The sequence below is a fragment of the Patagioenas fasciata genome, chromosome 3 (assembly GCF_037038585.1).
Source record: "Patagioenas fasciata isolate bPatFas1 chromosome 3, bPatFas1.hap1, whole genome shotgun sequence".
Lineage (NCBI taxonomy): Eukaryota > Metazoa > Chordata > Aves > Columbiformes > Columbidae > Patagioenas > Patagioenas fasciata.
This window is the reverse complement of record NC_092522.1, coordinates 109,484,785-109,548,608: the sequence shown is the minus strand read 5'-3', so window position 1 is coordinate 109,548,608 and position 63,824 is coordinate 109,484,785. Positions and strand designations below refer to the sequence as shown.

The 63,824-nt window shown below is 39.9% G+C and overlaps 1 protein-coding gene across 1 annotated transcript; it reads right to left on the bottom strand.

Moving 5' to 3' along the window:
- Positions 1-7,611: 7,611 nt before the first annotated feature.
- Positions 7,612-57,045, bottom strand: TAF1B (TATA-box binding protein associated factor, RNA polymerase I subunit B). Its single transcript, XM_065835532.2, is given in 16 exon segments — positions 7,612-8,079; positions 8,082-8,269; positions 12,325-12,550; positions 15,145-15,215; positions 15,537-15,627; positions 18,450-18,496; positions 18,794-18,971; positions 20,689-20,836; positions 41,705-41,804; positions 49,048-49,204; positions 52,342-52,474; positions 53,075-53,170; positions 53,454-53,551; positions 55,402-55,489; positions 55,968-56,066; positions 56,903-57,045. Coding segments are annotated over 16 exon segments (1,776 nt in total). The 5' UTR covers positions 56,921-57,045; the 3' UTR covers positions 7,612-8,041.
- Positions 57,046-63,824: the final 6,779 nt, after the last annotated feature.

Here is a 63,824-nt window from a genome sequence, read left to right as displayed (position 1 = left end):
CGCGCTGGGAGAGAAGGGGAGGTTTACAATGGAGTTACTGCTGGAAATGTATCTAAATCCTCTGGTTTAACAACAGCATCAACGTTACAATTACAATGGATATGTCCAAAGTGGCATGCATGAATTTAAATCAGAAAGATCTTAAGTTTCTCCTTGAGAAATAAGGGTGGGAGGTTGCTTGTTCAAGTAACAAGTTGAATCAAACCCATCCAGCAACAATGCTATCTATCATATGTCAAGATGCTTCAGATAGCTACTGTAATTTAAAAGCATGCACACTAATAAGAGGTCTCTCCTTCTAGGTCAAAATCGCTTCCCTATTTGTACAGGATATACTCCAATGCAAAATTATAGAAGGGCAATTCAAGCAGCCAACCAAAGGAAATATGAAACTAAAGGGAACAAACTTTCACTAAGGGTCTAATCCTGGAAGTTGCTTAATATCCTCTGGCTGGATTACAACTAGCGTTCTGGAAACAAAATGCTTTGTTTGGATCTGCAAACATTGCCATTGGGATGGCAAAAGATAAATATCATTACTGAAGTAGGATCTTGCTCTACAAAGTGAAATGAACTGATGTAAATTGTTCTTTATGACATGCAATAAACGGTGTTATATTTATTCAACCTATTTAAGAAAATCTAATTTGAGATTACACAGAAGAAAATTTCTTATCAGCTCTCACATATGAAAAGAACACTGTCATCCAATTAAGATGTCAGAAAGTGATGTTTTTCTAAACAAGTATAACTCGTTTTGTTTCTGATAGAAATTACAAAACCAGCTCAAAATTGCAAGTATTGGGAAGAACTGCCAACTTTCTCAGGTGCTGTTCACTCCTCAGGCTCCCCACTTCTGTTCGTAGAATTCTGGGATGTGCAGACACAACCACTGCTTTTTGGCACATGTCCATACTTTTCATTAACACCACAATTTAATACTACCCTGTAGTTGTAAGTGACCCAGATGAAGGATGTGCTGAGGTTCAGTCACATGTTTACGTTGCACCTGAACTGCTGAAATCACTTAGTAATGTGCCACACGTGGTATCTCTACTTAACTAGAATTTACCAGGATTTTATTCCAAATAAATCCAAGCTGTCGCCTCTGCAGAAGGGACGGCTTTTCTTAACAGGCTGATCCGACGACAAAAACTGAGTTATCATCATTAGCGATCACTTCCACATCGAGGAGACAATGATATAAACACCGGATTGTGACACCACTGACTAATCTGCCGGTCACAATCTAGACTCTGTAACACCACTTGTAGGTGTGTTTCTGTGATGTCACTGACCGGGTTGCATCACCGCTGAATAAGATGGGGCGAGAAGCACGCAGGGATTCGGCAGAGCTCTGGCAGCCGTGCCAGCCCGATGCAGCAGCGCTTGGGCAGGGCTTCCCGTGCCCCGTGCCTGCTGGCGTTCGCTCCAGCTTCTTCCCTTGCTCAGCCCATTTACCTCTCCAGCTTCTTCCCTCGCTCAGCCCATTCACCTCCGTCTCACCGCTCTCCTCCACCTCTCATGCCCTTCCCTTCACCTTTCCTCCTGCCTCGGCCCTGCCTTCAGTGTTCTTCCCTTCTTCACGTATTCGTTTCCTTTTAAACGAATCCCACTCGAAACACACATGTAAGCCACCGGACTCACACGCCATTTGCAACCATCTGGCCAAGCACTGTCTCAATGTGCTTGCGCCTCCTCCTAGTCTGTCTTTTGACATCAGCATTTAGAGAAACTGGGAATTATTCTGGACAAGAATCAGCTACTGTTATGACTTACCTAACAAATAAGGTTTTAAAATCTCATACTTGATAATTATCATCTATACGCACTGGTCATTCACACCTGTGTAATACACAGACAAGTTGCATCAGGTTTGTAACACTACTTCTGATTTCACACAACGCAACAGGGAGTCAAAACAAGATACTTTCTACTTAATCTGAACTCCTAAAATGCGAGGGCCAGGCTGCAGAGCTGGCTGTAAAGAGCAGTGAATCTTCTGTACTTCCTTACACAGCACAGCAGGAAAGCTTTTCCCTTCTGCCACAGGCCTGTGGTCACTGATGGCAGAGCTGGAAAAGATGGCCTGAAGCTGATCACTGACCCACGCAGAATTAGCTGAAGGCATCAAACGGCTGGGAGAAAACAAAAAAAAAAAAGAAAAGAAGAAAAAGAAGAAGAAAAGCTCAGGCAGAGGTTCCTGAACTCTAGGAAGTGAGGTGAAAGCAGGTATGGTGAAAAGAAATAGTAAGACAAATGACAGTGGGAAAGGAAGCTGGAAATGCCTTGTAGGAAAGAGAAGATAGAAAAATCTGGGGGGATAAAAGGGTAAAGAAATAAACGAAAGCACGATGTGTGAAATACAGAACAGGAAAATAAAAGAAACAGTTTGCCTTTTCACTTCAGGCATATCCCTGTATGCAATCTTGCGGGCATTCCTTAAAGATTTCCCTTTTAATTCTGTATTTCGCCCCAAAGATAATGCATACACCGTTGAGAGCATACAGACTATTCAGGGGCAGGAGAAGCTGCTCCATCAGCCTGACTAAGGACACTCTGAAATAACAACGATGTAAATGGATCAATTTTGCAGTAGCCTTTAAAAAAATAAGTCAGCCTGAAGTCTAGAATTCTATCAACAATAAAATCATAGTATGTGTCTCTGGTCCATATGGCGCTTCCTTGGGGTTTGGTTTCTGTGTGCACAGGTCCTGCCGCACAGCCTGACAGCATTGCAGTGAGAGAACAGCGTGTGCAGCTCCTTGGCTGTTCTCTGCCTAATCCGCTTTGCTCCGTGGCACAGAAACCACCCAGCTGCCCAGTTAGGAATTAGAGACACCACGGATCTCACTTCAGCAAACAAAAGTGTTTTGTCACAATCTTATGTGAACTGGAGAACTTATGTGAACTTATGTTCAGCCTGGAGAAAAGGAGGCTGAGGGGAGACCTTATCACTGTCTACAACTACCTGAAAGGAGATTGTAGCATGGAGGGGTTTGGTCTGTTCTCCCAAGTAACAAGTGATAGGATTAGAGGAAATGGCCTCAAGTTGCCCCAGAGAAGGTTCAGAACATTTCTTCATGGAAAGGGTTGTCAGGCATTGGAACAGGCTGCCCAGGGCAGTGGTGGAGTCACCATCCCTGGAGGGGTTTAAAAGATGCTTAGACGAGGTTCTGAGGGACAGGGTTTAGTGCTAGAGTTAGGTTATGGCTTGACTCAATGATCTTGAGGGTCTCTTCCAACCAAAATTATTCTGTGATTCTATATTGATGAGGCACAACTTACTGTGCAGATGAGATGCATGGCCAGGTGGATTCCATCACATCCTAGCACCAGAGCAAGCTGTGGGCAGCGGTCCCGGGCAGCCCTGGTGCAGCCATGAGGTGGTGGCATCCTGGGACTGTGGTCCCAGTCCTGCTCGGAAGCACAGGAACCAGCCTGCCTGTGGACATGAACCCTGTCGAGATAGCAAGGAGCTGAGAGCTCACCAGGAGATCACCAGCTCTGTGGTCTGATGTCCTGACCGGGAGAGCTGGGGCACTTGGACATAGTTTTAGGACACTCTTCTCTCCCCTGGGCCTGTAAGGTGGTGTGTTCAGCCATGTCCCTTGCAGCAGCCACTGCTCCGCACGCTCAGGCAGCCCTGCCAGCAGCATGCAGTGCTCCCTAGCCAGCCACCACAGGTGTCCCCCACAAAAAGGCAGCGCAGAAGCACCCCAGGACCCAGGTCAAGCTTTCGGGTTGCAATGCAGCCACTACACACACTCAGTGGCGTTCCCACAAGGCAATGGCAGGGCCTGCAGCCGATGAGCAAAGCCACTGCTGGGACAACAGGGAGTAGACACAAAGTACTTCTACAATACAGAGCAGCCATGTGAGATCATTAGAGGAATACGCTTGCATTTTCTTTTAAAACTACCTGATGAACTGCCAGAGGCAGAGCATAGATGCCGAGGATCAGGGAGGAGTGTTCTAGCGCTCAAAACACTGCCATTAGCAGTTGTACAAGAGCAGCTACAACCTTGTGTGAGGACACAAGCATTCATCATCCCCTGCTCTGCCAGTCCTTCCTCACCCTCTTGTTCACTGTTTCAGCAGCATCCGAGCACAAGCAGTGGTGAGGAAAGCTCTTTCATGTACACCTGTTTCCTCATCTTGGCATCCACTTTATGTTCTCCTCTAACCCAGACAGGAATAAGGGAGCTTCACACATCAGGAGCAACAAGACCAGTAACTACAGAGGGCATAGTGGAAAACAAGCATTCTGCATTTAGTGCAAGAACTAATGTAGCGAGAGATGCTGATTTGGTAAATCCACATACTAACATGCTCAGCCAGGAAACACATATGACCGTATGTGCTGGGAAGTCCGTTTCGTTTTGGATCAAAATAAAGAGGTTCATTAATCAAAGTTATCCTGAACCTTCTCGGCTTCTCAGCCTGACATGGGGAAGGGACAGATGAACCAGGGAGCAGACACTTACTCAGGGACTTCACATTTCCAGACTTTACATCTCCCCAAACCCCTGTGGGTACTGGTCCTGGCACTTCTGCTCCTGGCCCTGCAAAAGCACCCTCTTAACAACTTTCCATAAACACCCTGAAATAGTTTTTTGGGACCATCAGCAAAAGTCTTATTTGTCCAAAAAGAGAGACAAGTCATTTTGAGAAAGGGACTTTTGAGTCCCCGTAACTTCCCAAGAAGTTATGAGAAAGTGAGATATTCATTGCATTGTCTGCAGCCTTGTATGCAGCTTTCTCAAATCTTCTAAACATGACTGTTTCAGGGATCATGCTAAAAATGGGTTAGGAAAGATGTAATTACAGTGAAGCCCATGCTACATGTTATAGACAATAAATTAGACTAGAATTGCTTGCAGGCACAGAGCCTGGCTGATTCTCATGCTTCTGTTACATCAGGGGCAGGGCCCTCACTCTGCTTAAGAGTTGAGAAAGTAAAAAAATCTCTCCTTGATTTTCTGGAAAATGGTAAAATCTTTACAAAGAAAATTCTCTTGACTGAGACTAGTTGATATTGAGAATGCAGACACGTAAATGCAGTAAAAAATCAGTATGGTAAAATTCCAATTCTGCTGCAGGCTGTACCTTTCAAAATACAGTGAGACATCTGTCATATTCTCCACTGAAACAAGAGAAGGTTGCATTATTTAGGAGAAATCATAAAGCAATGTTACTTTTGCACTATTAAAGAAAGAAAAAAAACTGTGTTAAAATATAACACAGAAACTAGGAAAAAGCTTAATTCATTCTGGAAAGCACATCAAGGTCTCAGAATAACTGATTTGCTATTGTCTAAGTTAAATAATTATTAACTATTCTAAATCTTCTCAGTACATACGATTTAAAAGTTTAACCTAAAAAAGCACTTGCCTTTATCTATTATACATACTTAAGAACTCTCACTCAACTTTTAGAGTAAGAAACAAATCAAACTCCCTTTACTTAAAAATTCCACGGGAAGCAGTACAAAAAAGTAGGTATCAGAAAGTTGAGCTTTCCCCGGACATTTTCAGCAAACAGTTCCAGAGGAGCTGTAAGTTGTGAGCAGCCAGAAGAGGTGGTTGGAGGTGCTGGTTGGGGCAGTCACGCTGCCCTTCAGCATCCACCCTCCGGCAGCTGCTCCAGCGCCGGGCTGTAGTAACCAGACTCCGAGTAGCTGTCCCGAGAGAGCTCAACCGCACTTCACTTGGATCAGGCTCTCTCGGGGCTCGTCAGCTTCTTAAACATCATTACTCCAATGTAAGTGTTGATGGATTAAACAGAATAGAACTAACATTTAAGTATTTTACAGGCACACCCTTTGCTTTTAAATCTGACTCTTAACCTGTGTGTCCAGAAGGCACATGGCTCTTGATGATTAACTGAAAGCTTTATTCCAGTTTATTAAAGTACGGCTTTAATTTATTCTAACATCTAAGGGAGCTTCGTTACGTTTGTAACAACGTAACAATGAGCACAGTATTTTTAATTTATGAAGCTCAGATTTTACTACTACAGTAGTTTTAAAAGAAAGGTGTACCTATAATTAAGTGCATAAGTCTTTCAAATAAGTACTTCTGAATTAAATGAATCATTTCTGTATAATAAGGTGTCTTTTAGATAGTTAATTCAAAACTTTAACAGATATTACAGTAAAAAGAATGAGGCATTTGCAGTCGCCTGAGCAAGCCCTGTTGAAAAGTGACAATGTGTATTACACTCCTGTAGATTTTTAACTGATACAAGTGCTCATCTAGAACAAGAACAATGAATAACTTTACCAAATATTTGCAAACTTTAGTAATTCACTCAGGTGAGGTCAAACATAATAGATAATGGCCAATTTTAAAATACAAACACCAGACACAAGATGAGATTCAAGTTGGTATATTCCATTAATGTAAGCATTAGTTCAAGACACATCATGTTAGGAGTCTGAGGTATCCAGCACAACGTGGCAACAGATTGAGACATACTAAACTGTACCCACTTCAAAAATGTCTAAGACATAGAACAAGTAACAGCTCAGTCTGCTCCTTCCTCTTCCCCATCATGCTCAGCCCAGCTCGGGATGGCTGAAGCTGTGCCTTCTCATCTGTATACCGCAATCACAGGGTCATTGCTCTAAATCCCTGCTCTACAGTAACTCCTTAAAATATCTGAAAAAGTAAAAACTTTCACCCAAACGGTGTCTTTTCTGTCTCCGTAACCCAGGACACCAAGCTCAACGATCTGCTGCCTCTACTGAGCCAGCGCAGCCTCCTGGGTTGCTGGTATTTCGAAGCAACTATTACAACTTACCTTTAACATTCCTGTCTGTTCTGCTGCTTATCACTATGCTCCTGACAGGCAGCACATCTCCTCTGCCATAATTCGCTTGTCCTCAATTTTTAGACAACAGATTCATGGATTGAACTGCAACCGATTTTAAAGCCTTCCATCATACTAAGAGCCTACTTGTCCAATTGATTACCTCCCCAGATTACATCTCACTGGAGTCCTTGCTCAGGAAGAAAGCTCTTACTCTTTTGAAAGTACACAGACACCATTTTTCTTGTCTACAATAATGCTTAGAAACAGCTGTTGATTTTGGTTTTGATCAAATGGATTTGTCAACTTCTGTACTCCATACTGACAGCCGGAGGTGCTGAACTTTATTTCATTCAACTGAAAGCAGCAATATTCATCTGGGTATCTACTCAACATCTCTGTTCAACATATGTATATGTTATGGTGTCTTTAATGTAGTGGCAGCACCCAACCTCATTTACACGTTGTCTGGGACAGTTTAAAAACCCAGTTTATAAATAAGACTGAGCATGAGAAACTCGTGGGATGGCTGAGGCAGAAGCTGCTGAAGATGCTGGATTATAAAGTGATCACAAGAAATTCAAACGACAGTAGCCTTGCAAAAGAAGAATGACAGGAGGACCTGGTAGTTACCGTTGCACAAGAATTAGGATGCACAGTTCCAGGTACAAAAGTAGCTGCAAAATCTGTGAAGCCTGGAGTGGAACATGGACATGAAAGGTGTTAACGTGAATGAGAGGCTCAGGCATAACAAGAGACTCCACAACAGCCTGTTTAGAAACAATTACTAGAAAAACATCAACTGACTGCTCCTTTTATTTATTAACACAATTTTTTCAAATAAAATAAACATGACTTTCTAGAAAGATATTTGCAGTCATACAACAGTAAGTAAAAAAATAGATACTTTAATTGCAAAATCTCACAGTGTAATTAGACGCTAACGTGCTGTCCAGCATGCTCAAAGTATGTACAATTATGCCAAAAAGCGGTAATTTCATAGCTTCCTGTTGGCTCTGACACACAGTGAGGAAATAAATTGTGATAAACAGTTTCCTTGGTAACTTTCCCAGCTGGAAAACAGTGACTTAAATTATAGATAAAATGGCACAAGTGCAGTGCAGTAGTAGATCTCAGCATAACTATCTTAACAAAAAGTTTGCATGCAGGCAAAAGGATCAGTAGAAGTTTAGATGTAATACCATGGTTTGGTATCCAACCAACTAATTTACACAGGATTAATAGTAATAGTTTTAGACCTTTTTACTTCCTTATGACTGTGTTGTATTTTGGCTTTTTACAGAGTTTTTTATTAAAAAGCTTGTGTTCTATCAGACACACGTCATCATGGATTGAAGAGGGCTGTATCCTCAGAAGAAAAGAGAATAACCTCAGTACAAAATGGTAACTCTGGGGAAATTCCACTTCTCTGTAATGAGCCAGATGACCACATGACCTGAAAAGAAACAGGTAGAAAAAAAAGTCTAAATTATAAGTGTATTTAGTTAGTATTCAGCCAGCATTTATATATTTGACTGTAATTAGAGGAAAATGCCAACGTTTTATCAGCAGCATAAATCACAATTCTGGTCAATGCTGTGAAAGGATCCATTCCTGCAAAACCCTGAAGCAGAGGACTGGACCAAGACACGCTTAGAGGTGGTGCAGACACGGGAAAGGAAAAGGCTGTAGAGCTTCTTGCAGTACGGATCAGGATCATACTCAACCAGGCAACAAAAATGTTCTTTGCCTCGCAGGACTAAACTGATCCGCTGTCCATTCTGGCAGCTTTTAGCAAATGCAGCAGAGAGTGACAACGGCTGCCTTAACTCATATTTAGAATTGGCAAGGCTGCCCTGTGCAGACACCCCAGGCTCATTTCTCCATTCTCTTCCACTCTCCCTCAGGTCCCCTCTCCTCCTCCTGACACTACGCCATGTGATTGCAACCCATCCGTTTCTTCACCATTGTCTTTGTGTGCTAAATAGAAAATATCTACCTAGAAGCAAGAGGGAAAATTGAAGTTCAATCCAACGGAGTAACATAGAAAGCACTGGGGCAAACGTTGGCTGGGTTGACAGAAAGTAATCAGTGTTACAGCAGACTTCTGCTTAATTATTTTGTAGCTTTCATGGTGAAAATGTTAAGGAAAATGATGAGGTGATTTTATTGATGAAGTATCTAATGAAATAGCAGACTGGACTAGCTGGTACCCAGTGTCAGACTGAACAAAAGATGACACAGAGGATGGACTGCAGAGATAGCTCTGTAAACAGTAAGCTCTGCAATTCAGGTTGGAAAACTCCCCTTTCTGGGTTAGCCCCAAATTTGTTTTTATTAAAAGTGGCAAGTTTAAAATAGTATAAAATCCAGCTGTTTCAATTTAAAAACAAAACCTTTTACACTTGCAGGGATTTAGGTGCTATTCACCATATAAGCTCTATGCACCTTCCAGCTCACTAGGTATTGCCTTGGGATGTGGGGAAGCAGAGTTTAAAATTTCCCCTCTGTCTGATTCAGAGCAGCAGCCTTAAATATTCACCAGAACAAGGACTGGAACCTGTCTGTCCCAATTTATGGGCAAGTGTGCTAATTACTAGAGTATAGAGTCATTTGCTCGCTCCCTCTAGCCCAACAAACATTTACATTTTACCTCAAACTGGAGGAACAGACGGACCCGTCCTGGGGTGCAACACAAGCTGCATTTTGGGGAGCGGAGTCTTTGTCTAAAGGCTCCCCAAGTCTGGCAGACTGGAAATCTCTCTCACTGTAGGTCCCACCCCCTGCCCTACCTCACGTTCCTCCAAAACTGCCAGTGACTTCTTACAAAAACTAAATTAAATCAGACATCTCGTCAGTGTCAGAGCAAATTAGCTGACCCCACAACCCAACACATTTGCTAAATTTGATCTTCACTGAGAAATGTTGTTGGTTTAATTAAATCTGCGTTTTTGGGCTAATATGAATTAAGACATTTTGCTACATCCTAGTCCTAACCCTGACACTCAGCAATTGCAGTGCTTATGGCAACTTAGGTGTCAAATCTCAGTTTTCACTGCGGGGGGAAGCAAGGGAGTGATATTGTTTATTCCAAGGCAAACACATAATTACATCCAGGCTGTAGAGCACCCATTTGATCAACTGGAGAAACACTTTTCAGAAGAGTACTTAAACACGCACACATTTTTGCCCCATTTTATGCTATTTTTGTGCCATTTACCCTAAGAGCATCTCTGAAGAGCTAAAAAAATACCAAGTGATTTTAAATTTAGATGTGATAAGGGAAATACATTTTTCTCAACATTTTTCACACACCTCATCACGTACCACCTAAAGACTTCTATACCACATCAATTTAGAATCCAGTTTAAACTGGACAAGTTTAAATTAAAAGAAAATGTAAAAGCATTTTAGCAACCATTTGACCAATCTCAGCTTTGCTGATCTGAAATCATACCTTAGTCCTGGGATTAAAGCACTTCAGCAGTCCCAGTTAGACCACACTGATTTTTAGAGAAAGATTTTAAGTTTGTATGTATAATAGAAGTAAAACCAAACACTTGCATAAGGTAAAACCTCATATCTGAGGGAGCAGACGATGTTTTCCAAAGTTAAGTAAGTGTCAGATGTATAATTAATTACTTGCATTGCAAATGATACAATGGGAAATTTAACCAGTAAGAATTTAAATTCAAATCTTGTTTCATGAAAGCTATGACAGTTTGCCATTAACATTTTAATATATTACATATGAAAATGTAGGCTTAAAAACAGACTTTGCATGAAAGATTATTCACACAAACATACACCGAAATATCCACTCATTCAGTGTGTACATAAGATTTACGCAAACTTGTGGTAAAAGGATTATTACCTCTCCTCCCTTCAAAAAAAACTTCTTATTCATACAAAAGAATGAGTCCACACAACCAAAGCTCTTGTAATAGAACACTGTGTTTACCTTATTCCAACCCATTTCTGTCACGGTGGATATGTGAAAGGTAATGTGAAAAGGAAAATAAAGATAAGCAAATAAATCCACTGAAAGACAGAAAAGACTGCATACATGTAAAAGCCAGTTATTTTCAAGGGGAATATTTAATGTTTAAAAATCAGGAATGCATCTCTAAGTTTTTGTAGGGGTTGTTGCTCTCTCAAGCACGCCGTTTAGAGGTACATACCAGATAAAGATTTAAGATGTTATTCAATGTGCTAATGAAATCTCATTTCACATTAATGTACCTTGACCTCCTTTCCAAACAAACCACACACTCTGCCCGCACACATGAGAAATTCAGGAGAATCCAATCCATCTGCAAAGTTCATATTTTCCACCGGTACCCACCGGTACGTCAATCTTCTGGATGAGGATTTAATGATCCAACCAGTGGCAGAACTGAAATCTGGCACGTGATCCAGAAGCCCTAAACTACCTGCGGAGTTTATGAGAAACACTATTTTTGATATTTTTGATTCCTTGGTGTAAAATCTGCTGACTTCCTACAATCCCACAGCAGTTTTGCTCTGTGTCTCTGGCAGTGGTTCTCTGCCAGCACCCACCAAAGAGCACATTCACCAATTTTTGCAGAATTTGGCACAAAAGGGGAAGACATTAAAGAGTGAGAAGTTTGACACAAACCAGGCAGATACTGAAATATCTCCTGTAACTCTGTATATGGCTGGATTAGCTGGGCTATCACTCTCCTTGCTGCTTAGGTCCTTTAAAGAAAATAATTTTACTAACAAATAGCATGACTGTTTTGATATACTCTTAATTGAAAAAAAAAATCCCTTTCACTTGTGAAGTCAGGATTTGGGAGCAGCTCCCTAGTAAAGACAAACACTAAACTTCTTTAATAGCACAAAATATTTTCTTTTTCCATATTTCTTCTTCTACTTTTCCAATAAAAGAAATTTATTTTTACTTTTCTGCTTGCAATAAATACAACTTGATTGCCGATATATTTTGACGAAATAGTGATAGAGTCCTTTTCACTCATAATTATTTTTTTAAACACACTCTAGAGGCATTAATTGCCTGCTTATTTTAACTCTGACTGCTAATTTTAATTTTGATTAAGGCCACCACAAGAGGACAGTGAATTAAAAATTAGTTTCCTATGCTTTTTGGGGGGTCAGGGGAGAGAGGGATGGAATCGTTTTCCCATTCCCAGGAGAGATGTGGTGCAACTTTTTTCCAAAACACTATAAAGAAGGAAGTGAAGTGAATATTTGTATCATGCTGCTACTCTTACCATGTGACTCTAGTTGTTGATTTTGTCTCATCTCGTCTCTTCTCAAAAGCTCACTTTGATCACTCTTCTATTACAGTTTGTCTACTCCCAATCCAGACTAACCATTCTGCACACACCCCTTTCTATGCATTTTAACCATCTGTGAATACGAAGCTGTGCACACCCCCCATAGCTGTTATTTGTAGAAATCTATAGATGGCACTTTGCTTTCAGGAGAACTTTCCAAAATGTATTTAACAAAGATTTGAACACCTACCTCTCGCGACATAGTTGAACTGTACACAGCCAATAGTCAGGGTTCATGGCTGCAAGTACACCACGTTTTTCTTGCAAAATTCCCTTCAGGCTGTGCCCGTGAAAACAACTCCCGTCTGCGTTTTCTTCAGACCAACTTAACTGAAAACTTGAAGGATTTGGCTTTTCAGCAGGTCGCACTGAACCAGACAGCTTGCCAAACTGATTTTGTAAGTTCACAACCATTTCTGTACAAAGAGATACAAAAAACCAAGGCAAAAGTATTAAGTATTACAATACTTTAAACCTCTGCAAGGAATACTGAGGAAACTTGAAGGTCTGTATGTTCTCTCCCCCATTCGATATAACATTTAACTCTGTCACATGCTTTAGTGAAATATTTTGAAAGATAATTCAAAATGTGACATCTTTCAGATATAAGTGTTCCTCAAGTAAAGCATGTAAAATCCACTCAATAGTGCTGGTATTTTTATTCTCATAGAAAACACAGGCCAGGATGCCTTTCACTATATTTACCTGGTTGTATGCTATCACTAGGACGGGCAAAGATTTTCTGAGCAGTTACCTGTGTACCAGAATTAAGAAAGCCTGGTTTCACACACATATGAATTTAAGGTTAAACTCTTCACAGTGCAAATTTAAACTGGGGAAAAACAAAACAAAACAAAATAAAACAACAAACCCCCACTGATAGTGAAAGAACAAGCAACTTTCATAAGTTACTGTGGCTGAGAGGGGACAGAAGGTCTGATCATAGATCAGCACACACAATGTTACTGCCTAAGCCTTCTTTCCTTAGAATAAAAATCAGGTTAAAAAACACTGTTGTTGGAGCTTCATCTTCTTTTTATGACCTATAACAAAATAAACTCATTCATAAACTGGAAAAAAAGAGCAGAAAAGACATCCCAAAGTAATCCAAGGACTGGGAAGCTTCTCTTTCAAGAGGACACTAAAATCTAACATCAAAAGTAAAGGCTGAGAAAGGTTTCTGAAAACCTGTATGTGGCACCTAAGTGTTCCAGAGCACTCTGGTTTCTACTATGTTGAATTTGTTTTAAGATTAATCTTGCCCAGTTGCAATGGCACCATGTGACATTCCTGCTTGCAACAGCCAGAGGTAAAGCTCCATAATCTAAGGGGTCCTCTACTTGCTCAAACAGAAGCAGAGCCAGAAGAGCAATCTAGAGTGCCTCAGAAATGGTGAACAATAAATCATTATTCACTTTGCCTTATAAACACAGGAACTAAAGGGCATCTGAGCAAATGATCAGCTTGAAATAAATAAATAAACATAAATGTGTTTTTCCACAGAACTTGACTTGACTGTAGAATCACCCCCACCAAATTTTGAAGAGTAAGAACATTCATAGTATTATAGAATCACAGAATTATAGAATCGTTCCAGTTGGAAGAGACCCTCAGGATCATCGAGTCCAACCATAACCTAACTATCACACTAAACCATATCACAGAATCACAGAATCGATTGGGTTGGAAAAGACCTCAGAGATCATCAAGTCCAACCCTTGGTCCAGCTCCAGTCCATTGACTAGATTGTGGCACTAAGAGCCATGTCCAATCTCAGTTTAAAAACCTCCAGCGACGGTGAGCCCACCACCTCCCTGGGCAGCCATTCCAATGCCTGACCACTCTCTCTGGAAAGAATTTCTTTCTAATAACCAGCCTAAATTTCCCCTGGCAGAGTTTAAGCTCATGCTGCCTTGTCCTGTTGCTGACTGCCTGGGAGAAGAGACCAATCCCCACCTGGCTATAACTTCCCTTCAGGTAGTTACAGAGAGTGATGAGGTCACCTCTAAGCCTCCTCTTCTCTGGACTAAACCATGTCCCTAAGAACCTCATCTAAACACTTTTAAACCCCTCCAGGGATGGTGACTCCACCACTTTCCTGGGCAGCCTGTTCCAATGCCTGACAACCCTTTTAAAAAACCTCAATCGGATTGTTGAAAGAGAAATCCAACATGAGTTATTCAAACCAAATAGGACTACACAACCTGTCTAGAAGTCCCTGAACCAGTCAGTTCCAGAAAGTAAAAGAGTATATAAAGGGAAAAATATCACATGCCACTCTGAACACCTCCAAATATCTCTGCTGCTTACTAGATACTACTAAATGTAGAATGAAGAACTTCAAATCTAATTTGTTTGAATAAAATTCTGGCTTTCTGTATTTCCACAGACAAGTGGGGTTTTTTTGTTTGTTTTGTTTGTTTGCTTTTATGTCAATATAAACCCCAGTAATTTCTCATAAGTACTTCTGGAGCTGCTAAAATAAAGTAGGTGTACCTGCATTTTGAGCACGTACAGCTGGCTATTCAAGTTCAGACAAGCCTTCCTCACTTTCTACGGAAGACTGCAGGAGGGAGTGGGAGAGAAGAGGGACACGCAAGGTCTACCAGAGGACATCCTGGGATATCCGTACCAAAGGACATGAAGAAGGAAAGGAGAAAAGGGACAGGAAAGCTATGGAAAAGCAACAACAATTCACAAAGACCACAGTTACGGAAAGGTGGCTGACAAACCAGCGAGGAGAAGGACAGAGTACTCAACCTGAGACGAGGTTCAGCAGGTCATTAGGAAGACTGGCAAAGGAAGTTTCAGTTAAGCATGAGGAAAATGTCTGAAGAATTCCAGCCATGGGTTGTAAAATAGTACTACATTAATTGTAACCACAGATGAAAGAGAGAAGAGAAAGTATTTTAAGATGTAAATGTTATCACAGTCAGAGCTGCAGATTCTCTATGATGGGAAAAGTCGGTGCAGACTTCTGCATTGCTGAGAACAGGCAAAGTTTACTCACGTCTTCTCTTAAGAACTTTAGATTTCTTGTCGGCTGAATAAAACAGTGGTTTTTCACATCTCCACTGATACCTACCAGCAAGAGACATAACAATTGTTAGAAAAAAGAAAGTTGGAGCAAACAAGTAAAAGAATAGTAATTTCTTAAAAATACTGCTAGTATGGTAATCAGTTAATTTTCAGTTGTATAAGTTCCTTGTCACAGAAAATGATCATTTAATTAATATGCTAGATAAACATTATGATGTAAATAGAAAATTAAGATAGGGATTTAATCTGTTCATGCTAGCTTGCTGGATGGAAATGATTCCTGACCTTTTTAATTTCTGTAGGGTCAGGATTTCATGTAAAACCATATACCTTGAGAAAGAAAAGTACTTAAACACCTCTTACTTGGCTCTTTCTTCATCCAATTTCTTTTGCTCCGCATCCAATGAACATTTTATAACCTTGTACCACTTTTTGAACTCAAAATATGGACGACCTGAATAAAACATTCACATTTTAGGTTGGCAAGAAATTGAAGAAACATATAACACACAGCAGGTGGTCTCCATGCAGTCAGACCCTGTGTCTTCCACCTGTATGCAAACCTACCCTGAATTGTACATGCTTTAAGAAGACATACTTGATCTAACCATTCTGTAAGAAAGAATAATACAGAAATGTAGTGAAAGAACAGCATGCCATAAGAAGTGCAAGGCAGCTCCTTAGCTGAGAATAGTTTTAATAGGTTTAGCACAATACAAACCTTTTCCCTCCTTGCTGAAAGTTAAGGCAAGAAACTACCCTCTCTCTGTCAAATGAACTAGATCTCCATAACGTGAAGTGGCCTTCAGCTGTTTGAAAGTTGACTTCAAGGGATTAGTGAAACTATTTATCAAGCTTAGGTTTAAACAAATAAGATCTAAACAAGCTCAGATGTAAGATTTCAAACAGTTTCATCAACTCCCTGCTGTCTATCCTACCATCCATGAAACATCACAGGATGAACTAGACAATTGTGTTCACTTTGCATCAGCCTCCCATGTTTTTGAGCACAGGAACTTCATTCATTGATATGTGAACAAATATTTACCAGCACACGCAAAACCATTAAGGCATGTGGCATTCTAGCAGCCCATCTATCATCAACACTCCCAAGGTGCACAGGACTGCAGTAGAACAACCAGGAACAGTAAGTATAACAATTCCAAACAGAACTACGGTATAGATTTATATATTATATATTTAAAATATAACCAACTCCTATTACCCATGGGTGGATTATCTGCATTGAGAATTAACCAGGCTTTGCATTTCCCCATCACCCCCGCTGCACTACATGCGGCGCTTGCATCATGCTCCGCTTTGCCAGCCAGCTGTTTAAACTGTTCTGAAGGTGATTATATTGTTACAATCATAGAATCTCCTGAGCTGGAAGGGACCCACAAGCATCATCAAGTCCAACTCCTGTTCCTGCATATGACAACCCCACAGATCACTCCATGTTCTTATAGTTGAGCTTACATACTTTTTGTATTATCTGCATTTTGCTGTTCAAGTTATCCTGACACAAATACAGATGGACTCCAAATGCAACAGACAAACGAAGGGAAGAAAGATCCTTCAGCAGTTCTTAAAATTCAAAGGTGTGGGTACAACTTCTTTTATGAATTCCTTAAACCCCGAGGGCTTTATGTAAGTCCTCCCAAACCGCTGGGATGGCAGTTGAAGGGCATGGGGAGAAGGGCAGAAATTTTTATTAAACATCCTATGAATTATTAAGCCTCTGTCACAAGCAAAACCATTGTCAGAGACACGATGCTACACTATAACAACCGTATACCTGCTCGTCTGATGTTCATATGGCTGAGCTGACTGGAAAATGCACAGCTTTGTGATACACACATACATAAATACATCTCAATCATGTTTTATTTGAACATAAACTATGTTCGTGTGCTGTTCACAGAACATACAGGCACAGACATACTAGGTAACTGCAACCAACTGCTTCCGGTCCGTCCTGAAAAACTGTAGGAGCTGAAACACTATTTTTTAAAATAAAAAGACTAGAGAAAGGATAGTTAAATTTTAAATGGAGCCAACATAAACTGGATCTTGAAATCTCAGTGTTAACCATTATTCATTTCAGCACACTGACTTTGGGAAAACGCCAGAGGCAGTTTTGAGCTCTGGCACTCGTCAGCGCTCCAACACACATTCTCACATCAGCTCCACTGCGCAGCTGCTGTCACCCCAGCATTGCCAGGACAACATAGCACAGCATATACATCATTTTGCACCAGCTGATTTTAAAGTAAAAAAAATGGGCAAAGAAGGAGCTGTTAATTCTCAAGGGCAATGAGACTTGTTAATAAGGGAGAAACCCCATTAAGAGATCAAGGGCTTTGAGCCTCAGCACAACTTCTGCTCGTCACTATTACATGCTTCAAGTTTTCCAGGGAAATTAAAAGGAAAGACATAAGATCCAAACTAAGTTTGTGTATCCACTTGAAAATGAGAATTATCAGTTTTACTTAACAGCAATGACTATCTCCAGATCCAGCAGTAATTGTGCTCACACATGGCTAATGCCAATTTTACTATTGACTTAAATTTTCAGAAAGTAACAGCAGGGTCAAAATGGACCCAAAACTGGATGGAAGGCTTAGAAGATAAATCACTGTAATACATCTTTGATCTTATCTCCAACTGTGATCTGGATCAGGCCACGGAACATCTTCCTGAAGATTTATAATCTTTTATTTGGTCTTTCTGCCCTCAAAGAATCATGTTCACACCGTTATCTCCTCCATCTTAATTGCTGCTAGCTTTTTCACACTCTCTCAGGATTATTTGGACTAAGTAAGCAGATTACATCTGAAATATGTTACACACTAAGGCATTTTATTTAACAAGACTAAACAAGTTTGGATTTTATCATTAATGTGGTCTGGTGCCCCTAATAAGTATCTGCTATTTACTATCCAAATGTGTTCCCTCTTCACTGCATATCCATTCATCCTCACCTACTGTGCATAAAATTCTAAAATAAGAGGTGAACATGCACAAGGAAAAGCAGAAAGGTACCTAGCAAAATGTGTACCAAATTCCCCTATCCAGTACAATAAGAATTATGCAGGTAAACTGAGGCAATTTTATGTGAACAAGATCTGTTCTCTCTGAATAAAGATTTGCCCTAAAAAAATAAATGACAACACCACTTTTTGATGATCAATGAAACAAGTCTTTCTAAGCCTGATTACAAAGTTACTGCATTTACAAAATCATAAAGCTCCTTCTACCAGAATATTTATGTACCTTCTTGGTTATTTTTATTTCTTTCTTCAGCAAAGTCTGAAAGCAACCTAAAAAAGAAAAAAAGAGTAAAATTAAGGCTATTTTGTAGATCCAAATACTGCACTGTTCACATGAAGTTCAAACACAAGCAACAAAAATTACACCTTAATTTTTTCCAAGGTTCAGATTTTTAAAAATAAGTAAATTTGATATCTAAAATGCTTTCAGGTGTATGTTTTATGCTACTGAACTTAATCAAAATTCAAATACTATAAATTTAATATTACTAAAGAAAGAATGATCCAAGACAATCATTTGCACTATTTGAAATTTGGGCTTTGCTACAGATTTGCCTGTACACTTACCATTCATAGTGATCATCTAATAAAAACAATAATTTGAGCACAACTATAATAAGTGCAGCAGCAAGAACATCATATTTCACTTTTCTTGTTGACTTATTTCCAGGCACAAGAGTCAGGAAATCCGCTTCTCCAATACAGATCTTTTTCACCACTCGACAAGTCCAATTATGCAATTCATCTGATTAATACAAACAGAAATATAAAATGACTATGCTGAGACAAGCTAGAAGTACTTTTACAGTGCACATATGTTGGTCATTTGAGGAAAACAATGCTTACGTCTTTTAGGACCATTAGACAGAAATTGTTTTCAGGCTGAAAAATACTGGGTATTTTAAAAAATACTAGGCAACCTTCACTGTGCTTACACGGAAAACAGGTGCTACTTATTATATATTCACATGGAAAAACCTGGCATTACCCTGTGAAGTCTAATCGCACCCGCTAGCGCGGGTTATGCCAAAAAGATCCTGCAAAAAGATCCTACTACATCTCCAAGAGCAGCAGTGTGGTATCTGTATAGTCTCTTACTACTCTGTGCTTATTTTTCATAGATACAAATCCCCCAAATTTCTCACCTTTCCAGTTCAGCAAGAAGTACAGGAGCTGATTACATCACCGTTGGATTCCACAAAGGTTAGCAACGTATGACTAAGTACAACCTTAATCCAGCTGTACCTTTATACTTGCTTGCTGCTCACAAAGAGTTCAGTAGGAACTACTTTTTAATCCTTTTGTACAGAACAGTAAAAGCTGAACAAAATCTAGAAACCAGATTTTCTTATAAATACTTTCAGTATATTTTATTTTCTTTCAGATAATTAAAATGGCATTTTCATTAGTATTTAGTGTCCTAAGAAACACTGCTAATTGAATGCTTTTTTAGGAATTGTTAGACAACAACAGTCCTTTTCCAATGTATACAAAAAATGTTTCAATGTGATAAATAGCCTAGTTGTAAGGAAAAGTAAAAGACAATATATTCATCTTTTACAGTAATTTTCAAAGAGTACTTAGCTTTTTATTTCTCTGTAATAAATCTGAAAGTTCCAGATTTCTAGCTTTTTCTTTGATTCAACTGATACTCTAAAATCTGAAAAATAATGTGATCCTCTACAGGATCACAACCTGAGTGTAAATCTACAAAATCTGAATTTTTGCTCTGGAACTTCAGCCCTGAACCTGTTGGTTATCTTCTCTTCATTCAACTGCGAGTAAACAGAAAGGCCAAGTAGCTTTTTTAATTGTAACTAATTGCAAAATAAGACAATAAAACTCCCCAGTGACAGTGGTATTTGATAGGTAGTATGGTAGCCCAACAAACAGTTCACATACTAGGACTTATCGGTCTTTCTTTGGCAATTCAATACTCAAGACTTAAATTAAGGCTAAAGAAAAATATTCAATATTTATGCAATATATTATTTCAAAACTAAATCAGAAATCAAGTGAGATAGCAGCTCATTTGTCACACAGCATTGCTCGTTAACGCTAAAATGTAATATTATAGACTATATAGTCAATATTATATATGAGACAATTCCAGTGCTAAGGAACCACGTCTCAACTTCATGAATCGTTTAGTTAAACATCACGTGACTTCAACTAGTGCCTCTTAGTTCACATGGATACTGAAAGATTTGAAGTGAAGTATCCACTCCACAGCCATAGAGAGCCAGCACCAGAGTGCCCCTGCATATCTGGACCTATAATACATACTAGAAATGTTTGAGGAAGGTGCTTTCTATAGAAATTATCTTTTTGGTTCAAGCTTAAATAGGTATAAATTAGAAGGAAAAGAGTAGGCAATTTTGAAGCAGTAATTCAAGTCTTTTTCCTAGAGTTTAATAAACCAAAGAAATATTTTATCAGTTCGAGCTTGGGAAAATATTTACCAGGTAAATTAGCTTCCATCAAGTACTTCATGCACAGCATGTCTGGATGAAGAAAGCAGCTGTCTGTTATATCTGGAAAACGAGGCAGGTCTAAAAATGTTGCAAGCTCAAGCATTTTGTCGTATACTTCTTCATATACGGGCCATGACTGAAAGACAGAGTTAGAGGGTGTTATATATTTGCTCTATTCCCATATTTGTTACTGATTTAAATTTAGTTCTCTCTTTTAAATTATGTATTATTTAATACAGAATTATTTATACAGACTCTTTTAGTACTCTCTATGATGAAACGCACATGCAAGAATGGAGCCAGCCTGCAGTACCGTAGAGAGGAATGTGCTAGCTTTAAAGCTTATGAAATAAAGAACAAATATAGCAAGTTGCTTCAGACCTGCAACCAACCTATTACTTTTTTTTTTTTGTGAAGTGATCAGTATGTCTCCAGATGCTCCAAAATTGAAAGCATTGGAAAAAAAATATAGAGGTGCAACTGAGGGTGAACTCTCTGAAGAGCTCAGAGATCAGGGAATCGCAGGAGGGTGAAGGTTGGCAGGGACCGCTTGAGACCCTTGGGTCCAAGTCCCTGCTCAGGTCAGCCAGAGCAGGTTGCCCAGGACCACGTCCAGTTGGATTTTTAGTATCTCCATAGACAGCAACTCCACAAGCTCTGTGGAAAATCACCTTCAGTGCTTCACCACCCTTGCTGTACAAAAGAAAAAAGGTTTGTTGTTTGTTTGTTGGGTTTGGGCTTTGCTTGTTTGTTTTTTCCCCTCATGCTTAAATGGAATTTCTTGTATTTCAATTTGTGCCCATTTCTGCTCAACCTGTCACTGGATAACACTAAGGAGCATCTGGTTCTTCTCCCTTTCACGCTCCTGTCACATCATACCCCTCCAAGTCTTCTATCTCCAGGCTGAACAGTCCCAACTCTCTCAGCCTCTCCTCGTTTATAAGATGCTCCATTCTCTTCATCATCTTCATCTTCATGGCCCTTTACTGGACTCACTCCAGTATGTCCATATCTCCTTGTACTGGGAAGCCCAGAACTTGACCCAGAATTCCAGATGTATCTCGGCAGTGGTGCATAGAAAAGAAGGATCACCTGTCTTCATCTGCTGGCAATGCTCTGCTTAATGCTGTACCGTGTGATGTCTGTCTTCTTTGTCACAAGGGCACATTGCTGGCTCACATTCATCTTCACAGCATCTTGTCCACCAAGATACTCAGGACCTTCACCGAAAAGCTGTTTTCCAGCCAGTTGGCCTCCAGCCTGTGGTTTTTGCTCTGTAGGTACAGGACTTAACACTTCCCTTTCTTAAACTTCATGAGGTTCTTGTTGGCCCATTTCTCCAGCCTGCCGAGGTCCTTCTGTATGGCAGTGTGTCCATCTGGTCTGTCAACAGCTCCTCCCAGTTTCATATTGTATGTGAACCTGATGAGTTTTCAGTCCACCCTGCAGCAGTCCACTGAGCCAGTTCTTAACTCCATCACTTTGTCAATGAGGATGTTGTGGAATACAGTGTCAAAACCCTTTCTAACAAAGAACATCCACCAAGACTTCTACTCATCATAGGTTACCAAGTCAGTCAGATGATTTCCCTTTCATAAATCCATGCTGAGTAGTTCTAGTCACAGTCTTGGCCTTCTATGTTTGGAAATCATTTCCACATTAATTTGCTCCATCGTCTTCCATATTAGTATGCATATGATCGATATGAGGCTGTAAGGCCTTAATATCTCCAGATCCTTCTTCTTGAAGACAGGGGTGATGTTTGCTTTCTTCCAGTCCCCAAAAAGCTCCCTCAGTCACCACCAAATTTCAAAACTGGACAGTGTCCTTGCAGTGACACCAGCCAGCTCCCTCAGCACTTGTGGCAGCATCCCATCATGGCCCAAGAACCTTCATACCTCCAGTTTGTTCAAATATTCCCTAACATGCTCCTTCTCCACCAAGGATAAGTCTGCCTTCCCCACAGGTTCAAGGACCTGAGATTGCTGAAGGTCACTCTCAGCAGTAGAGATTGAGGCAAAAAAAAAGAAAGCATTCATCACCTTAGCCTTCTCCTTGGTCTTTGTGACTATGTCCCCATTCCCATTCAGCAGCAGGCCCACATTCTCTAGAACCTTTCCACAGAATCTTTACTATAATTTCATTAAAAATATATATATAAAATTCCATATTGGCATAGTTATTCATTAAAATAAATCTGCAATTCTCTTTGCAATACTGATGGCATGAAGAAAGTTTACCCGATTTCTACTGACGTTTTCCTGCTAGAGAAGAACATAACTTACAGACAGATTTTGTCATGCTTACTCAAAATGAACTCAGCAGGACCTGCGTAAGTATGGACTGTGAGACTTGACCCTAATTTCTTATATACTGGAACTGCTTTATTAAACATTCTTAATTAACTATATTTGAAATTATTACTTGAATTTACCTCTTAAAGCAATAATTTTTAGTTGTTCAGGCTACTTTACCCTTTCAAGTGCACAAAAAGCAATGCTTTATCTGCTTGTGTTGGTTCTATTTCAGCGGAACACTTTATCATGTATTCATATTTATCAAGTCAATTTGTGCATTTGGTACTTTCCTTTAATAGGAATTAAGCAGGGGTTTATACTTCATGAACCGGCTCAAAACTCTCCTCAACAAGAGCGAATTCAGGTTTCTGCCTTTTTTATAGACCAGATTAAAAACAGAAATCATGTTTACAACAAGAAGACTGAAATAATGTGTTTTGATTCAATCATTTGGTTTCATCTATTTCAATGTAAGCTATGTAGCCAATGCTCAAATGTTATTGTTTTGAATGATTGCCAACATTTCCTTTTCTTTTTTCAAATGGTCTTCCCTCAGAATGAAGTTCAGACCTGCTTAACGGTGTGAACATGTGCTTAAGCAAATGAGTAATTCTACTGTCACTTACTATTACATATGCAACTTTTTTTAACAGTTAGGAAGTTGTATCATGTTCAGTGTATGTTCTAAACAGTGTTAAAAATCGGCTTAGACTGCTACAGGACTATCTTGAGAAACAAGAAAAACAGGCATTACAAGACTCCTACAGAAGACAAGGCTCACAGTACTTACAATTCCTCTTTAAAAGCAGAGCTCAATTGAATACCAGAACAATCGTGGAACAAAAACTGCATCATACGTAAGTACTCTTGAGTGTATTTGGAGAAAAATTGAAGTCCCAGGTAATTCAAATAAAACTATTACAGAAATACTATTCCTAATTAGATATAAAGGAAATACGTTTTTCCCTTTAATGAAAAGCAGTTGAATTAGTAGCTTCTTAATAATATATCACAGATGAAAATAAATTAAGACACTGGGAATTCAGTAATCTGAAGCATTCCCATCCTCAAACATGAAACTGTCACCAGTGAAGTTATCTGAACAGTCTAATTTAACACAGAGGTACTTTAAGGAATATAGCCCTTAGTTGGACTACTCAAGGCAGAGACTGCACCACCTTGTACCCGAGCTCCTCTCACCACACCAGGGTAAGGAGACAGCTTTCCTGGCCCACATCCTACTGAATCATCCCCTCCTCCTCATGCCAAACAACAACTCTTGTTTCAAAGCTTTTGTTTGCAATCTAGAGAAGGCAATTCAGTTAGTTTTCAAAATGGCTAGAAAAAGCTCTTTGCTTTGCAATGAGAACGCGCGACTTTTTTTTTTTTCTTTTTGCAAGAGCGAACACAAGTGGTGTAAAATGTACAAATAAAAATTAGCACTGAGAGCTCTCACTTGGCCTATTTTAAAAAGATTGTTAACAGACCAAAACTGTTCTTAGTTGATATGTGTTCATAAAGAGATTTAAACATAATTGGAAGTGCAGACCTAGGACAGACACACTAATCCACCGTAAAGACCAAGCAAAGCAATTGCTACTTTCCAGGGCTTAACCCCCTGATTTCAGAACACCCACTGCAGTCCTCATGTTTCTACAACACAGCGCTGAGTCATGACGACGCAAGCTGAACCAAAAACCACTTCCAGCAGCACACAGTAATCTCTTGAACTGTAAACTGCAAGAGTAAGCTGGATCCAACACAAGATCCCATCTCAGCAGAACACATCACAGCAAAGGGCTGAGAGGTTCAGGGCTGCAGAGACTGTAGTGTGTTTCAGTAATCAAGCGCTGATGATTTTTACCAGTCGCTACATACTCTTTTCATAACCTGTTTAATTCTGAAAGAGCTGTGAGCTCGTACAGCAAATCTCTTCTGCAAAACTCCATATTGTACTGGGAGAGTTAGAAAGAACAACCAAATTCCACACAACAAACACAGCAAATGTTAGGACAATATTAAAAAAAAAAAAAGCAAGATACAGCAAACAAAAAGCTTCAAAATTAATAAAAGTTATCATGTTCTACCTAGCTATGTACCTCTGCCAGAAAATAACCTGATAAAACAAGCTGCAGTGAAAGTCAAGCAGCAAATCTACTAAGGGAGCATGACCCAGAGCTGGGGCCTCCTTTGGGTGACAAACCTCTGCCTCCAGCACCCTGAGATTATACCCCAAGGACAAGAGGGGACAGCGTTAGACCACATGCCACACACTCTCCAAGTAAAACTTTTGCTTATCCAATCTCAAATTAAAGAATTTTGTGTTAACGCATTTTCAAGTTGTGTTTCTGTGCTAAATATGAGGACAACTCCCCCATCCATCAGCACGTGCAGTTACTGAGCTCTCACCCCATTTGGAGAACTTGGGAAACACTCTGCATATAAAGCTCAGTTACAAACCCTTGGGGGCACTTAATAATTTCAGGAAGAGTGTCAGAAAAATCCCTCCAAAGTTATGCCACCCGCCAGCCTTTTCAGGTGTGTCGCAAGCTGGGATTTCTTCAAGTCTGATCAACAATGCTGACAGAGTCTACAACTTGTCTAGATTGGGTACAGAGGTTACCGAGAACTCTTCTTAACAGCTTTGTCTTTAAGGTCTTTGTATCTTATTCCCACATGTGACACATAAGGTAGCTTCAGGTCTTCTCCAGAAGATCAGTACTACTTGCGAATACTTCATTTTCTTTCCCCCCTTCTGACTTCAGCTGAGCACAGGAGAACAACACACACACTGTCGAGGTGGTGAAATAAGTGTCTACAACATTTTCATGACGATAAATATTCATTAGACTAATAAAATGGGTTGCCTTTATCTTTCAAAGTTACATGGAATTTTTCACCTGTATTAGAAAAGAAGAAGGTGGTTTTCAGAAGCAGATGAGCCAAACTATTAGCATGATAATCAGATCGCAGTAACAGGTAATTGTTTCGGGTAAGCTAAGATTGCAGCCTCTCCTACTTGTTTGGACAATATCAGAATGTTGCTGATCAACAAGTAGAAAACAGTGCGCATTGGCTGGCTTTCTAGATTAATTTGCAGACTCCATAGCTGCTTCTTTTAAATGTTGTCTGACTGACTCTCTTCTGAGATGACTGTACAGGCCGTTTCCTTCTCCTGTATCAGGACAATATCCCAGCAGGCGTTACTCATGTATTCACAGTTCAGTTTTATTGTGATAAAGTTCTATCCTTTTAAAAAAGAATTATAGAGTTGTTTTATATTCTCCCTTTTATACTTTTTCTCCTCCATCCTCCTCTCCTGTTCAGTATTTTTTCCACAGCACAGTTCCTTTCCTCGTCATTCTTCCACCTGTGAATTTAATCCCAGGAACCCTTTCTTCCCACACCTGCACATTCTCTAATGCTCTGCCCTCACCTGTGGCTCATGTTCAGCAGTGGACATCCTTCCCGAGTGATTCTTTTAATGATCATTTAATACTGGAATCTAATAAGGTCCGACTTAATTTGTTATTGGCTTTTTGTAAGTCTCTGGGAGTCTTCGACTCTTAAGAGTTTAGATATGGTTGCAATTATCGAAAAAACAGCAAGGCTTCATCATTTTTAAGATGACAAATGCAAACTAGACCAAGTTTGAAAAAGAGTGTTCTGAACTTTTCAGGAAATGGACTAAGAAAGCTAATTTAACTTGAAGGTTTAGAAAATATCAAGTTGTGAGAGCTGGAGAAAGCGTTTTGCAACACAATCCAGCATTTTGGTTCAATCCTTGCATAAAGCAAGGCATGTCCGTAAACCAAATTATATTTTCTGTAGGAGTAATAAACCAAATGGATGCTCCAGGGTGTGTAAACATTTTTGAATGCAGCCTGCACTGAAACACACATTCCCAGGAACCCAAGCTAGCTCTACATTTAGGTAAGGGAAAATCAGGCACCAACATTGAGCACAGCAGCCGAGTGCTCTGTGAAGCCTGGTTCACTTTACTTTGCTTCTGCTGCTGGACTGGTTCAGATATATCTGGTCATCTGCAGCATAAGGCTGATGTGGGACGACGCCAGCCACAGTGCACGCAGGTTACATAAAAGAATTGACAGTACAGACAATAACTCTATCAACTGTGAAATTTACACCCAAATGAGTATTTTAAATTGGATGAAACGACCTTGTGAACCAATCGTTATGTACTAGATCCTTAATGTGGCTGGCAAGCCAAAACTCCTAGATTACTAAAGATTTTTCCTCTATATTTTTTGTGTACTCTCACAGTATTACCAACCTGGCTACTTCCCATACAGACAGACACCAACAAATCTTGTTGATGTATATTTTTTACACCACATTTGTTTTTCCCCTCTATCTACCTCTCAAAGGACCATCACTGTCCCACCTGGAACAGCAGCAAACTAATGGAACAGCCATCGCACAAAAATTAAACGAGCTTTAGCATTGTGTATTATTGTGAATACAAACTTTAAAAACTGAGCAAAGCTCACTAAAGCGTTTTTGCTATCTAAGCTAACTGGAAAAAACTAATGTAGTCAGCTCTGTTGCACAGTTAGATTCTGTGTAGTCTCTTCATGAATGTCTTGTCAGAGCATGGGGTATACAGAAAAGACACACAATGTTTAAAGGGAATCTTTAAAGGTCCCCTCCAACCCAAACCATTCGGCGATTGTATAACAGTGTGAGCACTGTTACCACTGCTGGACAGAAGTGTCCCAGACTTGTGAACTGCTGGTGAGTCCCCAGTGTGAGGGACCGGGGAGAACCTCTGTGCCCTGTGCTGATGTGCTTCCCCAGGTCACCATCAGCAACAGGAGCTCCGACTCAATGAGCCTCGAGTTGGACTCGGAGCAGCCACTTTTCTGTGGACTAAGGGAGCTGATACGTGTCTTCAAACTCTCATATCCATGAATCACATACAGATGCTGATGTAACAGCGAGAGGGTGTGCCTGGAATTATTAAAAGGGAACCAAATGACAAGAAGAACAAAGACAGGTGAAACTGCTACAAAAATCCATTTAGATAACTGCTAAGAAATACACAGCTCATGAGACTTCTTCCACTAGAAAAGACATAAAGAGACCAAGCACACAATTAAAGTTGCTGCGCTACAAGCCTGCCATCAAGCAGAAAGGATAACTGAAAGGTTAAGACAGGAAAACCAAATCAATTTGTCCACCTTGAAGATAGGTAAACAGGTTGCCCAAATCATCTGACTGGCAACAAATGGGCAGAAGAAAAAGACCAAAAAAAAAAGTCAAGATAAGATTTGAAAATCATGGAAGTCACACTGGCAGTCTCTCTCTTGCCTTCTTCTTTGATAACTGTTCCAGCTGAAACAGCTACTACATCTTAAAATCCCAAATTACTACTGCTCATTGCTGCAGAACTTAGATGGATCTTTGTACAGAAAAAGAGATTTATTTTAGAAGATGACTAAATAAACAATGTTTATGCATTTTTGACAGAAAAAAAAATATATGCGTGCTACGATATTACACTGCATTAAAGTGACACAAGCAGTTTTTACTAAAGAATTTAAGACAGCACGTGGATGAGCCAGCAACTCCCACACAAGAGAAAAAGCTAACTGACCATCAAGTACAGAGATACTCCTTCCCTAGCAACAAAAGAAAAAGAGAATAGATTTTCCTTGGATGCAGAGCAGACCTTTTAATAGGCTACTTTCAGAAGAAGACATCTTTTTCATTACATGATTCCTGGTTAAAGTGGTTTTTGAATAAATGACTTTCAATATTATTAAACCAATAGAGATGTGCTTGAGCGTTAGCCTGTTCACGCTTACAAGCTCTGACAAACATAGCTTTTCTAAAAAAAGTAGTCTTTCTACAAGTTGAGATTGTAATCCAGTTAGGAGCTGAACTGTCATAACGTGTTGAAATATAAGAGTTTGGGAACAAATTTTATTGAATTTCATAAATATTTTGGTAGGTTTGTTTTCTTTCTTCATTAAGTAATGCTTAAAGACATGTATGGACAAGCTAGAGTTTCTGTTACACAACAGCAAGCTCCCATGATAAACTTGATTACAATAACCCTTTCAGCAGTGAACTTCCTCCTCGGCTTTTTTTTTTCCTTTCAAATAAAAGCCTCGCCCTTGATTCTTTTCATTCTGCACTGCTGTCTATCCTGAACAAGTACTGCATGCACCTGTTAAAATGCACCAAAAATACAGAGTTAGACAGAAAATAAATCCCACAGACAGAAAGACACCCACCTCTAACAAAACTATGATTACAAGGTATCTCAGAACACCAACAGACCAACGCAGGAATTGCTGCTTGTTTTAGAAAGTAAAAGCAGCATAACTGATTAGCAGAATTTGTATGGCTAGAATTTTATACCTCTCAGAAGATTATTTTAAAATAAACAAGAATAACTGGCTTCTAGCTTAATTTGAATTCTTTAAATAGTTACCACCAAAAAAAAAAATCATATGGCAATTAAGCTCATTCAAATTTTAGTCAGGAAAAGAGGCTCTTGCACATCAGACCTTGAATGTTTTTGTTAACAGAAAATGACCTCAGCAAACAGAGGAGTTTGTCTAAAAGCCAGTCTGGTGGATACACTTTCCAGGGAAGCAGAAAGCCATTGTCATTCCAGTCTGAACACTCTGGGAGAAAACAGAGCAAATATTTTGACCTACATTCAGGAGTTTATCAAGAGATTTAGTCAGAGTTACTCTGTTTGAATGAGACCCAAACTAAAATATAAACATGAAATCCCCAAAACCTGGAGCGGGAGGCAATCCAACAGCAGCAGCTTCCCGTGAGCTCTGTGATGACCTGAAGACGTGGGTATTAGCCGGCAACAGATTATTAAGTGATATGAAATCCTTTTGAAAAGCCAGTGTGGAGAAAAAAAAAAAAAGAAAATACAGGGATAACTTCACAGGACTTAGGAAATATTCAGGTTTCCTCACGCTGGTGCCACAAACCCACCCCATTGCCTCGGGCAGGTCTCTTTGTCCCAGTTTTGCACCTTGTGATGGAGCAGCACAATCGCCACCCCCAGAGCCCGGCCCCGGAGCTGCCGCCACCGTCCTGTGACCGGGGGAACAACCAGTGACAAAAAGAAGAGGGAGAACCAAATATTCTGCAACTGCGCTGGCTTGCATGCCGTGCGCTAACGCAGCCTTCGACTCCCACGTTAAACGAAGAAAAGGAAAAGATATATGGAGCAGCTCATTAACCTCTGCATGTTAAACTGAGACGCTATCTTGGTTTAGAAACAATACGAGATGAAATGATTAATGACTACGCCCTAGTGCGCTTAGGCGTAAGTCTCGGCTAAAAGCAAATTCATTCCAGTAATTCCTAAATTCCATATGCTTCACTTTAAAACCTTAATCGCTATTCAAAGACATGAAAAGAGAAGTTAGTGTTAGCTTCACCTATTCACAAATCCATGACCTGTGCTTACTTTTAGGGCCAAGAAAAATTGCACAGAAATGAAGGCTGTTCAGAAATATTACAGGTGAAGTACAAAAACCCTTAAGCTGCCATATCTCTGCCATTTCAGGATGGCTCCCCCATGACCTAGAATTTATTTACTCTTACATGGCTTTTCATGTTTCTTCTCTTGCCACATTTCTAGGCCAGACTTCTCGCAAGTGCTCCTTCTTTCTCCTGATGTTGAGATCATCACTACTACTCAACAATAAGAAATTTTACCCTGTGACTTTTTAAACAAGAGATTCCTTTAGTTCCTCCATTAAAACAAACCAAAGGATCACTAGAAAAATACAAGCATGCAAAATCTTTTATCAAAAAGCAAAGTTTTTTCTTAAGAAACCTGTAGCTTTCATTGCTTAGGATTTTTTTTGCCATAGGCTAGAGATAGCCCTTTTATGCAATGATTTTGCATACTTCTACCATCTAATCATATTTCAACATTTCCCAAGTTGAATAAGAAACATGCCCAGATCTCTAAATCTGAAACTTTAAAGGATGGTATTTAGTTCACTTAATGTGGCGGCTTGAACTATGACTTAAAAAAAGAGTTGTTGTGAGATAACTAGTTAATGAAAAATGAAGTTTTACGATCCGAAAAAAAGTCTCCCTAGAACACAAAACCCACAACCTGAAACTGGAACTGAAATCCCCAAACAAACAAACAAACAAAGTGTCTGTACCACACCAATCCAAGAAGATCTATTTAGCCTTGCATCCAGCAGCGAGCAAGAGAGATGCGTAGGGAGGAATTTCAGAGCCAAGGAGGCCACAAGCACACGACCAAATGTCTGTGCAGCTTCACACCATTGGTGGCTGCGTCAACAATGAGATCCCCGCACTTTTTCATTCCAGATCCCTTTTCCTTCATTGCATTTGGCCAGTCATTATCTGGCCCTCTTAACATCCAGAACATCCTAACGTGAGGAGTTATCACCAGTTACCCACAAAACGTAGGGAGCCGTGTTTCCTGGTGTTTGATTCTGAACCTGCAGACCAGCAAATTCTTCTGACACCTCGCAGTCTTTGTATTAGAAAAGACCTTGAACAGTTGCTTCCTAAACAATATATCACCCCAGTGTCCTCTTCGGCACCTCATCTTTAGGCTGAAAGATAAGTAGATAATATTGTCTCTTGAAGGAAAATTGTCCCAACATTTAATGATCTTTGTTGTGAGTCTCTGTACCTCTTAGTTCTTCAATAACTTTGCTAAGAGGGAGGGTAAAAAAAGAAAAAAAACCCAACCAGAATTCCATGGAGTATTTAAAAATATGGGTGCATGATAGATTTATACATTAACAAAAAGCTGATGTCCATCTCCTTACTGCAAGTCAGGAGTTATTTGAAAGTAATTCCAATGTAGCTGGGCTACAACAATGGCATGTTTGAAAACAGCACCGTGAAGGGATTACAGAAACATGCATAATTAATATCACAGAGATATTTAAATCAAGGCTGGCACATGAACGTAATAGCATTGATAACACCAACTTTCAGAGAATGCTATAGATTTTATTATTTAAAAAATAAAATTTCTTCCTATTTAACAAACATAATAGCATGGACCAACCAACTTTATGGGTGTGCTTGGACACAGAACAGATATTGGTGGAAAAAAAATATGTCCTTAGACAGTGGGACAAAAACCATAAAGCCATAGAACAGTGATTCACTTCATCTGCTCCTCCTCGAAGAGTACTATAATTAGGAGACTAAACCCACACCCAGAAGTAAAGAAACAGAGCACTTTAAAAATACTGTCAATTTTATAAACTTCTATTCACATATCCAAACTCTGTAATGAAGTAAATGCTAATCCTTCTGCTTTTAAGCTGATGAAATTACAGTACCATAAATAGCATGTTTGATATAAAACAATCACAAAGAATCACAGAATCATAGAACCATTTTGGTTGGAAGAGACCCTCAGGATCATCAAGTTCAACCATAACCTAACCTAACTCTAGTACTAAACCATGTCCCTAAGAACCTCATCTAAAGGCCTTTTAAACCCCTCCAGGGATGGTGACTCCACCACTGCCCTGGGCAGCCTGTTTCAAGGCCTGAGAATCCTTTCCATGAAGAATATTTTTCCAACATCCAATCTGAACCTTCCCTGGTGCAACTTGAGGCCATTTCCCCTTGTCCTGTCACTTGCTAAATATATATCAGTTCCTAAAATAGCATTTGCTGTATGGAAGCACTCAGCCACATTGCATTCAATTTAGGGTACAAACCGAGGAACAATACCAGCAAACCTGAAGAAGGCATTAGCCCGAAGACCAGGACAAACGCCTGTATTTTTAGCGATGCTAGAAACAGTCATTATGAGATTTCTAAGGATCTTCAGTGGCCAGTATTACAATTTTATATAACTCTGCTAGTTTACCCTGGCTCTACACAGGCAGAAGGGCAGATCTGAGCTGTCTGCTCTGCAGCCATCCCCAAGTGACAATGTCCTCACAGACATCGTGCTTGCCCCTGACTGCCTCATGGCTTGAGCATGCAGTATAAAGCATAAACATTGATTCAAAAGTACTTAGGCTTTGTTCTTGGTGCAAGGTGGGAAGAACAACCACTGTGAGCAAACGCCGCATGCAAACTCTACAAGCTTGCCCAGCCCTCCAGGTAAAGAGCCGAGCGTAGGCAAGCAGGGAGAAGCATCAGTTCTCTAATATTAAACAGCCCCTCTGCTAATCTCTGTCTATCCTTCCTCAGTATCTACATGAAGTTATCTAATGAAAATGCTCTCAGTAAGTGAGAGAGGTGACTACTTTTCAAAGCCTCCCAAGGAAGATCCTATCTGTCTAAGTTTAGGCACTTCAAACACAGTAAAATATTTTATGAATTTGTGATACGCTCCTGACTGTGGGAGACAAAACAAAACAGAAGCAGTTCAAAGTATCTAACAAGAAAATGTGAACAGGTGTCTCCAATGTGAATAAGGCAAGCAATTCACTTAGATATAGAAGCGGTAGACAGTTTTCATGTGTTATTCAGTACTGTGTATTCAAAGAACTAGTTTTCAAGAAACCTGTCATACTGATGCTACTTCTGGTCAGAACACAGGAAAATTATCCAACCAATATTAGCAGCATAAATTGCATGAACCCCATCCTCAATTAAAGAGGACTGAATGCCAAATTACTTCCAAAATGAGCCATCAGCCTCGAAACCTGAAGACTGCAACCAAGTCCTAGTTTTGGTTGCATAAGGCTGGTAATCGTCAAAATATCACTCAATCTTTCCTTAATCCATGAGAAACTCTCCAATTTTATGTCTTCCTCCAGGCTACCTGACAGTTCTTCTGCCCCCAACATTCACAGGGAAATCAGAATCAGGAGGCGTCTTGAACTACTTAAACTTGTCCGCTAAATTTACAAAACAAAATGGCTTTTACTATGCTTGAACAATGCCGAATTCATTCAAATACATTTTTGTGGCACATCCCCATTTAATTCAAACCAGTTTTTACCGAGCAACTGAGTTGTTAGATGGTCACAAGGCAAAAAATGTCTATACAACACAAGTACTAATAACTGTACTCCAATTATAATGTTGCCTGTAACTAAGAGAATCAGAAAGAAGGTTGAAATCTGAGCTTTGATATCTTCAGCGTTCTTGCCATAGTAAAACTCCGCAATATTTAACCATATTGTAACACAAACGATTAACGTTACACATTCCTGTGTAGCCTCATCTGGGTGTTCCTGCTCCGGCAGGGGGATTGGACCAGATGATCTTTCGAGGTCCCTCCCAATCCCTGACATTCTGTGATTCTGTCATTCTGTGATCATTTTGAACCTGGAAGACAAGTCCCACACTGGGAAGCACTGCACGAAGATACAAGTCCTGAGTTTAAACCTTGTTCTCAAGTAGGACAGTAAACACTACAAAAATGTGTAGCTCCTAGATATGAAAGCACGCGCTTTAGTCCTGTCCAGATACAGTCCTGGCAGGTCACTACACTCCTAGACAGGTCTGTCGCATCCCTCTTTTTATCATGGGATACAGGGAAAACCACAAATAAAAGATCCCCTTTTGAAAGCAGAGGCTGAATTTGACTGCATAGTGTTCAGGGACAACCTCCTGGATAAAAAAAAAAGGCAAGAAACAGCACTACAGATATTCTGCAATGAAACAAGAGGTAGAGGCGACTAAGCTATAAGCAGCAGGGAAAGTAAAACAAGAAAAAAACCCCAAACCTTGAATTTCAATGCCACAGGTAAATGGGTAAGTCACAAAACAAATATGAAGAAAAAGAAAGATTGTTCTGTAACTGGAAAAAGAATACAATTCCATGTCATTAAAATCATATGTAAGGAAGAGAAAAATTATGTTTGCAAAAAACCAAACCAGTATCTGATAAAACTGAGTATTTTACAAAGTAGAGGCCCAGATAATTTACACACAAGAAGCTTCAAGGAAACAACTGAGCAACTCTCTGAAACACAAATGCTGTTTTTAAATAATCTTAAGAAATTCTAAACATCAAAGGACTCTCCACATTAATATGCAGTATTTAAAAAAATATGTAAAAGGCGAGTTTCAGGAACTCTAAAATGATTAGCTTGGCATGAATCCTGAACAAAATAATACAATGGCAATGGGAAAAATGGAAGCTAAAAATATCCTGTCAGTCAAGCAGCCTTCATAAGGTCAGGAGAGGAGAGAGACTGAAGCTCCAGCTCCCACAAGGAAAACAGCACAATCTACTGGTGTTGCTGCTCTGAAAAACATTTCTCCTTCTTTATGGCATAGCTAAAGAGGACCCAAAGAAAAAAAAAAACCACCACAAAGTCTCACTGGAAGACCGTAACCCGCAACTGTGCTCAAAACCCAAGAGCTGTTCCGCTGGAAAGCAAAGTGTGCAGGACAAAAAAAAAATCCTGCAAATTCATCTCAGAAGCTGGATCTCTCAAGTCCTCAGCAAAAGTGAGATTTGATTGAAGCTGACATACAAAGATGGGTGGCAGAAGGATTACTGGCAGAGCAATAGGGTTACAAAAATGCTGCCAATAATAAAATCAAGCAAAATTAAAAAAAAAAAAAAAAAAAAAAGAAAACAGAACAAAAAACCATACAAGCCATAGGATACGGTAGAGAAGAAACCACAGAATTGGAAAGTTTCCAGACAGTGTAGAGAAGAATGATCACTTCTCAATGTTTAAAGCAAGCCTTTCATTCTCAAATAAAAGAGGAAAGAAATTTAATAACCCAAGCTGGCGAGGGGGAGGGCTGTGTGTGCACGCATGCGTGCAAGGTATATACTCCTCCAACTCAAATATAATAAAACCAAAGCGTCATACAGAATGAAACACTCTGCACTGAAGTGGTACATTCTCAAAAGAGCTAAAGTTCTCCAGTCTACTTTATAAATACATTATGGTATCTACTTCAACACCTATCACAAGGTACTTTAAGGAAAAAGATGACCCTGGATGAATTGGACCTTTTTGCAGGGCAGCAAATATTTATTTTCAAACTCTTCCTATCAAAGCCAACATCAGTTCATGATGGAGCATGAATTGAAATTCTTCTTAAACTGAACACAATGGAGAGCTACCCAGAACTACTGGCCTATTTTTATGCAGAAAAATAAACCTGGAAAAAATATACATATCAGGGAACTAAGAGAGAAACAAGAAGCCTTTCAGTTAGGTGGGAAAAAGGGGAGAAAATCCTGACCTGTGCTTTTGAGTTGCATGATTCTTCTCCTCTTGTCCACAACACTAATTTCTGACAAGCCAAATACATTGCTGCCACTTTACCAGGGTGCATTCAAGAATTTTCCACAAGCAAAGGGAAAGGAAGATGCCAACATCCCCCTCAGGTGGAAGTTTAGAAAGTGTTTCTGTATCATGGAAAAAGACGGAGAGTAATGCTAGGAGTTAGTGAAGAATCAAGGCATCAAGGGAGGGAAATAGGTGAATTATATAGAGCAGATTTCAAATGAAACAGTGCTTCTGTTAATATGGGTAAGTTGGAGGTAAGGTGTGTAGAAGGAAACAAAATGATAATGTACAATAAGACAACTGAAAAGTAACCTGGGGTATTAATTTTCTCACATTGCAGGGTCAAAGCTCCCTAAACAGTACATTTCTTGTTATAGGGAGCAATACTCAGTGGATTATTAAAAACGAACAAAAACAACACACAAAGGAAGACAGAGAGGAATGGAATTAAATCATGAAACAAAAAATGAAGCGTTTTTAAGATACAGCTTCCTAAACAGCAACATATACCAACGACACTGTCAACACTGAAGCATTCAGTGGCCCTCTCAGAAGACAGAAGTTTTCAGACAGACTTGGAATTGTGCAGCTATTTCAATCTACGATTAAGAAAGAAAGATAAAAAGAGAGAAAAAAAAAAAAGGCTCATACAGAGAAGCCATTTCATGACCCCACTCCAGGGCAGAAGTAGCAGCAAGGATAATCACGTAAACACCCAGTCCTTTTGTCTTCGAGGGCTGGTTGAAGGACAATTTCTAAACAGAATTCATCTAACACCAAGCTCAGCTCTCTCCTAGCCCCTCCATTCATTAGGGGCAAAAAAGCAAACCAAACCAAACCAACCTCGCACCAGATTCTTTGTAAGTTTAGGGGAAAAAAAGAGTTACTTTAAAGCTGGAGGAGAGATTGAAAGAAGGGAACTTGATTGAGTCACACATTGGGCTTCTTGCCAAGTCCAAATACTTCTGCACCTAAAATATGAGCATTCCCCAAGCTCTTCAGAACAACAGGATCCAAAGGATATTTATGAGGTTACACCTGTCCTCTTCCACGCAGCGCACACTCCAAAATGATGTGTTTGTTATCTTCAATACTTCAGTAAATCACATTGCCCAACAGCCATGGGAGTGACTGGCTCACCTATATATATACACACATAGATTTAAGTTTGCACGTGTGTGTGTTAACAACATGAAAATCAAAAACAAAACTTATTTTTGGACATTGATTTTTTTTTTTTTTAATCTACAATGCACTAATGGTAAAATTCATCAAAAAGCAATGAGTTTTATAAAAAGTAATGAAAGCTAAAGGTAAACTTGAGACAGCAAAGCAGAACCAACTTTAAAGCACAAACAAAATAATTGCACAAAAGATGATCAGGTCTTGAGTCAAACACAATCCTGAGTCAAGAATAGAAGGAAAAACAGACCTATGGCAAGGACAAGTTGTTGCTAACTCAAGAGAAAAGGGATGCTTTAATCAATGAGGATAAAGATAAATCCATAAAAACAAAATAGAGCATGTGTATCTTAAGGATATATCCCTACTTCAAGCAGAAATGGAAGAAGGAATCTGTGTGTGGCTCCACTGGAGGACAGATACTATCAATAAAAATAAAGCAAGCTGAAAGGAAATTACCCACAGAACTTCCTACATACTAGTAGTTTACAAATTCGTTTTAACTCCTACACTAGCATGCTTGTAAAGAAATAGATATCCTCTGCATTAGAAAGGAAACTTTATCTACTGCATAGAACAAAAATCAAAACTTAAGTATCTTATTCTCTCGTGATGCATAAAAAAAAAAGGTTTTAATCAAATGGAATAAGAATACTTGGTTTAGAAAAATGAAATTTTGCAGAGTAAGATGAAAACTTGCTTTTCTTCTCTTGTACCAGGAACTTAGAACTTGTGAACTAAGAACTAAGCAGGAGTGCCCTGTTATTGCTGCTGTTTGCCCTGTGAGCCCTTTGATCGTGCATTTCAGTAAAACTCATTTACCAAAGGCTAACTTCTGGGATACGCATGATTTTAATAGATGAAGGGATAAGTAGAATGACTAATCAAATGAAGGCTTAGGAAAGAGACTTAGAGCAATCAAAAAATAAACATATATGGAAGATAAACAATTCATTCTACCCAAAAATCTTTTATAAAGTACTTTTATCCTTCATAAAATACTTGTTAGGTATTACTTGTCTCCAGCTGGAACCTGACATGTGTCTAATATGACATCATGATAAAGAAAATCTGAAGATGTGGAAGCTCCTTTTCTCTTTATTGATGAGGCAGTTATGCCCAGAGCTCTGAGACTTCCAGACGGAGATGTCCAGATACGATAACCTTTGTGGTACGTATTTTAAATTTCAATTTGGGCAAAATGAAAAATCACGCCCTTCCTCTTAGTTCTTCCATTACTAAAAACATGAAGGGCTTATTTTCTCCCTACATTGAAAATGTGAAACAGAATACAAGGCATATTACACAATTGGAATCACAGCATACTTGAGGTTGGAAGGGACCTCTGGAGATTGCCGAGCCCAACACCTCTGCCCAAAGCAGGGGGAACTACAGCACGTTGCTCAGGATTGCATCCAGTCAGGTTTTGTGCATGTCCAAAGATGAGGCAGCCTGCTCCAGCGTTCCCTCACGCTCACAATAGAAGAGTTCTATGTTTAAATGGAATTTCCTGTATTTCAGTTTGTGCTGTTAACTTCTGCCCTTCCACTGCGCACCACCAAGCAGAATCTGACCCCATCCCCGCTCCTTCCCGTCAGGGGTTTATACACATCACTGAAATCCTCCCCAGCCTTCTCGCAGATAAAAATCTCAGCGCTCTCGGCCTCTCCTTGTATGACAGATGCTGCAATCACCTCTAATTGCAAAACTGTATGCAGGACAAGGAAAAATTGTCAGTAATATGGACTCCATTCCTGTATTACACAGCAGAGAGGTTCATCAGCTGGGAAGCCTGAGACTAGTCACATTCCTTGTGTATGAAATACTACTACTAAATGACAAGGCATAAAAAAAAAACCCTTGTGCATGTACACATACACAGGTCACTACACAGAAAGATAGAAAGTAGATGTGACTCACCTAGTAATAATTGTTGTGTTTAATTTTTTAAAGCTATAACATCTTCAAACTCATACAAATTCAGTATATTTTGAGTATTTCAGAAATCGTTACTGAAAAACACTTTAAGCCACTGAAAATGTTTTTATATGACGAGCTTTATCAAGTTAGGTTTTACCTGTACCTAACTGATAAAATTATACTTAGTATGACTTCAAATCCTTCAAGCCACTAAGACATAACTATTTATTGATTCAAATTCAGTCTGCATGGAATTAGCACAGGACACAATTAAATGCACTAAAAACCTGTTCAAAATAAAAAGGAGACAATATTGAGAAGTCCTGTTAGTTATCAAGGTTTTAGAACACGTTTGCAGCTTACATTCACCAGACCTGAAGTACAACAAATAATGGCATTAGAGCATCTTACTTGCCTGGTTATTAACAGTCATAAGCCTGTAAAGGTTTTGAAGATAATTGTCTATAAAGTATTATATACAGAACACCAAGGAGAAAAGAATGCATCCTGTATTTTCTGGATGAAGTATTACGCAATCTGCCTTCCTGCTCCAGGACAATAACCTCATCTCTTGAATTTCTCAAAACTCAGATGTCAAAACTAGATACAGTAAAGTACTGGTTATCTCAGTGCTGCAATGATTAGCAAGATCAGTTCTGAAACACTCAGCTACTAAGGTTTATGTAATTATCAGCCCAAAGATGTAGTCAAAATGTTAAAACTAAATAAACCTAAGGATGTGTTACTACAGGCACACTGAAGGTAAAAAAGGGAGCAGACATTCCTAGAAAGTGAAAACCACAATAATACTGGAGTGGTTGGAAAACAAATTGTACAATAAGCTTGCAGTACTTTACCTATGTATCTCAACAAAAACAAAGTTAAGAGATTACTTATTAGTGTGTATATCTACTTATACTTTGGAAGTGAGGGGTGCAGGTGTCGGTATCACAGACAAGCAAGACGGAAGTTAAAAGTTACAAAAATTCAGCTTTTAGATCAGCAATTTCCTGCAAGCTAAATAGACGACACTAGATACAGACTTATCATAAGCAATAAGACAAGAGAAGTCAGATTTGTTTGGGGTATTTTTCCCCAGTTTGTGAAAAAAAGGAAAGTGACAGAGGGTGAAGTGGCTAGACTTTCTCTTTTCTACAAAAGGTGCAACAAGATTAAATTGACCAGTTTGTGGCTTTTGAGTTGTAAAGTCCGACTGCCACATCAGGACGTGCTACAGTCCATAGTGGAAACAGCAGAATAATCCAAACCACCAGCTCTGGGAGAGCTGGGGCAGTGGGGTGGGGTGTGTATTTTATTTAGTCAGGCCAGAAAACAGTTCTATGTAACAATTTTTAAGTGACAAAAACACCTCCAAAGGATGGAGGCAAAGAAGGACAGAGAGACTCAAAATTGAAAGAGTTTAAAAAGAAAAGAAGTTTATACCCACGTTTCAACCTGATTTATCTTTTCTATTAAGGAAATATCTAAGACCAAAAAAAAGAAATCAAGAGGTTTCGTATTAAATTGATCTCCTGATTTTTTAAATTTGAGGTCATAATTCTTATTTATCCAGACAGGATAACAGTCTTATAAAAAACAAATGCTATCGATTAGCTTCTGAACAACTCATGACCTGCTGAATATAAGCTACTGGAGAACAGTAACATTACACACAACATCATTACTGAGGTCTTGGGCCACAAAGACCTTACAGCAGATCAAACCCCAGCTTTTCCTGTCAGCAGAATTGCTGCCTTCTGCTCATAAAAGCTAAGTTCTGCACACTTCAAATATCCACAATAAACTTTTTTCTGCAACATGCCATCAGTGGGCAATTGTTACCACAGCACCTTAAGTAAGGGAAATTCACATTTTATTCAAGACTGTTCATCACTATTCAGCTTCCAAAAGGGCTGTAACCCCTTGTACAGATTTTAGGTTTGATGTATTTCAACCAATACAGCAAGAAACAGACCAAGAGACAGCATGCAACCCATATTTTATGAAAAGAATGTGGAGTTACAAACAAATTCAAGACATAATTTTAAATAAGCACCAAGAAGGGTAATATATTGCCCTTAGACATGAATCCTATTTCTGAGTGTTCCCAAAGCATTCTGAATACCTTTTACTCCACAAGTTCTTATTGATTTTGTTTTAACTTAGGTAATCAGTTTAGTAAGACTCGTTGAAGTACTCTGAGTTACAGAGTGCAATGGTTTCTGCACAGGCTCCAAAAATGCAAAACATGAACTCTACAACATAAGAATATATTTAATCGATTTATTAGTACAGTGACTAAAAAACCTGAAAAATCACAAGATTACTAGGTTTTGGTAATTTTTTAAAATCTTTCCCTTGCCAGAAAAAAATTACCTCTACACAAAAGATCTTAAGATCAACTCCATATAATTTCATCTTCTCCGGAAAATGCTGAAAAACATTCAAATACGGAATATGACCTTCAACAACAAACCTGCATTAAAAAAAAAACAAAACATAACCAAATCAAAATAGTTTTACTATGACAAATGCATGCATTTATTCTACAATTAATACACAAATCAACTTCTGATTTGAAATAACATCACTATTATACCGCCTAAACAATTCTATCTGAAGTTACACACCCATAAATGCTCCACAGGACAAAAACCAGTTCAATCATTTAACAGACCTGTAAGTTCTAACTCAGATATGACTGACAAACAATAATGTTACGGCAGTAGGCTCACAATCAACACGCTTATATGGAGTTTGTTCTGCACATTCTTCAGCTACTGCATTTCTGAAACTGCTTTAAGCCTCCTTTGAATGGTATGGCATTTCTTTTTTTTCAAAACTCTTAAAAGTAAAATTTACTTAAAGCTTTAAACACAATTTCTGCTGGAGGAGTTTGAGTCAGGTAATGTGGTCGGGAGGAAAGTCACAGAATGATAAGCAGATACATAGAGCTGAAACCCCATTAATGACATCTGTACTCTGATTTTTTTTTAAAGTATTATTCAGATATGAATAGAATTTATTCAGTATACTAGTAAATACATTTTTTTTTTCTATTTGCACCCCAATAATGCATTTTTGGATAAAAACTGGCTCAACAGTATTATTCAGGATTTTTCTTGACTTTTTCATCTGTATACATAAGATGGGACTTAAAAGGTACCCATAAAAAGCCACCACCACACCAAACCCCTGCTCTTATCTAACATCTCAGCCAACATTCACAGCAGGCAACACCAGCACTGAACAAGCACAGATCCTCACAAGGGCACAGACGCTACTCTCATTCCAGATTAAAGCATATTAGTGGTCTTCCCTAGCACTGAGCTGGAACTACCTTCCTGTCTCCTCTTCTCCAAAGAATTTCGCTAAAAGAGTACATTAAACTGGAATAAGTTAACATTTCTAGCAGAAAAACACTGTTCTTTAAATAATATTGGAGATTGGAAAACAATTTTCTCTCCTGCCAGCTGGGTTATCTGCGCAGTATCTGTCTGATCTTGCTATGTAGGTAAGTAACTTCTGGGTCTATGATCTCAAGTCCCTCCTGGGTTACTAGTGGTTGTAAGAGTGGGCTCTGCATCTGCACCCCGTGTGGGGCAGCACCTCCACACTTCGATCCACAGCTGGATCCAGTCCCACGGACTGAAACACTGAGTTCCCCATAGAGCAAGCACAGCAATCTACCACTTTCATTGAAAATGTGTCAGGGGAAAAAAAGAAAAAGGAAGAAATAAAATAAAAAAAAACCATATCAACCTAAGGCAGAACAACATCTTCACAGCCAGAGCAGCCACTGCTGAGGAGGACCCACCTCCCTTCTGAGCCCATGGCCACGCACAAGCCGACCTTCCCTCTCCAGTGCAGTGCCCTGACCACCACCGGCAGCATTTTACATCGTGTGTACCTATCGAAGTCAACTAAAATTCTATTTAAAGGCTAGTTACTGCAAAGTTTACAGTTACATTTTTTTTAAAAAAAACATTCTCAACTGAATTGTCAGTTTAATTTAAAAATTTAATTCAAACCGGGATTAAAATGAAAAGTGCATTTCTTAATGAAAACTGTCTCTCAGTTAAGAATTAACTGACCATTTCTAATGACTTCTGAAAATCAGCAGCAATCTGAAAAATCATATCGCCCAATCCTTTTTATTTTGAAGCGCTGTGTACTAGTCCCTTAAATGAAGAGGTAAAAGTCTCTGCACAATACTTTCTAATCAAATGGTGATGTACATTTTGCTAACAAGATTTCAGTAGCTTTCCTCAACCAGCGCAGACAGCGTTTCCACACCTCGAGTGGAGGAGTGCACTGGTCCACATGCTTGGTGAGGTTGTCCTCCAAACCCAGCACCAGTTGCTTGTCCTTGCACAGCAGTTCCTTAGCTCATTTTAGTCAAGGTCAGCTGCACTAAATTGAAGAATTCAAACTTGAGGGATGGTATCACAGAATGGATTGAGCCAACCTAAAAGCTCAACATAACCAGTCGTACTTCCCTTCTCCTGGCCTGGCTGTGTGCTCCTGGTGCTCAGCATCCTGACCTCACCTGCAGTCCCGTGTCCAGCTCTCGAGCCCTCAGCACAGGCAAGACATGGACCTGTTGGAGAGGGGCCAGAGGAGGCCACAAAAATGATCAGAGGGCTGGAACAGCTCTGCTGTGAGGACAGGCTGAGAGAGTTGGGGATGTTCAGCCTGGAGAAGAGAAGGCTCCAGGGAGACCTTACTGCAGCTTTTCAGTACTTTAAAGGGGCCTATAAGAAAGATGGGGACAGACTTCTTATCAGGGTCTGTTGAGATAGGACAGGGGGTGATGATTCCAAATCAAAGGAGGGGAGATTCAGATTAGACAAGAGGAAGAAATTTTTTTACAATGAGCGTGGTGAAACACTGGCCCAGGTTGCTCAGAGAGGTGGTCAATGCCCCATTCCTGGAGACATTAAGGCCAGTCTGGATGGGGCTCTGAGCAACCTGATCTGGTTGAAGATGTCCCTGCTCATTGCAGGGAGTTGGACTAGATGACCTTGGAAGATCCCTTCCAACCCAAACTGTTCCATGATTCTGTGATCTTCTTCCACAAATGTAACTCACAGTAGCAGCAGAAGACTATCCATCATTCTGTGGCAAGAAAGAAAGGTTTGCTCCCCATCATCTAACAAACTAAGGAGGCTCATAAATGGCTCCTAACAAGTGCAAGAGTTGGCAGAGAGATTGAGCTGCATCACATAGGCAGGAGGAGAGAAGAAAGAGAAGGAAGATCTTCCTCTTTCAGCAGCAGTGGCTCAGCTGATGATAAGCTTTGACTGACACGCGTTAAGGCGCAATCACACAATCAGCTTTCAGATTTGAAGAGCTGGTACCAAGACACTGAGGGCAGCAACCTCCTGAGCCAGCACAGCAGCAGATATAAGAGGACAAACAATCAGGACCTTCCTTGGGGTGTGGTGGCGATTGCAGCCAAACCACCCTAGCAGCTTTGCTCTTTGCTGCCTGTGCAGCGGGGAATCCCACCCTCCAGTCGCTGCCACGCACCCCTCCCTGCTGACAAAAGCACCTGTGTGACTTCTCAGAATGAGCCTTAGATTGAGAACCAGTCTTTTGTTTTCCAGGGTTTGATTTCAACCAGACACATCTCCAGGCTCAGCTGACTGCCAGCACAAGGCAGAAATGGACCGCGGTGAAGCAAATTAACTTGCGCTGAAATGTCCGGTGAAACTTTCTTTTGCAAAATTAGTTTTCTGCAGATCTACTTCTTTCGACTAATACACCATGAACTGGATGAGTGCACCCAGGACAAGAGAAAGAGCAGGAGTGTTTATGCATGACCAAGGCAACTGACACTCAGATCAGCTTAAACTGAAAATGGAACCAAATCCAGAAACAAATGATGTCTATCAAAATGGTTTAGGAAAAATAAAAAAGCTTCCACTCACTTGGCTGTGCTGTGTCAAAGCACTGTAACCGTTTGAAAAATAATAGCATCCTTCCTAGTTTGAAATTACTGTCTCCATACAAAAGAATGCTCTTTCTCAGGCTCAAAGTTGCTTTTATGTTCTAAAAATACATGAAACGGTGTAAATACCCTACTATGAATATAATGTGCTGATGATTCAGGTTTTAAACACTTATTCCAAAAGCCCAGATTTGGAATAGCACTTCAGAACAGTTTCTTCTGTCTGCTGTTCTTCCAAACCTTTCATTTAACAGACAGATGATCAAAACACTTGTGAGACTGTTGTATCAGTGAAGTGCCTGAAAACTTGACTGGCAGATACAGTACACAGTCTGTGTTCTTTTAATTACAGCAGCAGTATATATTAGTAAGGCTCAAGAATGAAAAAAATCCAAGGTCCTCTGCATGCTACAAGGAAATGATGCATCTGTTAAAGCCACACAGTAATGCCACCAACTGATTACAAGTTTGGTCTTGCCAGCACGGCTGGGTAGAACCGCATTTGAAAAGCACTGGTTCTCAGAATCTCCAAGTCTAGCATCTTGAAACTTTTTTGTACAAGCCAACAATTTTATTCGTTATTTAGATAAATAACATGCAGCATAGGGATTTTGTGACATTATTCACAATGGAAAAGGATTTAATGTGTTGCACAGACTTGAGTAAAAGGTTGTTATAAATGTTATTTTTAAACAAAAATGTCCCTGTCAGAGGAGGTAATTGTAATGTTTGTCTGCTAAGTGTGTCAAGCAGCAAGGAGGAGTGTATTTCTGGTGTTGTAAATCCTTCAAAAGCTGGCAGACTGCCCTACTATAGTGCCTAAGCATGTATCACAAGGGAGGAGCAGCAGTCAGCTGACTTCAGGGTAGGGAGAAAACCAAACTGAGGAAAAAACACGGCAGAACTTTAAGTACAACTGTAATTCAGCTGGTTTAAATGAACCAATTTGCGTATAAAGATTTAAAATGTAATGCTGAATACTTAATGTTTTCTCTGCATAGTTTTCATCTCTGGTCTGTCGCTATTTTGATCTGTGTATCTTAATGCATGCAAAAATGTGAGCATTGTCTGATTTTTAAAACTTAAATATTCAGAAGTTAGAAAAGAAGTATTTTATGGTAGTTCATGCAATTTAAAATTCTTTCCCCTTCTTCATCAAACTTGTGAAAGGCAAAGACCTTAAGGGTAGGGAGGGAAGCATGATAATGTAATTACAGTCTTATATAACTATCGTTATCATGGCAAAACTTAGCTAAACAAACATCTTTTTTTAAATGTCAGTTTCTGCATTTAACTTAGTTCATATGTTCAGTGCATTTTAAGTCACTGAATCATTCTGATTTACCCACTTTTAAAAGTATTATACGCATGAATTGTATTGAATGAAATGATACCTTCTCATTCAAATCATCTTATTTCAATTTCCAATTACTAGTTTCTGATTATGCCTTTCTCGGCTATATTTGATTCCCGCCCCCCCCCCCCCCCCCCCCGCCCCTTTCCAGCTTTCTTTTACTGTTTCCTCTATGTTTTTCATGTTTCCTCTAAATCCTTTCAAGCAAATGCACTCATCTCCTAAATATCTCCATACAAAGGCTGTTCTCCAGGTTCTGAATCATTCTCCTGGATCTCCCCTGTAGTCCCAAATTTCTAGAGTGCCAAATACAACAATATACCATTAATAAGCAAACACCACTATTTACTTTTCCTCTTAACAGTTAACTTTGACAGTTGGATTTGTTGTTTGGTTGTTCATTTTTGGTTTTTTGTTTGCTTGGTTCGTTTTTTCAAACTACACCATTGCACTAAGCCGGGAACTTGTGAGGATGTATTTCCCTCACACGATCCCACAAGCTTTCCAGAAACAGTTTCACTATTCAGTAACCAAAGAATAGATATTTCATTATTATTTTTTCTCTCCAAACAAGATAGGATAAGCAAAAATTATCTACTGTGAACCATTTGCTCCATCGCAGTAATCGTAATTTACTACTTGGATTTTTGCTATATACAAACATTACCAGACATGATTTATATATTTATTTTCTAATCACTGACAAAAATACAGAGTATGCTATGGTAGTTCTGACTCCTACAGAATTTCCATAAGAAGATCCTAGTCAGTAGGTCTATTTCTTAATCCACTCAATAAATACTCCTGTATTGCAGGCTGATAGTTTGAATTCGGAAAACCGTGGCATTTTGCTGAACATTTTACAAGCATCTTTTACGCAATAACAGCATACCCAGTTATGCAAACATGCAGTGGTTTGTGCAGTTCTGACCAATGAAAGCAACAGCCCCCACTAAAGTTTAATGAAAGGGTTAAACACTGTTTTGCATAGAAATAAATTAGCTCATATTAACTACTGTACTTGAGACATACAAACCTCCCCTTTTAAAAAAGTACTTGCAACAGAGCATTCTTCAATACTCATCCTCCTCAGAAAGCTTGTACAAAGCTAGAAAGGCACAGGTAGAATTTGGCTCTGCAGAGGAGAGAGGCCACGATGGCAGATCAGGCTCTGGGGCAAACTTCCCTTGCATTTGTCGCACTTCCAGCAGCAGTACTAGTTATATGCACTGCAGGTGAGGATGATGCCCTCACTGCCTTGCCTTTTAGCTCCCAGGTTACATATTTGAAAAAATAAAAATTAAAGAACTGAAATCTACCATATTAACTGAATTTTGAATCAGTTTTTAGTTTATTTTGTCCAAGTTTGCAATTTGAATTGCCAACTTACAGTTACTTGAGTCATTTTGTTCCTTAAATTTTAGCAAAGTAACATTTTTTGCTCCACAGAATTTCAACACTGGTTAAAAAGGTGTATCAATATAAAAAAAGATCTCCCATGGAAGACCTAAGAATTCCTGAATTTAAACTATTTGGGACTGATGTCAAATATTTATTACTAACAAGAAAAGTTGAATTATTTTTCATTCCCTAAGTAGAATAGAATAGAATAGAATAGAATAGAATAGAATAGAATAGAATAGAATAGAATAGAATAGAATAGAATAGAATAATTGGAAGGGACCTACAACGATCATCTAGTCCAACTGCTGACCAAAAGCTAAAGGAAGTTGTTGAGGGCATTGTCCAAATGCCTCTTAAACACTAACAGGACTGGAAGTAAATAAGGAGTGCGTTCATAGCCTTGTAGAGAGGAGAAGGGAACAGCACTGTCAGCAATAGTTTTGATGGTCTCCATTTAGCAGCAAACCCTACTATTAGAACATTTTTTTCTCCTACATTAAACACTGTATCATTCTGAACTCTGATAATTAAAAAGATACGAGGGTGAAAAAAGACCTCCTATATTAATTTCTGTGCCCAACTCCATTGTGTGAAGCTATTTAGCTACCTTTCATATCACTGTATACTGCTGGTATTGTTTGTATGAGCACACTGATGTAAGTTCTGGAGAATGTTTACTCATTTCATTCTGGCATGCTGACAGCAGCAAGAATAGCAGAACTGTGACCATACACACCTCCAGTGAATCTTAAGAAATCGTGAAGAAGGATAAAAACTTCTTTATCTCCAAAACTTTCTTTCTTACAGGTCGTTTAGATTCATCGCAAGCAACAGAGAGAATATTCTCCAAAAGAAGCAGCATGAATTGTTATGTCAAAGATAAGACAACTAGAGGGAAATTCTCACTTTTTCCAAGCAAATTAGTAAAAGGGCAAGAGTACAGATCTAACTTTTAAAAAATGTATTATTTACAAAAGCAACAAATATTTCACTAGAGACTACACATACCTTAAGAGATCAGATAACGTCATTGGTTCTCTCAACCATAGTAATGCCATGTAACAAAACGAAAGGGTCATTGGCATTGTCATCCTCAGCTTCTCCTTTTGGTTCTTCATGAAATACAAGCTACCATCCACCGATCCAGAGCACACAGAGGTGCTCGCTTGTGTTTATGTTAAAAACAGAAAAGAAAAAAAAAGTAATTCATACAACATACACATGGTCCATGATATACAGGAAACAAGATACAGTAACACACGTGGACCCTTGTTCAGCAACTAGCAACATTTTGAAATCATTACTTTGAGTAGCTGGTTACTTCGTGTGCTCTTCTACTAAACAGTCAACACTAATTTATTTATCTCCCATGATACAAGATGACAACCTGCTTCATAAACTGTTGCTTCACTCGACTAAGACACTGGATCATATGAAGAGACAAAACGTACTCTGCTAGTCATCCGAACAGAACTTTTATTGGGAACTACACTTAAACCTGGAGTTCTAGAAGGACATGAACTCCTATCCAACACATAACTAACAGTACTTACGAGCTGGAAATACTATTTTCCATTTGAGAGATAAAGGAACAGTGGGGAAGCAAGGGAAAATTCAATGTGCTTATATCAATGTCTTGGAGTTGAGGATTAAGACAGAGTTTTAAGCTTCACAGCCAGGACTTTAACGTAAACAATATTTACATCACAGAAATTTTACTGAGGTTAAGGTATGTAACCATCTGCCATACAATCTCTAACTGTGGAAATGTAAATATTCTTTTAAAATAATGTAATTACACTAAATAAAAAAGAAAGCACCTCTAGAACAAAAATATAGCAAATGGTGAAGAAGGTGGGAAAAAAAACAATGAAGAACAACCAACCAAACCTCCTTACTTCCCTGCTGAGATGAATCACTGAAAACCAAAAGCAGCAGCAATGAGAAATTTAATTTAAGGGAGTCATTTATGAGTTAGGGACCTTTTCAGCAGTGAAACCTGGGAGTTCAGGGAAGGAGGAAGAAAAAAAAAGAAAAGCCTCTCTTCCCTACACAATGACCCAGCTAGAACGAATGGAAATGTTTTGTATTTAAAGCACAGCAGCACAAAATATCAGCATCGATTCTGTAGCCATTTTCTCACTGTGCTTCCCCACAGACTGTTCACCTGTTCAGACAGAACAGCAAGGGCCTGACCCACAGCTCCCCAGCTGGGAGCTGCAGGGCCATGGCAAGCAGCCTGCAAAAAACAGTTTAAAACTTGTGAGAGCTGTGCAGCTCAGCCCCGTGGTTATGCTGGCAGGTGACAGCCAAGCCTGGAAGGTTACAGCAGTCAGCAGGGAGGTCCAGTGCTCACTGACATGCAATATGAAGACAAACACTGCAAATATCGTGTTCCTGAGCCAGATTTGGTCTTTGATGCCACCTACTGGCTCCTAAAATGGCAGGGACGCGGCAACAGGTTAGAAGAATTGGCTCAAACACACACCTGGTACAGAGCAAGACAAGGTCCAGATGACAGCATCCTGCAAGGTCTGTCTCGTACAGATGCACCAGAGAACAAGCACAGGAACATCACTTAACCCTCTTAGTTTCACCTTTTACATAGATATTTGTGTTTAGAGGCAGCCTCACTGAAACTTCATTATTAATTTCACATTCAACTCAGTTTAAAATAATCCTCATTATATTTGCAGCCTTAATGATGGCACACAATTTCCTTTTACTTCTTCCCGCTTATGCAAGGCGTGACAACGCAGTTACACACATGTAATAACCTAAGAGTTCAACAGGTTTCTCTAGCAATATCTCAGTGCTATACGGAGTCAAAATTGCTATTAACCCTACACACACACAAAAATTAAAACAACAAAAAAATGCTTGCACAATGGACAAGCTCTTGAGGAAAAAAAGGGTACTGAGATTTCCAGTCTGTAGCAATAACAGCTCAGTAAAAACAGTAAAGAAAAGGAAAACCATGAATCTTCACGATGATTTTTAATCAATTAGAATGCCTCTAATATTACCTCTGTTAAATTTCAATACACAAAACAAGTCCTATGTTTGTCTGATTTCACCAAACTGTAGTTTTAGTGACTCTTAATCCATTTCAAGAACTTTTAGTGAAATCAGTATGACTACTTAAAGCTGAACTCAATCTCTGAAAAAAACAGACCAAGACCACATTAAATTATAGCCTATCTGAAGTCTATATACCTTCACCAGTGCCACCAGTTTTGCACCTTTTTCTCCCTCTCTAATTCTGTCTGGATTTTTTTTTTTAACTGCAGACGATCAAGTTTCTCATTCTGATTCCATTTCTGGACTTTTCAAAATAAAGAGAAAAACATGAAAGAAAAAGATTGCATTCTTCTGAGGGTATACAGGCAATATGATAGAAAAACGTAAAAGGGATATAAAGAGGACTGTACATAACAGAGAAAAAGAAACACTGAAAGAAACAAGAAAAGGCAAGCTAAGAATAAAGCAAAATAAGAAAAACCATCAGAAGTTTAAAATGCAACCAGAAGCTTTCAAATCTGCCTAGAAACGTATTTCCACTATCAGACATTGCAGCATTGACTGGCATTACACTTGCCCAATAGCATCAAACACTCCAATTTTTTGTAACATTTTAATTACAGAGTGCTAAACATTTTCAGTATTTCCAAGTTGATATCATGAACAGAAAGGAGAAACTGATGGAATGCTAAAAGAAGATTTTTGACAGAAGGGGGTTATAGGGAAAGTAGTAAAAAGTACGCAGAGACAAAAGACACAGAAGTACCAAAAATACTGTAAGGAAAAAAATTAGAAAGCTAAAAGGATCTATGGGACAGAAAAAAAAAAAAATACCCTTCCCAAAAGAACAAAGTCTTTTTTTTTTCTTTTTTTAATATCAAAGTCACAACTGACAGCTCTGCTATTAGCTGAACAAGTGCTTATTGTTCAAAGCTATTGTGTTTGTAAACATCTAGCTTTACAAATATAATAGCAATTTTCTCCCCACTCCAAACAGGAGGCGTGGAGCAAACTTGTTCTGAAATAGAACTTCCTCTTGCATATCCCATTGTATTTCCAGGTCCTGTTCAACTTCTGTCTCCTTGGGTGGGGGTTGGGGAGAAAAGTTTTCTATTTCTGGTAGAACATGAAGTATTCTAGTGGCAAACAGGACTGAAAACTTTACACTTTCCAACCAGTTCCTCCAATTCATTGTACATGAATACACTGCATATATAAATTAATTTATATAAAAAAGCTGTACAAAAGTGGTTTCCAGACAGTTCAGTTCGTTGCTCCTACCTGAGACCTTGCTAACTGATGAGATGAAGCTGGAATCAGTCTGTAGATCCCCCTCACTTTCAGACAGAGACAACAAGTGAAGGAGGCTAGGTGTCTCTGGTTCACTCTCCACATCAGTACTGCTATCGCACAACTGTGTTTGTAAATAAGTCACTGTTAGTTACTGTTTCAGTCTGAAGAAACCAAATAAAGCATGACAGATGCAAGATCAACAGTAAATGAAGTTTAAACCCAAACTGTTCACATTTTTACTTTCTCTATGAAACAGCAGTATGTAAAGAAACCTTGCAAAAAAAAAAAAAAGTATTTTTAAAGGATTTCTCCAGATAAGAAGACTTCTAGTGGTTACATTACATTTCAGTCTCCTACAGTGATGAGGAAGTTGGCAATACATAGAAACAAAGCTTGATTAAATAACTGCCTTTGAGAGAGCAGGCAGGAACTGGTGATCCATTTGGTATTTTAATTTCTGCTCTATCTACTAACTATCTGTGTCAAGACAAAGAAATTTTTTTAAAATAAGCAGTTTTCCATACTTGGAGATTTATTTTTCTCTTGAAATAAGAAAAAAAACCAACAATAAAATGGACATGGTGAACCCTGTTTAGAAGACAACTTTCATGCTGAATTGACATCAATACAGGCTAGATATGTAGCCTGTACAAAGTAGGTTTCTGTTGTTCCTTTTTAAAAAGATACCACACATCTCATGGGATTTGAGCTTTTCACTTACAGGTAATGCTTTGACAGTTTCCCCATCTGGTCTGTCGCAATATGCCTGTTTGCTCTTCTGAAGGTAAAGCCTCCAAAAATTGCACAGAATTTCATCCTGATAAATACAAATGGATAGTGATTAGTACAAAGTTTACAAGATCATTAATTACTAAGAGAACAGAGCGTAATTTCTAACTCAGGAATCTGAATAATGTTCCACCTCTAATTTTATTAACTATGTTTTAAAATTACCAGAGAAGCTAAGTTTGTTTTCATATTTTTAAACAAGGAGTTGTTCAATTCAGTTTAAAAATTACAGTCTTTTGAAATAGCAGGTCCTGTAACACACAAACAGCGTGTGTACAGAGCATGTACAACTCACACTGACATCTACATACCTTCATTTGTGGACATACTCCTAATGCTTCCAAAGCTTCAGCTTGTTTTTTGAGTACAAACTGAAAGCCTTCACAAACATACCATTCACAGCCTCTATCTAAGTACAAAAAAAAAAAAATTTGTTAGAACTATTTTGGGTTATTTTAACCTTATGCACACTTATTTCCACTTAATATTCTGTTCTCTTGGTATTAGGACAGAGACATGTCTATTAAATCATTTCAGATCCTAGAGGATAAACCAGCTACAGTGAATAGTCCATTAGGTTCCATTTATTCACAGTCTTAATCAAGAAGAAAAGCTACGGAACAAGCACTGTTCTCCACACATTTCGCAATAATAATACATTTCACTGTAACTTCTAGTGTGGCAATTGAGTGAAGAGTTGTTAAGTGACCAGTTTTAAAATAACTGACAACCTGTCATTAAAAAATTAAATATGATCATTTCTTTCCCATCCCCAGCACAGAAAACTGGAACACATTATTGTGGTGAGTCAGGCAAAAAACAACCAATATCACCACGTTCTTCACCATTCTCTCCCACAGAAACACACACATTTAAATGAAAGAAACTTCCTCAGATATTCCAAGTTTCTAGCAAACCTCAGCAGAACATGAATTTCAAAAGGAGCGGGCCTGCTCCAATCTATTCACTGTTTCCTCAGACTGCATTGCATTTACTTTTCACACCTACTTCTCTATATTTACTCCTCCTTTTCTACAGGCGTTTGGTTTTAGACATTTTCTCCACATTTTCTCAACTTCCTTTTCATTCCCTCCACACCTGTTCTTCATTATTTTTCCTTCCAATAACACCTTGTATCTCACCAGCTTAGAAGTTATCTGCCCAAAGCTTCTGCCCTGCTTTAATGATGTTTGCTTTAACTGTTAACTGCAGATACAATGTACTCCTATAAATGCCTGAAAATGAGCTGCCACAGTATAACGTAACTGTACTCACAGAAGGACCTGTATGAAGCTAAGAGTTTCTATCTTAAGAAGCCTGAGGGATGGCTCATGACCTTCCTAACAGGAGAAATAAAAAGCATGAAGTGGTACACAGCTCCAACTTTAGGAGTAATACAGGATAAAGACAAGTGGAGGTGTTGAGGTTGTTCTGCTTTTCGCTCCTCCCTTCACCTACACAGAAGTTGTTCTTTTAAAATGAATGTATTATCGGAATCCACTGACACCGTAGCAGAGCGAAGATAGGCCAGTGCGTCACAGACAAAACAACCTCATGCTTCATTTAGCACTGATATGCATTTTTGCTTTTTGAAAGTGGCCACAACAGTAAAACAATTATCCAGCCATCACAGTATATATACATAGCTCCAGCAGCAGCCTTACTGTGACACCCTTACGATATATATCATCACACATAATGACTACTATTCTTCTGAATCAGGAAATCAGAAGTATAGAAGTGACTCTGGATGAAAGACGTAACATTGGTTTAGCTACTGTAACTGCACAAAGTCTCTTCCACCTAGGTTTGTGTGTAGGTTACAGGACCAAACACCTGTAACACAAGCCAGATTGATATTCTAAGAGCTGGACCACCAGCATATCAAACAGATACAGATAGCTTTTCTGGTTTTGTGATAGCCATCATAAGGAAGGAACAAAGAGGATCACCACATCTGAATGCATGCCACCAGCATCTTCAGTGAGTACTGCCTTCCACAAAGCAAAGTGGCAATAAGTAACACGTAGCTCCATTCAACACAAAAAAACCACCACCAGGCTCACAGAGGTCACCTGTGGCTCAGGAAGTCACCAAAGGCGACTGCTAATGGGTCTGACAGCATTTGGAAGATGTATTTTGTTCCTACAGTTTTTCCAAGCTATCTGCTTTTGGCCACCACCAAAGACATAATGGGCTAGATAAACCCTGGCTGAACAGCCACTCTTACGCAAAATACAGAGGGAAACTCATACATACCAGTTTTCTCCTTCTTTCTTGAACCTTTCGAGATTGTCTGGACTCTCGAATTAGAAATAAAATCAGTGTTTATAACTTCTCTAGTTCTCTGCAAAACAGGAATACATCTTAGCAAGGAAAAAAGACAGGTCTAACTTGCACAGATTGTCTCATCATAAAACATTAAGAGAGGAACTTGTTCAAATTTCCTAAATCAAAGGGAGACAGAACATTCTGAAATTTTCATTCAGAAATTGCAGAAATAGAGAATGACTATGCTGGACATTCAGGGGACATGCATCAGGGTTTGTCTACACTGGTAGGTACTGAAGCACAGCAGCACCCAGGCAGTATCTCTAAGGCATCGCACAGCACAGTAGCACTACAGCTGCAGCAACACAGCATCTTCAGGTGGCTCAGTGCACACGTTGTGATTTCAAGGACCATTAAACAGTGTCAAGTAAAGCATGAAAAAGGAAGAACCACAATACTTCCAATACTAATGCCAAGGAGGACGTATTTATATATATACGTATAAAACCAAGAAACAATAAACCTTTTCTAATGCCAGTAGCTTATCTTTTTACCTCAGTAACATTGTGACAAGATCTGCAATAAAATCTGCCTCCATCAGTGACACCCCAGTTCACTTCCGAACATTGAGCACAGCGTTCATTAAAGTCTCTCTAAAAGGAAACAAACAAAAAGTTCCAAAGGTGTTCAAGTAAAACAAATGGCACTATTACCAGGCTGCTTCACCACATTTAAGATTATTCAGAGAGGAGAATATTTATGCCCTTTACATTAGGTAGAAAACAAGTAAACAGAGCATTTGCTAGCAACTATAGATAACTGTGGACAACTAATTTTAGCCGGTGCACACCGGCTCTTGTGTATGTTAACATCAGTACAAGGGGAATAATAATCCACACATGACATGGCTTGAAGAAAAACACCCATCAGAAATGGAAGCAGAGACAAAAAGCAGAGAGCGGAAGATGAAAGTAAAAATAAACTTCTAGAACTGTGAAGACCCATGCAGCAGAAGACAGGCAGCACAAGCCGGTGAAGAGACGTGCCCGGAGAACGGGACTCTTCTCGGAGAAACCAGAGGACGAAGGAGAAAAGAGGGGAAACGAGAGACGTTTAAAAGTGTTTTTCAGAAGCATCCCCCCACGGGCAGCTCCCGTGGGGCCCAGGGGTGGCCCCGCACCCCCGCCGGCTGCCGAGCCCGCCACGCCGAGGGGTCCGGTCAAGGCCTCGCCCGCCGCCCCCGGGCCCCGGTCGTTCCCGGCGGGCGGGACAGGGCCGGGCCGGGGCAGGCAGGGGCCGGGCCGGGGCAGGCAGCGCCCGGGCAGGCGGCGCCCAGCGGCGCCTCGGCTGTCCCGCCGGAACCGCACACAGCCCCGGCCCGCAGCCGCTGAGCGCCCGGCGGGGAAGAGCCTCCCACGCGGCTGCCGCGCTCCGCCAGCTCCCTCCGGCCCAGCGAAACCAGCCGCCCCCGCCGCTCCCCGGGCCGCACCACTGCTTCCTCGTCCATGCCGGCAGCCGCGCCGCGACCCGCACTGTGGCAACCGCGTCGAGCGCCGGCCTGGAAACTGCAGCCCTGGCACTTGCGTTCCGGAGCCCAAGCGGGGATGCCCCCGCCCCGGGCTGGCTGCCCCCCCTCACCGAGAGCCCCTGCGGGCGGCTCGGGGGCGCGGAGCGGCCGCTGTGCCCCGGCGCTGCTCGAGGCGGTGCCCGGGGTGTCTGCGCGGCTCGGCGGCAGGGCCGTGGCGGTAGCCGGGGCGACAGCAGCGTGGCGAGGGGACATCGGGTGCTTCACTGAAGGGACACGGGTGCTGCACCTCTGAGGGGACATTGCGAACTTCATTGAGAGAGCTGGGTGTCTTCACCCTGGAGAAGAGAAGGCTGAGAGAGCATCTTATCAATGCTTATAAATATCAAGGGTGGGTGTCAAGAGGATGGGACCAGACACCTTTCAGTGGTGCCCAGCAATAGGATGAGGGGCAACAGGCACAGACTGAAGCACAGGAGATTCCATCTGAATATGAGGAGAAACTTCTTTACTTTGAGGGTGCCAGAGCCCTGGAACAGGCTGCCCAGAGAGGTTGTGGAGTCTCCTTCTCTGGAGACATTCAAAACCCACCTGAACACATTCTGTGCAATCTGCTCTGGGTGAACCTGCTTTAGCAGGTGGGTTGGACTAGATGATCTCCAGAGGTCCCCTCTGACACCAACCATTCCGTGGTTCTGTGAGGGAACATGGGTGGTTTGAGGGTGCGCGGGTTGCTTCACTGAGGGGACACAGGTCCTTCCCCACTGCAGTGTCTTGGGGACTGGAGGGGACACATGCCCCTCCAGCCCCAGCCCCTGCCTTGGCCCTGCACGGAGCTGCATCCTCTCCCTGGCATTGCCCTGTCTGGGTGCACATGGCGGGTGACTGCTGAGGCTGTGCCGAGGCTGTCGGCAGGGGAACTGTGCTACTGCTTGTACAAAAGGAGGCCACAAGAACTCTTTTAACTATGTAAAGTGCTTGGAGATCCTTGAATGAGGAAAACTATGATCTGAAATTCACTTTCAATTAAAAAAACAACCAACTCTCCAGATCTTGATGTAGGGCTCTAATTTCTTGCACGTTAATAATAATGTTTAAAGATGTCCAAACACCAAGATCTGTTATTGCAGTGAATTTGCCCACAAAACTGGAGAGCAGGTTTAGGCCCCTTTAAAAAAAAAAAAAAAAAAAAAAAAAAGAAAGAAAGAAAAGAAAGAAAGAAAATACATCTCCACCGAGTGAAAGCATGGGAAAAAATTAAAGCTAAAATATACATAGAAAGAGGTGAGGCTGCCTTGACAGCTGTGGTTACATTGATGTTGGAGGATATGTACAAAGCTAGAGGGGAACTGTTTATGTTCAAGAAAAAAAGTTATTACTCATGCCAACTGTGATCTTTTTTCAGTGTGGGTTGAACATTTGTATCACCCATTAAAGAGAATTACACATATAATTCCTGACACGTTAAAAAGGTGATTGTCAGCCTCACAGAAATGTAGCTAATACTTTGATGAAACAGATCCTATTTGTGATTTTAATTTCCATACTTTTTGTCTGTGGAAATAGAGTTCTGGGAAAGCAGGGCTATTTTGTGTGACAGAAAGAGTTTGATCTTTTTGTAAGATGAAATACTATCTTGAAAAAAGATCAGGGTAGCTGTGTCTGTGGTAAAACAGGAAGAGTTGTGTTGCAGTTCAGAAGATAATGCATTGCTTTTACCAAGAGCAGTGCTGTTTTTGACTCCACGCTGTAAGCAGGCAATGAGCCTGCTTGGTGGATTTAACTAAATTGAAGAACTTGTTTAAATTAAGCATGGAAGTGACTGCTTTGATGAGGCAGGACCTTGGAGTTAGGTCTTCTGTTTTCTGATTACAACTGTTCAAAAGAAACTATAAAGAAAGTGTAATCACAGGACTCTGCCAATTTGTCAAAATCAGAACACTTCTGATGGCAGCAGTTGAAGATAAGCCAGAAGAGAAGAAAAGATTGGCTGACTGCACAGGGAACTATATTGGTATAATTCTGGGTGTACTGGTGCAATGTGCCAGTAAAGTTTTTGAACAGAAGTGCTTACTTTCTGCTTTTGGACAATCCACACTGCTCTTCTGAGCTGCATTGTCCATGCGGGTGAAGCAGAGATGTGAAAAGCTACCAAACGTCAGGAGGGAAGTTGTACAAAGAGTAATACTGCTATTACTAGTTACTTACTAGTATCCAGTCTATATATAAATGCAAAGCTTCTATCGATATTTCTTGAGACCATCAACTAATTAGTGCAAACTAGTAATCTAGTAGCAAAAAATCAAAGCATAATAGGGGTAGCAACACTTATATCTATTTCTTAAATATTTTTTGAAATGACATGAATAAAACCGGTTTTTCAGCATATAAAATTATGTGTAACCTTTGTCCCTAATTACAAGTTACCCAAGCATGCTGATAGGGGCATGATAATTTAAAAGCCAGGAGACAGACTGTCTTCCTACTTCGGCTCACTTTTCTAATTAAGATCATTATGCACAGTAGTCAGATTGATTCAAGGCGTAGATAAATAATACGTCCTGTTGCTTCCCTTGATTTGAATTTTTAATAAACTGTGTTCCATTGCTGATACCACATTTCTGGCTCTTGACTGCAGGCTTTCTATGTGTGAAAATGTAAAAACTGCATATCAGACTAAAAGACACGTCCCTCGGCCTGTCCTTCGGGATATTGCTCATGAAATTGTGCTGGCTCCGGGATATGAACTTCTGTAGCAGAGATCGTCCCCAGAGTCTTTACCTACTGTCAGACACCTACTACAAAGAGTCAGAGCAGAAAAGCAACCTCAGCTCCTCTAAAGGTTGTGCAGATGAACACAGGGCAGATCTGCCAGACTGAAGTGTATATGAAATATATATCATTATGAGCACCCACAGTTTGAGTTTTGTACCATCTCTCCATGGAAGAACTCATGTTTAAAGGCAGACAGAAAACAAAAAGGGAAATCAGGAAAACAAGAAGCAAATATCTTCACTCTAACCAATCTTTAGAAGTGACCTCACTGTAGAGAGGGTGAAGGGGAAGAGCTGTGCCGAGCAGAAGTGCAGTGGAGATGGTTGTGCAGCGAGCTGGCAGGAGAAGGGGCAAAGGTGGGAAGAGCAGCAAAGCTCAGGGGTTGCAGCAAGTTGGGCAGGGAGGACAACCAGGGAGGGGCCAAGCTCAGCGGAGCTTTGAAGGACGCGACAAGAAGAATGAATTTAACATTACAGCCTAGACACACCCAGCATTGCTTTGCAATAGTATTTCTTATACAGCTTCGACTTTTATTTTTTTAATAGACTTCTAGCCATGCTGTGGAAAGCTGAAAATATGAACATTGAAAACAAGAGAAAGCAGGTGACTTTTTTGCCTGAACTTTACTCAGATTTTCTTGAGCTGTTATTAGGATGCGAGCAGCATAATGTTGAATTTTTGACTGCCAGAAGCAGCAGTACTGCACCTAAGAGGGAGGCAAACTTCTCAAGTCTTACACAGCAAGTATGAGGTTTGCACCATTGGCATCTGCTTCACACATGTGCTGCAGCCCAGCCCATCTCGCAGAAGGACCTTGCGGTGCCACAGTCTTGCTCTGGTTTCACATGTGACTGTCCTCCCCACAGAGAGCTGGTGATCATCTGCAGTCCTCTCACCAGGGGTGTTTGGAGACGCAGACCGCAGAGGAGAACCTCACATTCAGATGAGCTGCTCTAGGAGGTAAAACTCTTGAGGTTCAGCCTCCCCATGTGATCTGAAACCATGCAAACATGTGGTCAGCAGCGAAGTCGTTTGGATCTGCCTGGGGACACTGATGTCCTGGTTGGAGCTGAGTAGAGACCTCATTGGGGTCCTGACATTCAAAGGCAGCATCTTTTTCCTGAGAAGCGCCAAGCTGCTATTGCCTTGTCTATGCTATAATAGCAGAGTTTGCACCCCGCAATTGCCGGTGACCACGTTAACCTGATCCTACAGAGCTACAGAGTGGAGGAAGGACACTTCTAGGAGAGAAGGTGATCTTAGCAGCCACAAAGGAAGAGAGCAGGCAGTGTGTGTTTCCGTGTTCCAGTTTTCGTTCCCAGCGTGTATAATGCCTTTATTTTCTTCTTTTTCAGATTTTATTGAGCAGCTAACATGAATCATTCCTTCATATTGTAATACTTTAACAGTGTCAGTCTTTGTCTAGTTCCCAGCTTTACTGAAGGAAAGAATTGCTAAAGTGGATCTTGGGTTCCACTGTAGCCTTATGTGTCTGTAGAGCCCTGAGGAGCATTCTCAGAATCATTCTTGGATGTGTTTAATCCACAAACACAGTGATATTTTTAAAGGAATTGAGAGCCACCTTGTGGAATTTGTGGAGGGGCTTTAGATAATACTGCTGGAGAGCAGCTACTCACTGCCAGGAATTCAAATCCAGTGGGATCCTGGGGGTTGTTAATCTGGTAAACATGTACATGTCTGCGCATATTCAGTGAGCGCACAGGACACAGCTCCTTTGCTGATGGAATCAGAAGTATATGTGTGGGCAGAGGCAGGCCGGAATGTCAGACTCATGGAAAAACGCAGCAAGCAGCAGAATTGGGGAAGCAAAGTAATGTACTCATGTCCTACACAGCATTGGTGGGAGGGTGGTGGTGTTCACAGGGCATTTTTTTCACCATATAATTAATTAAGTTGTCAAAAATGCTGATACATTTTGGAATCATTATGTGTAGATTTCTGTCACAAGCTTATTTTCTCCTGCAGTTATTCATTAACATCAGGAATTAGATTGCCAGAGTGCAAATACAGGTACATGATCCATAACCAGAGAAACAGCAAAGATGGGATCGCTGACGGACATAATATGTAACTGGAAGTATTCACTCGTCGTTGTTTCTGCATAGTAGAAGAGTAGTCTTGGCTCTGAGGCTGCAATAGGGGCTATAAAACATTTTTTTTACCATTTCTCTCCCCTCATTTCTCATGTTGAACTCTGAGCTACTTGTCAGTACCAATATGTGGATACCAGCACATGGTTTTACCAAAAAAAGAGGTATCTGTTTTTTTTCAGCACCTTTATACAGCCGCAACTTTACCTAAAGCACATATTGTCAGTAGATGATATCTTAAAAATGTATTTCATATAGGCCCAAATTTTAAAAAGTCTCTCTAAGTGGTAGACCTTAAACTATCTAACAACTCATACAAAAAAAGAACGGACTGAGATGCTGGAGCCATTCTCCAGGTGCTAGAGAATCCGTTGCTGAGGTATATGGCTGATAATCTGCTGGTAATCAGTCTGATAGTTGAATCATGACACAACAAAGTCCAGAGCAGGACCCTGAACACTGAGCAGTCTTACGTGCTTTTACCTATCTTTTAGTGAGCCAAGTTTCAGCTCCAGAAGCTTTTTTAATTAGTTGCACACTAACAGAGCTCTAAGTTAAATTAAATTTCAGAAAACATACCACTTTCAAAATCATTGTTAGCCAAACAATCATTAATATCCCAAAGCACGCTATAAAGCAACTAGCATGTGAAAGCAACTTGAAAAGTCATTTTTAGGCCAAGTCTTAACAGACAAGCCCAGCAAGCCCATATCCTTTATGCTTAATAGAGTTTAGATTTCCCTTTTGTTCAAACATGGTTTTGGTAAACAGGAGATATCTATTGCTATCCTTAATGGTTGCTTCAGACTGGTTTAATTTTTCCCCCAGTAATTTAAATGTAACCACATATAAGCTGACATGTGGTAGCAGGAGAAAATGCAAAAAGACAACAAGGTTACGGTAAGGAGCCAACACCTTCTATTCTGGTTTTGAAAATATGGAAGTCTCAAAAAACCCTGCAGCTTTTCCTATCCTACTTCATTCCCTCATGCTTCCAAGAGGTCATGGTGTATGGACCCATAGAGCACAGGAAGCAGTGTTCAAAAAAAAAAAAATGATACATGATTCCACATTCAAATACACAGAGATGAAGGAAAGCCAAATCCAGAAGAAATAGAAATGAGCAGAATAAAAACCCCTGTTTTCAGAACATTCCCAAGCTTTGGACTCCAGTCTGCACTTCTCAAGTTGCGTCTGTCAAGGGGAAAATGCAGCAGCATTCAGGAGAATCCAGAAGAACCAGCAGGATCACCCTGGCCAGGATGCTGGACTCTTCAAAACCAACATGCGTGTTCACGGTGACAAAGGATGTTTGATAAATGCTGTTCTAAACTTGACATGGCCCAGGCAAAGTGAATGTTCTGCAAAGAAAATTAAACTGAAAATAGTATTTAATACATTCTTAAAATGAAGAAAAATACTGTCTTTCTCATTTTCTATTCTTCATCCACAACACACATTTTTTACGATAGCTTTCATTTTAAATACTTATGCAGGGTTGTGGGGTTTAAAAGGAGAGTTTAGAAACATATATTTTCTGTTCTAACTACAACATTTTACAAAATTTCAGTTAAATTTTGGGGACCCTTTGAAATTCATTGGCTATTTTTAAAGCGGGGTGGCACTATAAAAAGGAGTTGTGATTGCTGTTGTAATAATAAAAATGAAAATATAGTAAAATAGAGGCATAGGTTAGCTTTGACTTACAATCTTATGTCCCCAATGGCTTTTACCCTCCTTTTCTCACCACCTGTTTCCTGTCCTTTCCTTCTGAAGAAAGAAAAGGTCCCCATCCCTATCCAAAGCCTGATGAAGCCTGTAAGTTACAGCACATTGTGGAACCCAAATGGCTTCACACCAGTATGAAAATGTTGTGCCTCAGCAAGATTCAGTGAGCATGCCTGTGCGCTGCAGCATTTGTGGCGGTGCTTAGCAAATACACCACGATAGCCAGGGGACAGAGTCACAACAGCTCCTTTTTGTCTCACCCCTACATAATA